The sequence below is a fragment of the Triticum urartu genome, chromosome 1, assembly GCF_003073215.2.
Source record: "Triticum urartu cultivar G1812 chromosome 1, Tu2.1, whole genome shotgun sequence".
Classification (NCBI taxonomy): domain Eukaryota; kingdom Viridiplantae; phylum Streptophyta; class Magnoliopsida; order Poales; family Poaceae; genus Triticum; species Triticum urartu.
The window spans coordinates 486,351,224-486,423,312 of record NC_053022.1 but is presented as its reverse complement, the minus strand read 5'-3'; the positions used below and the strand labels follow the sequence as shown (position 1 = coordinate 486,423,312).

The 72,089-nt window shown below is 46.3% G+C and overlaps 1 protein-coding gene across 1 annotated transcript; it reads left to right on the top strand.

Moving 5' to 3' along the window:
- Positions 1–20,840: 20,840 nt before the first annotated feature.
- LOC125536200 lies at positions 20,841–22,061 on the top strand. Its single transcript, XM_048699379.1, has 2 exons — positions 20,841–21,762; positions 21,850–22,061. Exons 1-2 carry the CDS (start codon positions 21,013–21,015, stop codon positions 21,901–21,903), a joined length of 804 nt encoding a protein of 267 aa, XP_048555336.1. The 5' UTR covers positions 20,841–21,012; the 3' UTR covers positions 21,904–22,061.
- The last annotated feature ends 50,028 nt before the right edge of the window (positions 22,062–72,089 follow it).

The following is a 72,089-nucleotide window of genomic DNA, read 5'->3' as shown; positions in this document are numbered from 1 at the left end:
CAGCAACCCCACGCCGTTCGCACGCCCTACTCGTCCCCGTATTCTACCTTACAACAGTTCATTCCCAGTCGTCCCGTCCTTTCACATTAGTTCGCTCCCAGTTTTTTTTGCGGGGTACAACAGTTCAACTTCTCCTAACCCTCCTCCAAAATCCGTGGCCTCCCAAATCTCCATGGTCGCCGCTGAGTACCAGGTTAGAGCCATCACCAGCGATTAGTTCATCGTCATCTACACACGTGGATCCGAGACAGTGAAAGCATGGCTTGCTCGCTTCCTACACATGTTCAACTGTTCAACGGATGAGTGGGTCGCTTGGCTAGATGTTGAGTACACCACAGTCCTGGGACGAGAGAAGGATCTAAAGGATGAAGAGAGGAAGAAGCCCGCCGTGATCCAGGTTTGCGTACATAAAGTTTGCTTGGTCTACCACATATGCCATGCCGACATTGAGTGCCAGGATTTTAAGAACTTCCTCAAGGACAAAAGAGTGAAATTCGTTACTATAGGCTTTAAGAACGATAGGGATGTCCTGCGTCGAATAGGTCTCGTTGTAGGCCAGCCCTTCGATCTCCAGAAGGCAAGCCTGGTGTCCTCCTCTCAACCTTCAATGCTGACCCTGGCAGCAGCCATGATTGATCCTTCATATGCTAAACTGAAGAAACCTCATCACGAGTTTCATCATGCATGGGAGTCGAAGACATTAGATGAAGATCACATCCTGTACACAACAATGGATGCCTACCTTTGTTTAAATATCTACAAGGGTTGGATGAAGAAGCAGAGCCCAGTGTCCGGTTCAAGCCAAGAAGCGTCGGCGAAGAGGAAGAGGAAGAGGTACGAGGACGAAGTCAAGGACCTGGACTCGGACTCCGAGTAGGTGGCAGTGCCGTCGCTCATGCTGGTTCTACTGCAGTGTCAAGCAGACTAGTTGCTTAGTTTATTTTCAAGGGTGTGTTGTGCTGAGGCCCCAGCAGAACTATGTTTATGTTCTTTCTCGTTATTTGAACTCTTTAGTACATACAGTAGTACTAGTACTATGTCTTACTACTATTCTTCTTGCTGTTGGTACTACTGCTCGTATCTTCGTGTTCCTACTATACTTAATACGTTCGTACTAGTAGTATAATTTGGGTCAGTCGATTTGTGAAAGAAGTTCGACGGAGCGAAGGAAGAAGACGGCAGAAGAGGTGGAAGAAGCCCTTCTAGCCATCCATGTTACATCAAATGGCTCACATGAGTTGACTGACCCAAATTGCTCCTTCAGATTGCAGGATCCACGTGGCATTCAAGGTCTCGAAGGTAGATTCCGCGTCCACACCCGGTTTGCAGGCTCGACACGCGCGCGACCGGCTTCTGCCGCGACAGCCACCATGTGAGCCTCCTCCGTGCGGCCGGAGACGACAATGACACGATAGTTCCTCCTCGCCGGCGTGCTGGAGCACGCGCTCGTCCTCCTCTTCGTACGCTGCGTGCATAGACGCGGCTCCACCAGCTGCTCGCGTTCTTGGCAGCGCGGCGGCATCGCAAGGAGGGACTGCAGACGACGTGAGCGGGCGAGCCTTCGGCTTCAATGCGCAGGGATGGCGGCGACACGGCAGTGATGGGCTAGAAATTGTTGGCCGGAGCAGGTGGGCGCCGGCATGCGCAACGGCGGCGACGGCATATTGATGAGTGCGCGTGTGGGAGCTTACTTTAGTTTTATATATATAAGGTTGGTCAAACTTAAAAGAAAACCATACTAGTACACGTAAACATTAGACTTAGGCAGCGCTTTTATTAGTTAGTACCACAGCCATGATACGGAATCCTGTGCAAGCGCGTGAATCGCGGCCGCGCGGTCGATCGAACGGTGCGTCATCGTGTCGCGCTCGAAGGACATCCACCGAACCTTTTTGTGTGTGTGAAAACAATCCTCGAATATTTCTCAATTTTTTTTCCTGTGAAAGTTCTTGATGCTGCAATATTTCCATATATTCGAATTTAGCTCGAGTTCATGTTTATTTGGATTTGGACGTTTTAGGTGCGCCCTAGTTTTTTTTAACACTGATTTTGTGTGTGTGACTGAGAGAGAACGTGTGTATGTGTCCATATGTGTGTTGTGGCGGAAGGGCAATATGGAGACGGTGTGCGTGTAATACAGACATAGAGAGGTGTGAATGTGCAAATGATCATGCATGAGTGAGACATAGACAGATGCCGATACGTTGTGTATACATGAGAGAACGGTCTTCTAGTTTAGGGCCTGTTTGGTTCCAATAAGTCACCTGACTTATAAGTCAGGTGACTTAAAATTAGTGACTTATAAGTCACGCCTGTTTGGTTGTCATCTGACTTATAAGTCACCTGACCACACCTTCCCACCTTGTTTTTTAATGTAAAGGTGATGGGACCCATCTAAAAAGGTGTGACTTATAAGTTTTAAGTTAGGGTGGAGCAACTTATGACTTATAAGTTGGGGTGACTTATAAGTTGGGTCCGTTGGCAAAATAAGTCACTTTTTGCACTTTTCGACTTATAAGTTGGTGACTTATGTGGAACCAAACAGGGCCTTACTTGTGTGTGTGTGTGAGAGAGATAGATAGAGAGGGAGAGAGAGAGACAGAGAGAGGAGCATCCGTAACACAACAACCATCTCTCTCGATTCATCCGTCCCTCGCACGGTCGCATGCAACACATGCATCAACGCGCGCATTTTGACACCCTCACCCGGCCCCTACCCACCTCAAGGCTCGCACAATCTCTTCGTGAATACCCATTTCTCTCCTTAGGTTTGTTTTCTCCCAATATCTGACAAACACACACACACAGAGAGACACACGCAGCACAACACACACACACACTCCCTTGAGCACACAATTCATCCCCATCCAAGGTTATACGGCGACCACTCTCGCTTGTGCTTCTTTGCACCCCAACATGCACAACACCTCAATCTTCAAAGAGGGCATCGAGCAGATTGAAGACGGCGACCACACCGCGCTAGAGAATGCAGGGTCATTTGGAAGCAGGGTGATGTGATGACGGCTGACTGACTCCTCCCCCCACCCTCTCTCTCTTGCACAAAATTACCAATCCCTCTCTCCCCCGCACAAAATTGTCAATCCCTCAACCCACGAGATCCTTCCCCTCTCATCCATGTTTTCCCAGCTCTCTCATCAAACATGTTGTCTCTTCTCCTTCCACATATACAGAATCCAGCTGCACACGCATCTCATGTATATTACATGTATCCATCTTTCTCACAGACCTAACTTCTTCCTCTCTCTTTCTCTCTCTATCTCTCTCTGTCTCGTTAGGTTTGTCTCCTACTCTCTCGTCCACATACATACAATCTTTCCCGCCCTATCTACTCCATCTTCAAAAGCTCTCTCGGCACGTTTCATTCACACATTGGGATATGTCAAAATGTTGCTTCTATAATGGCTGATGTAGAGTTATGGTTGTTTTTGTTGCATCCTACAAAGTAATAACTATGAAATGCATTTAGATTCTCATTTGACTAGGATTATGTGAGTTTGAGCATGTTGTGAAGTGCTATAGACCTTGTATACATCTTGGGATTCGACAATGATTGTAACTGTTGAATTGTATGGACCATTACATTCGAAGTCAATAGCCTAATATATTTATTTCACAATTTCAACAAATGATTAGTTCACTATGAACTAAGAAAACAAATGTGTACTCCCTCCGTTTTTATTTAAGTCCGCGTATTAGCATTGGTCAAAGTCAAGTTTTGTAAACTCTCAGAAAGCTTATAACAAAAAATATTAACATATACAATAACAAATAAATACCATTAGATTCATTATTGAATGTACTTTCACATCATACATATTTGTTATGGTAAATGTTTATATTTTTCTATAAACTTTGTCAAACTTTAGGAAGTTTGACTTCTGTCAAACCTAATATGCAGAGTTTACTACTACTACTCGCTAGTTGCTTAGCCGAATCACTCAACACGCCACACAGGGAGTCCGGTGTCACAAAATTTTGAGGTCGGCGGGAAAATCTCCCGCGACCCTGATTCAAGCAGTGGGAAGTTACCATCATAGCCTTCGGAACAGGCCTATGGATGACGCTTGGTAGGGGGCTGTTTTCGTAACTTCAGGTTCACCCTACCTAGCCAACCCCACCCCGGCACCCACAGTAGTACACCTGAATACTCCCCATTTTCTATCCCCACCGCAAAATAGACTTCTCCGCGGCACCGCGGCCTTCGTGCTCCTCCCCTTTACATCGGCGCACTCGTCCACCGCAGTGCATCTGCCTCATCGACGACCTCGTACGCCGCACTGGAGCCGGTCCACCATCGTCGTCGTACATGGAGCCTCTTCCCCGGCATCGTCTTCCACGGTCTCAGATCTGCTTCCCGGAAGCCGACGCCAAGCGCAGAAGTACCACCGTCGTGGACAATGAACTGACTCCCGTTGCCGACCATGACTCACAGAGGCCGCCGCGACCATCGTTCTCCTCCTCGATTGGTAATGTGTGTATTGAATCACTTAGCAGTACATGTGCAGTTCCAATTTTATTAATACCTACCCTTCAAATTTCCTGGGTGCTATTGTTCCCGTAAAAGTAATTGGTTATAGCCTCCATTGTCCAACAGAATATCAGCTTGTAATTGTGCGTCGCTCCTGTATCGCGCTGTGCTTGGGTAGGTTTTTCATCTACAACCAGTAGTGTGGCAAATGATGGAAAGGTTTTTAGAACTAGCAAGATGCCCATGCGTTGCACGCATCAAGATGCATTTGTATGAGTAGTTTATCTTGTGGGAGAAAAGGATGAACGAGGGAAGGCCTTATTTGCAAATCTAGAGAGGGGTATGGGTATCTTTTTGCAAAATTCCCATTTGTTTCCTTCCTATCTGTCAGATATAAATTGGACGGCCTATATTGCAAGAAAAAAGTATAGAGAAAAAAAGTAGACAGTAAAGGAAGTAGAGATAAATATTAAATATTAAATATAAAATAAATATAATAGTAGAGAAGAGAGTAGAGATAGCATGTTGAGATTTTTAAAGCATCGCGCGTTGTGATTCTGTTGGAGATGCTCTAACATGGCAGACGAGTGCTTTAATGTTGCCCACAAGATGCGTGAGTATTACTAGTAGTATATTTTTCTTGCCATGTTGAGATTTTAAAACCACGAGTGCAAACATGCAGAGGAGCAATGAAGACCAAAAACGGGATATTCGGGACATCTTCAAGGAGCGTGGCAAGTTAAAGAGGAGCTGCACCGAACCTGTAAAACGAGCTTTGGTAAATAACACCCTTTCAATTACTTTCGTGTAGCCTCATGTTCTTCGATGTGTATATGTTGTAGTTTTTGTTTCTCTTAAGCGTGGTGTTCTTCGATGTGTAATAAGAAGAGTCTTAATCGTCCTAATGCTTTCATTTTTAGCTTGATGTAGGAAGTGGGTGTTCTCACCTTGTAGTCTGTTTTTATTTTTTTTCCTTTTGAATTCACTTCTCCGAGTTCTGTTTATCTGGCTTCTACTAAATGGATCTGGGTTGCTCTGAGTATTGATCTAAAAAAGAAGTAACTTCATGTCAGGATGCAGTTCCTGCGAGGAGGGAAGTATGGTCAACCTCGAGATCATGTTTCCAAAATGAGGCTGGATTACACACAAGGTGCCAGTTCCCTAATGATGCTGGATTAGACACAAGGTGCAAATTCCCAGCTAATGCTGGATTACACACAAGCCAGGTGGAGTCGTCAGCTGTTCGTGTCCTCGTGGCATTAGTAAAGGCTGAAAGAAAGCGTGCAGCAGCCCTTGAGAATGTAGCTGAGTTCCTGAAGAAGCGAAAAGAGCAATCAGATGCTCTCTTCACCCAAGCCAAAGAAGAGATGGAAGAACCCAGAAATAAGCTAGCAGAGGCAGAGCAGGCTAGGTGTCTCCTGCTATTTAAAACTGTTATCAATACAAAATTTCCTTCATAATAGCTAGGTTCAAATGTTTGTCCAATCAGCATGCCTGTTGTGATGTCCGTACATCTACTGATGTGGCACAAAATGTATTTTTTTCGGGTCATGTAATAACAGCAATTACTTTCCAAACAATAACAGACGAAGCATTGGACATGGTATAGTTCACGCGCAAGCCCGACATTCCAAGTTCAACTTCCACATCAAACTCATGTTCACAGATATCTGCACATTCATACATAATGTCCACAACCATGATTCACTTCAAAGCCAAAAAATTGTGAGGAGAGTTATAAATAAAGAAAATCCTCTACTAGTTCCTGCTACCAGTGCGAGCACAACAAGTCAAGACCATACATAAATTAATTATATTTTAGTCATTTTTTGTGTTCTAAATTGCGTGTCGGCTCGTGGAAGGACGTGTTGCCGGCACACGCGCGGATTCAATGAAGGCAGGCGGGGCAGTCTTAAGCTGGTTGCACGCGGCGAGGAGGCGTGCTCAGCCGGGCCTGCAGCGAGTGCGGCCCTCTTGGCCGGCGCGCCGGTTCAATGCCTACGCTATGAGAGGTCATGTCCGTGTCAGAGCAATTACGCGGCGAGGAGGTGTGCTCAGCTGACTATTCCTACAAAGGTGCTCCACCACGTACCCGATACCCGCGAATGCAGCAATCGTGCACCTAGGGTTTTAGGGTTTATTTGTTAACGTCGCCTTTACGTAACACTCATGTGTGCGAGACAGCGAGAGGCCGACTGTGTGCGTGCACCTCTTGTCTTCGTATATGTACTCCACCGTTTGTCTGGTGTCCAAAAAATTATAATAACTACTAGCAATGTGCCAATGCGTTGCTACACGATCAAAGTAGATTAATACATATTCACCGATTTGATAGAAAAAAGTCTAGTTTTGAAATACATATATCACTAAAAATATGTTATGTTTCACTCAAAATATATTCCTTTGGCGGTTTTGATGAGATAAGGGAGGAATGTTGTTGGTTTCAAGATTCGAGAAGTGGTATATGTCTAATTTCTACTCTTACTAGCAAGATGCACGTGCGTTGCACGGAACATCAAGATCTTGTGGGAGAAAAGGGTGAACGAGGGAAGGCCTTATCTGCAAATGTGGTGAAGAGTGCGGGTAAATTGCCATATTTTCCTTCCTATCCGTCAAATATAAATCGGACGACCTACATTGCAGGATGGCAGGCCCACCATCATCACCAACTCTATTTTTTATCCCTACTCTTATAAAAAGCATTGTCGGTGATGATCGTGTGTCTGCCATCCTACAATATAGGCCGTCCGATCTATATCTGACGGATAGGAAGGAAACTATGGCAATTTTGCAAAAAGTGTCACATCCCTAGTTCTGGTATGACCTAGACCAGCTAGTCAATTGTGCATCATGTTCAAATTCCATTTAAATTTGAAATGGGGATTTGTGAAACCCTCAGAATCATTTCTGGAAATAACCCAGATAAAAATTGCTCCAAAAAGGTCCAAGAAAATGTTCATGTAGCTCTCTGAAAATATTGGTTAGAGGTAAAATTCAAACAAATATTTTTAGGAGCTCATAACTATTTATTTTGGCCATTTGGAATTAATGCAATAATTATTTGCATTGGATATATATATGTTATATATATAATATATGTCCAAAACTTATGCTAGTTGTTGAGGAGCTCTGGAGTAATACCATTAGCTCCTACAAAAATTGGCATAAGAAAATAAATTAGTTTAGTATTATTTTTAAGCAGAAACAAATGTCAGAAAATAGAAAACAAAACAAAAATAGAAAAAAAACTTACCTGCGGCCAGCTCCTATGCTGGCCCAGCATTGTGCGGCCTGGCCCGGCCCAACTGGCCAAGCCAGTCATCCTCCTCCTTGCCAGGAGGAGGCGAAGGAGGGCACGGCGAGCGAGCACATGCACGCCACGCTCCTGCCTGCCTGCCCCCCTTCCCCTCGGCGCTGTCCACCCCAGAGAGCTCCACCGAGCCCCCTGGCCTCTCCTCACTCTCTCCCGAGCTCTCTCCTCTCCTCTGCTCGTCTTCTCTCCCACGCCTGAACGCCATCGCAGCACGTCGCCGTGAGCCACCGCGACCATCGCCACCGCCCCGTCCCTTGCTGCTGTCCATGAGCACCGGCGCCCTCGACTACGCCTCCTCGTCGAGCTGGACGACGCCAGGAGCACTACAGCGTCGCCACCACCGTCATCCCCTTCGTCAGAGCCGCGGATTGCCGCCGCTAAATTCGTCGCCGACTGGTCCTCCCCGAGCTCACCGACGACGCCTTCGAGTTTGCTGTGAGCTCCCCTTCCTCCTCCCACTAGCCCCGTAGCTCGAGCGCCCCCTAGCCCTGTCGGCCACCTTGGTCGAGAGCTCGGCTCCGCTGTTCATGTCGCCGCCGTGGCCACAGCTGCCACAGCTCGCAACCGAGCTCACCGCCGTTCTCAGTGCCCTCCCGCGCGTCGTTTGCACCCAATCACAACCCCCCTAGTGCCCCGTAGCACCGAACCCGCCGTTCTCGTAGCTCCGGCCGTCGCGGATGACCTCGCCGCGGTCGTCTCCGGCCACCCCACGGCCTCCCGCGTGTTCCACTGGGTGCGCGCGAGCCTGGGCATCACGTAGGTAGTCTCCGCCGCGCTTTTGGCCGCCGGAGCGACGATCCCGAGCCCTCCGCCGTGTTCGGCCTCGCCAGCGGCTAAATGCCTGTGGGGTTTGACCTTTGACCACACCGGCCGTCAGGTGGGCCCCATGGGTCAGGTGATTAGCTTAAGGCTAATCACCCTCTAACTAAACCTCTGAGCAACTGACCAGTGGGCCCCAACGCCACTAACCCTGTAATTAGAATGAGTTAATCCCCCTGTTAACTAACAGTGACACTGACGTGTGGACCCCACACGTTAGGTTTGACCTGGTCAGCCATGGTTGACTCGCTGACGTCATGCCTCTGTAATGCTGACACAGTTATTTCTTTTCTGGTATTAAATTTTATTCAGGAAATTCCAGAAAATGCTATAGACTTCAAAAATTCATAGAAATTCAACCGTAGCTCAGATTGAAATCATTTATATATGAAAAATTATCAGAAAAATTCAATCTATCCATCTGTACCTGTTTCATGCATGTCTAACCAACTTATACTTGCTGTATAGGTGAAAACATATAACTGGCATTTATAAAGATTTATTTTAGAGTTGCATTTGAACCTTTGGTTCAAATGGACCTCTTCCAAATAGAATGCTAAATGCATTAGCTCAAAGCACATCACATACTCATGCCATGATCATGCATCATATTGTTGCATATGCTTGTGTTTGATTATCGACACCGTTCCTTCTCAATAGGTCCTGCTCCGGAGACCCTTCCAGAGTACCTGTCTGAGGAGCAGTGCCTTCCTTGTTGATCTACCAGGCAAGCAAACCCCCTTGTTCATTCTGATACAATCCTACTCTCTCGCTCCTGCTCTCATTTATTGCATTAGGACAACAATGATTCAACTGCTACTTTATGCTGCGGTAGCTGAACCCATTCCTCTGCATGACCTGTCATTGCCACAGTAAATAGTTATAACCCACTAGCATGTGTAGGAGTTGTTTGAGCCATGTTGTGTTCTTGCCATGCCATGCCTGCTATTGCATAGAGTTGTGTCAGGTCTGATTCATCGGGAATGAATTGGAGTGATACGATATGTTCTGGTGCTGAGAGTTAAGCGTGTGAACACGATTTGGTAAAGGTAGCGGTGAGAGGCCATGTAGGAGTACATGGTGGGTTGTCTCACTGGAACCATCCTTAAGCACTGAGTTCCGTGTATGTTGTCCAATGACTAGCTACTACCACACATTGGAATGCTTAAGTGCCCCTCTTGACTTATTAGCCAACTTGATCTCTGTCCAGGAGTCGCAAATAGTTTCTGGTGTTTGTAGGTAGTGTTAGTAGTCTACCAAGTGGCACCCGGCCAGGTGGGCTTGGGACAGACTAGGCACAAGTGGCACGGTGTACCAAGCGTAGATCCATCCGGCGAGGTGGGCTTGGAAACCCTACACATATCGTTTGGGGCCGTGAGCGACACCCCGGCCGGATCTCCTTGTGGATGGAACCCGAATAGGCGATAAACCTGGACTAGAGTCTTGTGTGGTTATTCAGGTCGTGGCCGACACCCTCGCCAGGCTTCCGCTTGAAGGTTGCCGAGATACATGACGTGTACATGGTGATAAGTGCTGAGAGCGTGTGTGAAGAAGTACACCCCTGCAGGGTTATCATGATCTATTCGAATAGCCGTGTCCTCGGTTATGGACTTCTTGGATGCTTACGTGGTACATAGACAACTTAAAGTGGATACCCTAAAATGCTCAAGACAAGTGTGAGTGCTATGGATGGCCTTCTCGTAAGGAGACGAGGATGAATCCATAGTAGTGTATTTGATGTGGTGTTTAGTGGACTCGTGTGCGCTGCCTCACCTCAAAGAAGTTTCTCGTTGTCGTAGAACAGGGTAGCCACTGAGTCAAAGCTGGCTTGCTGCAACTAAACCCCACATTACCTTCTTGATACAAATGCATGTATGATAGGATCTGATGTAAGTCTTGTTGAGTACCTTTGTACTCACGTTTGCTTTATTTATGTTTTGCAGGTGAGACATCTGTCTCACTAGTAGTACCGCTTGGACTTCGACGAGTAGCTTGTTACCTCATCTACGATCTTGTACCCTTGGAAGGGACTTGTAGATAGTCAGGCTTCTTAGCCTTTTTCTTTTGTAGTTGTCTGTACTCAGACATGTAATGCTTCCGTTGCTTGTATGCTCTGAATGATGGGTCATGTGACCCCTGTTTGTATTTAATGCTATGTGGCTCTTCTGGGCCTTTATCTATATGAGTTGCGTTATGTTGTGATGCCATGTTGTACAGCACATACTTGCATGTTATGCGTACGTGTGACGTGTATTGCTATGTGTGGGATCCGACAATCTAGTTGTTTATCCTTGGCAGCCTCTCATATGGGGAAATGTAGTCTAGTGCTTCCTTGAGCCATAGTAGTCCGCTACAGCCCGGTTCACCAGAGTCCTGCTAGCCCAGCACTACTGCTCAGGACACTTGACTGGCCGGCATGTGTTTCACTTTGTTCCTGTGTCTGTCCCTTCGGGGAAATGTCACGCCGTGACATCCGGAGTCCTGTTAGCCCAGTGCTACAGCCCGTATTCACACGCTGCTGACCGACATGCTCGATGTGAATCAGGTATGCCTGTCCCCATAGGTTAGTGCCGCTTTGGGTTCAAGACTAGCCATGTCGGCCCGGGTTCTCTTTCATATGGATGCTGGCGACACAATCATATACGTGAGCCAAAAGGCGCAAACGGTCACGGGCCAGGGTAAGGCGGCACCCGTGGGAATACCGTGCGTGAGGCCGCAAAGTGATATGAGGTGTTACCGGTTAGATCGATGTGACTTGGGATCGGGGTCCCGACAAAAAGATACCCACACCCCTCTCCACATTTGCAAATAAGGCCTTCCCTCATTCATCCTTTCCCCCACAAGATAAACTACTCATACAAATGCATCTTGATGTTCCGTGGAACGCATGGGCATCTTGCTAGTTGTTGCAAAAAGCCCATGTGTGTGTGAGAGAGAGGGAGAGTGGAGGAGGACGGAGTGCATGTGTGACAAAGACACAAGGAGTGTGTGTGCGATAGGTATCAGCTTCAAATGAGGCGATAGTGTGTGTGTGCACGATCGAGAGGGCGTGTCTCAAGAAGGGAAGAAAAATATACATAGATACAAGGAGCGGGAGAGAGACATGTATGCGATGGTGGAAGCACGAGTGTGCAGGTGTATAAACCTATCTAGAGGCTAGCTAGTCGATAAATGTTTGTGAGAGAAATACGAGTCGGGGTGCGAAAGCGAGAGTTTTGTGTGTGTGAGAGAGAGACAGTAGTCGGGAAGGGGAGTGGAAGCAGGAGTTGTGTGTGTGTCTGTGTGAGAGAGAGAGGAGACGGTAGTCGGGGTTGTCTGATCGGTAAACAAATGAATAATGTCAGTCTGGGATGGAGACGAAAAGGAGACCGCAACAAATTTTGTGTCTACAGGAGAGAGAGAGAGAGAGAGTAATTTTAGTGGTATGAGTCATATGTAGAGACATATAGGGTGTGAGAGAGAATCCCATAGAGAGAAAGACAAAGTGAAAGATGAGTGGAGACTGTGTGTGTGGCGGTGAAAAAGAAAGCTTAGGTACCGAGTGATACCAGAGAATAGTAGAGACGTGAGAGATAATGAAAACCGTGTAATGTATAATGATAGGGAGAGTGTGACACTTCTCAAGGGAGACGTCGAGAGACCATGTTTGCGAGGATAGGAGAAACATGAAGTGAGCGTGCGGGTGAGCTGGAGAAAAGAGAGTGATAGCTACCTGAAGGAGCATGCATGCGAGAGAGATGGGCGTGAAAGGAGTGAACAAAAAAGGGATTCAAATATTTGAATTCGAGATGATGATACATGTAATCCATACTCGAACCAAAATTGATCTATCAAACATGCATACTCATATGAATTAATGCACATCTATATTATTTAATATGTAGATATTACTGATCCATACATTTTAGTAGAACATAATTTAGTTAAAAAATTTCGAATTCAACCTTAAGATTTCGAGATCATTGTATTTGTAAATCATATTATACATATAAAGGAGCAGAATTCTTTGTTGTGCTTTTGAAAGTATATATAAAAAATGATGTATATAGAATGTAATTTCAATTGAAAATGGATCCCGCCCGAAAAAAAATAGAATACAAACGGGATTCGAATTGAGTTGGCACAGTAAACGTGCACTCTGCAAAATTTGAACGAAGCGGGGAAGTCGCAGTAACCGCTCGAAACCAAAATCTGTGAGATGGAAATCACTATTGCCTATCCCTGCCACGCAAAGCCTATCTGCTGGATTTCTATAGGTTTCGATAGGGGTAGGTTTGTAATTTCACCCAAACATGACGTAACCGCCTCTCACCCGAATTCATACACGGTGGGCGCCAAAACATAGTGTGTCCTCGGTCGAAATCGACTCCCTCCCCGATTCATATTCATACACGGTGGGCGCCAAAAACAAACTCTCGTCGGTAAATATTCGGTGTATGCGAGATTACCGTCCTATCCCCAACCGACTAATATTGATGTGATGTAGTAGAAATTTGAAACGGGGGCTAAGTTTGTTAATTTCCTCGCATTTGAGACAAGCGCGCCCTGAATACATGGTTCCCCCCTTCCTCTCTACCTCCCTTTTCCCCATTCGTACTCCATGGGCGCCAAAACACCCTCTCCACCCCACCCTCCTCCGTCTGCCGCCGTCCGCCACCCCATCCACCGCCGTCCTCCTCCACCATGCCGGAGCTGATACCCCGACGCCGCCGTCCATTACAAGAGATCGACCTCTCTCATCCACAGCTTCGGACCGGGATCCTTGCATCCCGTCCTCTCGCTTCATCCCCGACATCATCCACCTTGCCGGCGCCGCTCCTATGACCGTCTCGTCCATCGTGCCCCGCCGCCATCGTGTACCCTCCTAGATCTGCTTCCACACTGCTGACAGCCATCGCTACCGCAGCACCATCAAATTCTCAGCAGATGCGTACACGGCGCCGCACCAGAGGCGGTACTCTTTCGTATCTGCTCAGCTTATTTATCGCAGCAAGAAAATATATCGCCACTGCTTTACTCTGATTTCTTGTCTTGGTTGCGAAGTTGCCTTTGTTCGGTTTGCACCTTCAGATCTGCCATGGCACGCTCAACACTATACTCCCAATGCTTATGATTTCCCCCTTGTATATTCCACACTAGTTAAATCACATTAGACTAAATTTCAAAATTGGGTCAGTTGATTTTTCAGAGCTCGCCGGAGTTCGCCGGTGTGATCGAAGGGGCTCGGGTGGTTGTGGGGCCTCGCCGGACGAAGAAAACTCGACGCGGGTGGGGGTTGGGGCAGGGGTGGGGGGTGGGGGTGGCGGAGGAACACAGGCGGTGGGGGCCGGTGGTCCGGCCGGCGGCCCGTGCGGTGTTATGTATGGGAAGAATCAGAGACGAGGAAGAAGAAGGGTTAGGAGACGTAGGATCTTCATCCAACCGCCTGAAATGGTCGAGAGACAGCTGGGAGTTGCATTCTTAATGCGCTCTGGTTCATCATGTGTGGGCACTGCGCAACCAACATTTTATTATCCAAAATCTGCTTGCTCTTCTTTACCATGTTCCTCTTCCGTTCTTTTTTAATATGTACTCTCTCCGTTCCTAAATACAAGTCTTTGTATAGATTCCACCATGGACTACATATGGAGCAAAATGAGTGAATCTACACTCTAAAATGTATCTGGATACATCTGTATGTGATCCATAGTGGAAATCTCTACCAAGACTTATATTTTGGAATGGAGGGAGTATGATAGTAGTACAGTATGTTCCTTGTACTGAAGATGAGTAGGGACATTTGCAGTGTAGAGGTCTATACGGTCGGTTGTGATGGACACTTTGAGCCTCTTTGATTCGTAGGATCTTGTAAACATAGGAATATGATTTATAGTGGCGTGCCCACTTGAATCCTATAAGAATAGCAAGGAAATGCGGGGAGTTGTGTCGCCTTTGAGAGTTACACTGATATTAACAGTACTGCACCTTCACTTGAAGAGAGCTGGTATCCGAAGCCTTTCTAGCCGTACCGGCAATACTAGCACATATATTCCAGCAAGTTCCACTTTGCTGATTTTACTCTGATGCTTAAGATTTTCCCGTTATATCTACACTATGATCTGTGTAGATGCTTTGTGTCGCACTAGCACCAGTCCACTCTTGAAGCTAAACACTGCAATGACTTACAAAATTGGCACCAAGGCATTGAGTGCCATTCTGGATGCAATGAAACTCATACGCTCCCCACCTGTTGATTCTTGTTCAGAATATGATCCTAATGACTATTCTAACCTCGAGGAGTCAAAGGCAGATGGCATGTCCTGTTCACCCATCAAGGTGCTTGTTCTAATTTGGCAATGTTTTATTGATTGCAGGTATCTTGCATATGTTGTCTTGCATTTCTTCTACTTTGTTACACCGCCATCTGCTTAGTTTACTCATCATATATGTCGAGATGCCATGCCCATCCGTTATCAATACATATTCCATCTGTCATCATACCATGTTTTTCCACTCAAATGTTGTTCTTGTGCATCAGACATCAAAAAGGAAGAGGGTGATTGCCGAACCTGAAGGAGCACCAGCAAAGTCCTTGAAAAACGTGGTGGTGCCGGAGAAATCAGACAACACCCTACTTATATTGGTTGTACAACTAGTGACACAAAACGTAGGACCGACTCCAGCAGACTGTACACATACTTCACTGGCCACACCACTAGCCCCACCACACAGGACCTGCACTCCCACAAAAGGTATACCGATTTCATTTGCTATAGCACCAGCTGTAACACAGAAAAATCCCACTCCAGCAAAAAGTACAGCAAGTCCACCGGCCGAAGACCTATCCCAAATGCATGGACGGCCAATTCCTGCAGATTGGAACCCCATTCCATTTATTCCCAGTTTAAAAGACAATGCTTTCAATGTTGTTAGGGACTACGTGCATATATTCTCATCATGGGAAGATTATTGTGAAGACAAACGCCATTTTCACATCTTCCTGTCCAACTTACGTGTAAGTGCTATTATTCATGGTTATTATTTTTCTGTTTTCTGCTGATTGAACACATCAATGATTTACATTATATTGTTGTAACTAGGCGAGGGTCAATCTGGATAGTCATGACGAGCAAAGCTTGCTTGTGCTTTTCAAGGAAGCATTGCAGCAGTATTGGTGTTACCTGAGGAAATCACACTTTGATGGCAAGTCTATAAACGAATTTCTGGTGAAGTCTCCTGTGCTAAATTTAGAAGACATTGAATGGAAAAACCTTGGTATGCACTGGTATCGTTCTCAGGATGAGGTACTGTCTATGAAATCACATGACAATTTGAACTTCTACTTTTCCGCATGTGCCTTACGGATCTTTTTTGCAGGAAATCTGCTCGAAGAAGAATTCTGGTTTGACAAGAATGACAGGATATCGCAAATATGTTGCCCACTGCTTTGCTCTTGTTAGTACCTGTTGTCCTGTATCACTGTACTTGTATACATACCTGGTTCATTATGTGACAGCAGTATGCATGATAGCTTGCTTACCAATTGTTCGCTCCAAATTATCTGATCTGTATGAATGGTTACATTAGTGTAGAATATATCCAATGTCAATGTTTTTTTTAGCTCTGCATTGTTCTTGTAAGTACATGTTGTCCTTTATCAGTGTACCTATAATGACAGGTAGTTGTTCATGTACTATCACTCTGCAGCTTATTTTCCTTTGCCCTCCATTTTCTACACATCAGATCTATATTTACTCTTACCATAAGGTTGGTACTGAAGAAGTTTAGCTGTGCATTGCTCTTGGCTGTACCTTTTGCCTGTATTGCTGCACTTACATTTATAGCCACTTGGTTATGTAGCATCACTCTTCATCTTATCTTAAATATTCTCCATTTTTTCATATATTATCACATCTATATTTACTTTTAACAAAATGTAGAATAAATGCAATGCTTTGGAAGAAGATTCTGTGGTAAACTTCTTGAATCGCCCCCCCCCCCCCATCAGCATGGACAAGGCCTTTATAGAGCATGTCTTCACCAATAATGTAAGTTTATCCATCTCAAGCTTTCAAACTTTGTTGTATATATTTGGTTAGGCATGACTGCAACAGCTATTTATTTTTGGTGTTTGCATCAAATTGCTTGTTTAAAGTTTATTATGTAGTTCATAAACAAAAGTTTGTCCTTTCTCAATTTAAGTTTTCAGTTGTACAACCAAGTTCCTTCTTCATACCATGTAAATTAAACTATACAGAGCAAGTGATCTTCTTTTGCACTGCATGTATGCTTCTGTTCTTCATCTGTAATCCAGTGGTGTGGTGAACCTACACACTACAGCACAATGTCATATTCTGCAATGTCTTAACTATGAACAATGTCATATCATTCTACTACTATTTAAACCGTCTCTTTATTTGCCAATCTGAAATGGTATAAATTGACAGCACACTAACCATTGATACTTATGAGTTCTTGATCTGTAATCCAGTGGTGTCGTGAAGCTGCCAACTCCTTCACAATGTCATTTCCTGCCATGTCTTAACCTGAACAATACCATATTGTGTTAATACAATTTTAAACTGTGTCACTTTATTCGTCAGTAAGAAATGTGATGAATTGTCAGCACTGATACTTTTATGTGCAAAACCTGTCATATGTCTATTTGTTTATCTTTCAGAGTGAGGAAGATATAAGTGTTGAACAAGCGCAGTCTCATCATCTTGCTCAGCTGCTTGCGCTGCAGCTCCCCAGCAGGGCTAACCTTTCTTGAACTCTATTGAAGTGCTGTCGGTTTTGTATATTATTTTGTCGGTGTGTTTATTTGCACTGGTGGCGATCTTTGATGCCCAGTGTATGTAATCTGCTGTCTGCTTGTGCTTTATTATCATAGTGGCGAACTTTGATGCCCAGTGGATGTAATATGCCATAATTTCTTTATTGTATAGTCTAGGTTTTTTCTTATTCACGATGCTGCAGTTATTTTACTATATATATCATGTCTTCGCAGTAAACCGGCCAAACCGTAAAATTACGGTACATAATCGGGTCGTCATGCAATCACGATGTAGGTTGGGTCTGAAACGTGCCGAACAGCTCACGGGCCGGCAGCAGCCCAAAATGAACCCCGTCCCATGATTGTGCGAATCAAATCACGGGCTTTTAACAGGCCAAAATTGTCTCGGTCCTTATTTGGCCCAATCAGATATCGGCTACGAGCAGGCCGAATGCAAACCGGGCCGTAGTTAGGCCCAACTATATGACGGGCTTTTAACAGGCCGAAATTAATATAGGGCCAAAATGTTAAACGGACCCTTAATAGGCCAAAACTAATATCAGGCTGAATTACTAAGTGGGCCTTTAGCAAGGGGGCCCAAAAGCATAGTGTCCAGTTGACGGGTTGAATCTGATATGGGCCATAATTGAGCCCAAAGCCTCTTAAAGGGCCGGACCTGATCTGGGCCGTAATTTGTCCCATAACGTGGTAGGCTTTTAACGGGCCTGATCTCATATGGGCCACTATTAGGCCCGGAGCGTGGCAGGCCATTAATGGACCGGATCAAATATGGGCCGGCATTTGGCCCAAAACATGGCAGCCAGTTAATGGGCCGGCCTACTAGGGTCCTCAAAATCTTGTGGGCCTACAGCTGGTCCGGCCCATTAATGTCGGTGAAATCTCGTGGGCCTTTAGCTGGGCCGGCCCATTATGATCCACAAGAATCTTGTGGGCCTTTACCTGGGCCGGCCCATTATGGCATACAAAAATCCTGTGGGCCTTTACCTGGGCCAACCCATTATGGCCCGCAAAATCTTATGGGCCTTTAGCTGGGCCAGCCCATTATGGTCCACAAAATTTTGTGGGCCTTTAGCTGGGCCGGCCCATTATGGTCCGCAAAATCTTGTGGGCCTTCAGTTGGGCCGGCCCATTTAAACTTGATGGGCCGGTCCACGTGTCAACATATCATAGGCGCGTCTCGCCCATTGGATGAGTGACACCTGTGCCAACACGGACCTGACACGTGTCTCCTCCAGCCAATGATGATTTTACACGTGGAAAATCCCCATTGGTCGGGGCTGTTAATGGGTTATCGGATCCAAAACCCGACCCGATAGCTTAACGGTGTTCCGTTACGGTGGATGCCACGTGTCGGTCACCCTTGACGAAAGCACTTCTGTGACGCGCGATTTATCGTCATGGAAGTGGACACTTCCGTGATGATAATTTTGGTAATGTCATGGAACACTTCTACGACAGCACAGGTATGGCTATCTTGATTCTGCCATAAATTTGTCATGGATGTACATGCATGACAAAAAACGCGACCTACTGTGACAAACACGTATCATCACGGAAGTGTATTTTTTTGTAGTGTGGCCCGCAAGCTCCCTATGCACTCCCGGAGTGCGACCCACACATCGTCGATGGTCATCCGCGCCTCCACCAGCGTGTCCATGTCCACCCGATGGGGTGCCCATCCTGCCGCCAGTGTCTGAATGGTGATGCACAGCTGGTTGAGCCGGTCCCGGTGCTCTGCCATGGTGTCATGCAATGCGGTGACCCGCTCCTCGGTCACATGCGCATCTCCTTCCGCATCGCCGCCAGTTCTGATGTGTGGGGTGGTGAGGCATGGACGGGTGTGGTGGTCGCTTCTAGACTAGTATATTAGTATCACAAAAGGACATGGCAAAGCAATGGAGAGGCCCCGTCGAATGGCTCTGCAGCAGCAGGAGCTTCACATTGGTGCCATTGCCTTTATTTCTGACCAATGGCACCTCCTTCTGCCCCAAGAAAAGAAAAGAAATGCTCATTAGCTTGAATGACACCTACTTCGGCCCCAAGAACTGAATTTTGTAATGTAGTCAATGTTGTTCATCAATTCACTCAGGAAATACATAATCATGATTTTGGAGGTATTGGACCTAAGAGAACTTGCATGCATGTACACATTGCTTGATTTGATGTTGTGAGTTGTGAGACATGATCATTAGTGTGGATAACTCCATTTATGAATGAACTTGGTTATGCATTGTCACCTCGACTGAAAATATATTGGTGTTTTCCAATAAAAACACGAGTTGAAAGGCGGGTTGCTTTTAAAAACTGATGATGATGCTTTGAAGATGATACATGTATCATAGAGGTCAAAGCATCTTACAATATATGTTGATCATGTCAATATAATTGAGCAACAACACTAGTATGATGTTGTGGTAGTTGGATTAATTGAGTTGCCTAGAGTTATGGTCTTCCCTACTAAACATGAGGACATAGGGAAAGGACGAAGTGAGACAGCAGGAAATTCAGTAGTGGAAGGAGGAACAAAAGAAGAGGTCGAAGACAGTGATAGTGATGATCTAGATGAGCAATTCAATGATAGTGACTATGACATATAGAGTGGAGATGATGAATTATATGAAAAGAATGTAGATCGTGCCGAGAAGGATGGATTAATTCATGAGAAAGTGAAGACTAAGTTGTACGAGGAAGATGAGCCATTTTTTTCTGTTCTCAAGCTTCCATAAGAAGAGGGGAACATGAAATTCAACTTCAAACCATTTATTAATGTTGTAGGCATGGAGAAACCAGATTTCAAGCATGGCATGAGTCAAAACAATTGATGAGATTTGGAAAGCCATATCTAAGAATGAGGTACAAAAGAGAGTGAAGTTCACCAAGACTAGAAACGAGAATGTCTACTTTGGGCTCAATGCGTGGATGGATGCTCCTGACTTTCCAAGTGTTCATTTGACAAAAGGTCAGATAGTTATCTAATGTAAAGCATATGTTGGTGAACACACATGTGAGAAGATATAGAATGTGAAAGAGATGACTGCTCCTTATCTCATAAAGAAATGTTCGGCTGAAGATGATCTTGCACTTTTTTTCCCACACGGTCTTCCGCGGATGGGTTGTTTTTGCTAGGGATGTAAACCAGGTCCATTTAATACACTTATGGTCTAACAGTTCAATCAAGTTTTTTCCGAAGAAAATGAACAATCGAGCTAGCTGAAGCTAACTAAACGGGACTTGCGGGGCACCGTTCATTTGCCATTTATACCCCTACTTTTTGCATCAAGATGTGTGTAATAACAATATTTGTTTCCACAAGGCAGTGCTAAGAAAACATATTCCTCCTTGCTTGGAATCACATGTTTTCGAATGTTCATTCTATTATAAATGGACTAGTATTTTGAGATTTCGAAAATCAACTTACTAGAGCGAGGAGGTCTGTCTTGCTGTGGTAGCGGAGGGAGCACGCTACCCCTCCTGTTCTGGCTGGTGGGCCCATCCCCTGCAACCGGATCTGCCTGGCGCTCGCTGCTCTTCCAACCTTTCTCTCCTCTCCTCCCCAAGAATTCTCACCTCCGGCCTCACGCTCGCAGCGAGAGAGAGACGAGCGGAGCGGCGGCCATGGCGCGAGAGCTGAGCAAGGAGAACCTGGAGTTGGTCCTCATGCAGGCCATGATGGCCGCCAAGAACGTGCGCACGCAGCGCGACCGCCTCCTGGAGCTCCACCGCCGCCTGGAGCGCCACCGGGCCGCCCCCGCCCCCACCCCTGCCGACGCCGAGGCCAGGCTCGGGCAGATCGCCTCGGACGTCTTCAAGGTCTATTACCTCGGCCTGGATCCCGGCGCCAGGATGCTCTCGGTCTGCCTCGACACCGCCGTCAAGAACCGCGCCGTCTCCGCCGTCAACATCGCCTTCGCACTCCTGCCCGACGAGCAGCTCTACGACGCGCTGCTCGCGCAGAAGCTCCCGGCCCGCCCCACCACCCAGGCCCAGGCCATCGCCCGCGTCGAGTCCGCCATCTTGGCCGTCAAGATGCTCGAGGAGCACCACCTCCCGCGCTGCGTCGAGTGCCTCGTCGGCGGCCAGGCCCCCGTCCCCGGCAAGCCCCGCGACCCGGTCGCCGCCGCCACCGAGAGCCTCGCCAAGGCCGATCTGTCCGACGACCCGGACGCCACCGCCAAGACCCGTCACGTAGCCAGCGACGGCGACGTGGACAAGGCGCTCGACTACCTGTGCCGCGCAAACCGGATCACGGCCCTCGCCATCAAGCACATCGACCTCGCCGTCGCCGTCCTCTCCCGCTTCCTCGACCGCAAGGAACTCGCCCGCCTCGCCAAGTTGACCGACCGTGGCGCCTACCTAGGAGTTGAGGTCCGCTACCTTCCTCTTCTCTTCTTCCTCCCTAGGTGTACCGGCGGCACGAGCATCAATCTGACAGTCCGATTCATCTCACTGCAGATTAGCCAGCCCACTACTTCACCTGATCCATCGACGCTGTCGACATGGGACTGAAGGGTGGTGGGATCCCTTTTGAAGCTATGCCCCTCTTATCACTCATTTATGCAGACTTGTGGTTTCAGTTCAGTTTGGTCAGATTTATTCAGTGCTATGCTACTACTATCTGTGTTTAACTAATTCCTGAGCGGCCGTGGCAATATATATTAGCTTCATCTATTAGGGGTAATCAATTTAGTAGTGTAATGTTGAACTGCATCTTATCTATGGGAGGATCGAATCGAATCACAGGAGGTATCTTAAAAAATCAGCTTCATCTGTCGTACTAGTACAATGTCGTAGCTGCATCTTGTTCATGGATGATCAAATTGAATTGCATGAAAAAATGGTGATTTCGGGCGTGTTATAATCATGTTTTGTGATGCTACTTTTTTGTTCCGGTCTTAGACTCCTAGCAAGGATAGCAAGATCTCTTAATGGCATGCATCCCCCGTTTGGGAATCGTGTTTTCTTCTGCATGGTGTTTGTGATGATCCATATAATAGTCACCAACATCTTTGTAATCTTCCTACATGCTGGTTATCTTGGACTGGAAGCATTGACCAGGCACAATTTGCTTGATTTCCCCGTTAATTGAGACCTTCTGCTTCTGCATTGTGTTATTTTATAATGAGGTAAACACCCGGCCTATTCTGCCTTGCGTTATTATTTGTGGTGTGTTGATGTCCCTAATTATTTCGAATCACTCCATCAGTCGCTCTGTTCATCTATGCCCTCTAGTTCATGTAACCTTTTGAGATCACTTCAGTTCGGCCAGTTTATTCTGCTGCTAATATCTGTGTTTACTTTCGGGAGAACCATGCCTATCTTAATTAGCTTCATTAGGGGTAATGTTGATATGCATCTTATCTGTGGGACAGCCGAATGGAGTTGCAGTTTCAGCGCATGTGAAAATTGGGATTTTGGACAAGCTACAACCATGTGTTTAATCATTTGTCTGGGATGGCATTTGCTTTGATCATAGACAGTAATCTGGATTAATGTTGTTTGCATCCTCAGTTGCTATTTTTTTTAAATGTTCATTCCTTAATCTTGTTCTGCATGGCATAAGATTTATATATATCCTTTATGGGTGTGAAGTGTGATAACGATCCACAGTCACTGAGAAACTTATGATAGACTACATCCTACATTTGCTGGTTGTTTGGGAGGATGCATGAGGCACATTATGATGACCCTTTTCCAGCATGTTTTGTATGTAATCTTCTCCTAATGTACACTTACGGTCTCTGTAGATGCGCAAGAAATTTACACTTATCTTAGCTGCATCTTATTTGTGGACGATTCAATCAAATTGAACATGACAAAATTGGGATTTCAAACGTGCTACTGTCTGTTTTAATCATGTTTTGTGATGCCATTTTTTTGTTCCGATCATATGATTGCAATCTATACTAATGAAGTGCATTCCCAGTTTGCGAACCGTGTCTCCTATCAGCCGTTTAGTTCATGCAACCTTATGATTCCTCTGCATGCTCCTCCTATCTTAGTCGTTTAGTACATGCAACCTTATGATTTCAGTTCAGTTGGTTCAGTCAGATTACTCTGCTGCTATGCTACTACTGATTGTTTAATTAATTTGTGGACGGCCAGTGGCAATTTATCTTAGCTTCCTAGGTAATCAATGTAGTACCATAGTGTTGAACTGCATCTTAACTGTGGGACGACCAATATATATGGTACTAGTGAGGTGTCGTTGCATCTTATTCGTGGACGATCGAATCGAATCACATGACAAAATTAGGATTTTGGACATGCTACTACTGTTTTTTAATAATCATATTCTGTGATGCCATATTTCTGTTCGGATCATAGCTTCCAGCCCCAGTTTGTGAATCATGTTTTCTTCTGCGTGGAATGTGCTTGCTGTCCCTACTGGTTCATGCTCATCCAGCATGTTTGGTAACCTTGTGCCTCATGTTATTATGTGCGGTGCCCTCATGTCCCAACTGATTCTTTCAAAAATAATTTGGGAGGAAAACCATCGTACTTATGTGATCTGGAACACACATACTCACGGCCATGTAGGATTTATGTGAGGAGCGAAAAGTATTTGCATTCATTTCACATCATCTGTAGAAACAAGAAGATATCTGGAGATATATAACATGGCTGAACATTTCTGTTCCTTGTAGAATGTGGCACTGTACTATGCTGCAAACTAGTGCAATTTTGTCAGTTCCTTGTTTTGTTACTGAAGACCAAGGGCACTTCCCAAAAATTGACACTTGTTTAACTTATCTGTCCAAGAAATTCAAAACAAAAAACATTTTGCATTTTTGAAATCGTCTTTTGTCACCAAAGAAATTGTCTTTAAAATTGCCTTAAAAAATGAATTTCTTTTCTGCTAGTGCTGATTGACTTAGCTATCGACAAGTCCTTATCAGTCAATTTACTTCATCTATGATGATCTCTAGGTGGTCAATTATGCAGACTTATGTTTTCATTTCAGTTTGATCAGACTAGTATGTTGTTCTGCTACCATCTGAACTTTTTTGTCAGCAAACATGGATGTGGGTTTCACATGCATGCAAATTTTTGTGATGAAAATTACATTCATAGAAGTCTAGGCAAAAATAACAAAATTGGTGATCCAAAATGCTTTCGAAAGCATAAAATAAACAGGATCATCGGTTTTGTTTTTTTGGGGCATGTCAGCTCATGCTCACAAACCCCATGTCCCACAAATTGCTTTGAACTGAAGAACAACCGCACAGAATTGCACTTAGTTTGTCCATTTCATACTTAGAAAACCCATTCAGGATGTTCTACCGCCTTTGAGACCCGTCGCAACAACAGCCGCCAACAATCATCACACTTGATGACCTACAGAGGCTTGCTGACAAGTTAATATGTGAGGACTGAGCCCGACTAACCGGTGGACGAGGATGCGCCCGCAGTCCAACGGCCGGCGAGATGCGAGCACAGAGAGAAGGCAGAAAACCGTGAGGCTGCGCAAAGCGCTCGGGTTACTGCACGATTCGGTTTCCGACGACTTCCAACGAAACGTGATGGCGCCGAGGCCTGGGTGCATCGAAACCGGCAACAACAGTGACGTGCATAGATACGTCCATTCTGGCGGTGGCGACGAGTGGCAGCTGAATCGAAGTGGGTGGAGGAACGGCGGGCGCTACGTCGTGTTTGCGGTGGTGCTTGTCCACCGGTGGAGGCAAGGACAACTGCGCCGGAGTGGATGCGGCCGAGTGGGGGAGAGCAGCGAGCGCAGGAAAGGGGGAAAATCATCCTAAGAACGAGCCCGACCGAGTAAATATAAGCAATGACCGACGTAAGGAGTAAACTTTTTAGGAGTTATAAAGCAGATGAGGGATCGGCTAGGTCCTGAAAACAGAAAACTTATGGAGTTAATCGGTTTTGAGGGCCAGTATTCCGGAGAAAATACAACATTCGTTTCAGACCATCTGTGCATGTACTTCCTTCATTTCAAATTACTCGTAGTAAAAATGAATGTATCTAGAACTAAAATATATTTAGATACATCTATACCTGCGACAAATAATTCGGAACGGAGAGAGTAGTAACAAGAGGGTATGTATCCACGAATGTCGAAAAATACAGTGGCTGAGCATTTGTGTGGCACTGTACTAGTACAGTACAACCGGTTGGCTCTTTCATTCCCATCCATCGATGATCCATCATGCTCCTAGTCCTCTATGCTTCATCCAATTAGGAATGAGATGTACAAAATGATTTTCTGTACCCCTAAAAAAAGATGATTTTCTCTTTTGAGATGATACGGTAGTTGATTTTGTTGAGTAAATAGACAATTTCTCGATTAAATTAATCCACGAGTAAATCACTAGCATGACATTGACACAAATAAACACATACTGGTATTCAGTCAAGCTAGCACATACTACGCTAATTGCAGAAAGATTTACGTATAATGCTAGCATGACTAAAACAGAAAACAGTAGAAGCGGGATAAACGAGTTATACCCTCCAGTAGGCCATGCAGAGGCCGCGGCTTTGGTGGCAGCAGCGGCGTCCTCGGAGGCCTTCTTGTCGGCTTCAGCTTTCTCGGCGGCGGCATGTTCGGCGTCGGTGGACATGGTGATGATGAAGGCGACACGGACGTAGAGGAAGTAGACGATCGAAAGCGAGCAGTCGCGTAATCGCTGCCCAAAAACCTATTCGCCCCTCACCCCGTACAGGAACCAGAAGGGTGTGGTTTCGAAGACCTGCTCTCCCGTCGACCGTGTACGCGGCGGACGAGATGGAGTCACCGGCGGCATCAGCAGCAAAGGAACGACGGCGGGCGTGCGCGTGGAGCAGATGTGATCTGTTCGTGGTGGCTAGGGTTAGGAGACACCTCACACTTATATAGACGCAGCCGCGTGGAGAGACGTGGGCTCGAACGTCCGAGTCCGTGACAGCCCACGATCTGACGTCTCAGATCGTGGCCCAGCTGTCAGAGAACTCTCCGTTAGTGACTGGCAAAAATAAGAGCGTAGGTGTGAGCTCGGCTCGGCTCAATCCCGCAACCGGCGGCGCGTCGCATCGTGACGAGGCGTGACGAGGCGGGCGGCGGAGGAGGAGTGCGCGAGGGCCTCTTCTCTTCTCAAGCTCCAATAGCATGTAGAAGAGAAACCCTTATAAGGAGGTCCAACTCCTCTTCCACTTCCGGGGTGGGACTAAACTTTCCACTACACCTTGTGTCATATAACCCACATGGGCCCTTAGAGATTTTTTCAGAAATTGCTATATGGGCCTAGAGCCCATCTCAAATTTCAGCAATCCCCCACCAGATCTCGAGGGCCCATTGTGTCCTCTGTTCCAATTACTGTTTTTATATACCAGTGTTTCAGTGAAGACATGTTAAGGTTGAGCTTCACCTAGAGCAAGTAGTTACACTCCTTCACAACTGAACAATGGACTATGCCTTGAATTGTCAGTTTGGCGTAAAGAAGTTTCACCACATGTCTTACTAATACTAGGCTGCCGAAGGCTGACCCCTCGGGTGGAGCATATAAGTCACACTCCTGGCCTATTCATGAGCTTACTAGAGATCACCCCAATCTCATAGACTGTGACCAGCAGTCAGGCTCATATAGGTGTGTTCCTCCAAAGATCGCTCTGTAGGATAGCATCTTGCTTATATAAGCTTCGGAACACATTAAGACAGTAGTCATCCTACCATACAGTATCGAGAGTATTGCATCTCCAACGGAGTGGGTTAGTATAGTTACTCTCCTCAGTTCACCACTGGCTTGTTTTCCCAAGTCCTAATTCACGGGATCTCCGATCACATAGGTTGGGTTACTACCATGGCAACTTATGTGAGTCTCATACCCATCTCCCTCGATGCATTATCTATCACTACACGTGATAGCCCTTTCGTAAAGGGATCTGCCAGATTCTTAGCCATATGGACATACTCCAACGCTATCACTCCGGAGTTTCTTAATTTTCTGACAACCTTTAATCTCATTCTTATGTGTTTGTTGGACTTCATGTTGTCCTTTGAACTTTTCACCTTGGTGATGGCAGTCTGATTATCGCAGTTCATAAGGATAGCCGGAACCGGTTTATCAACCAATGGCAAGTCCATCAAAAGATCTCGAAGCCATCCTGCTTCAACACCAGATGTGTCTAATGTTGTTAATTCTGCTTCCATAGTCGATCTCGTTAAGATCGTTTGCTTGCAAGACTTCCAGGAAACAGCGCCACCTCCAAGAGTAAACATATACCCAGTTGTGGCCTTCATCTCATCAGCATCAGAGATCCAATTTGCATCACTATATCCTTCAAGTACCGACGGGTATCCGGTATAGTGAAGTCCATAGTTCGTACTACCTTTCAGATAGCGCATAACTCTTTCAACAGCATGCCAATGTACATCACCCGATTTGGAAACAAATTGGCTCAGTTTGCTCACAGCAAACGCGATGTCAGGCCTTGTTGCGCTCACTAGGTACATCAATGAACCAATGATTTGAGAGTATCTCAATTGATCTATAGCCGTGCCTTTGGACTTTCGAATCAACATGCTAGGATCATATGGTGTTTGAGATGGTGTGCAGTCCGAATATCCAAAACGACTCAACACCTTCTCAACATAGCGGGATTGCAGAAGTGTAATCCCACCCTCATTATCTCTCAGTAGCTTGATGTTCAAGATAACATCAGCCACACCAAGGTCTTTCATCTCAAAGTTCTGAGACAGAAACGACTTGACCTCCTCAATGACTTTGAGGTTGGTTCTGAATATCAGTATGTCATCAACATACAAGCACAGTATAACTCCTTCGCCCCCACCATGGCGATAGTATACACATTTGTCAGCCTCATTAACAACGAAACCAACAGATGTCAGAGTTGTATTAAACTTATCATGCCATTGCTTAGGTGCTTGCTTCAGGCCATATAAAGATTTCAGCAACCTACACACCTTTCTTTCCTGACCATCTATCACAAAGCCATCTGGCTGTTGCATATAGATTTCCTCATTTAGCTCTCCATTCAGAAAAGCCGTCTTAACATCCATCTGGTGGACGAGAAGACCATGCGAGGCCGCCAATGAGAGTAATACTCTAATGGTGGTCAGTCTAGCCACAGGTGAATAAGTATCGAAGAAATCTTCCTCTTCTTTTTGGTCATAACCCTTGGCCACAAGCCTAGCCTTGTACTTTTCAATCGTACCATCGGGCCTAAGCTTCTTTTTGAACACCCACTTACATCCCAATGGTTTGCAACCATAGGGACGCTCAGTGATCTCCCATGTCCCGTTAGCCATGATGGAATCCATCTCGCTACGGACCGCATCCTTCCAGTAGTCAGCTTCTGGAGAGGCATACGCTTCTGAAATAGAAGGAGTATCATCCACGAGGTACACGAAGAAATCATCACCAAAGGTCTTTGCAGTCCTTTGTCTCTTGCCCCTACCAAGGGTTTCATCATCATCCTCCTCAGGATTTTCATCATGTGTTTGTTCATAATATTCCATAGGGATGGCAGGTTCAGGAGTCTCCTCAGATTCCTGTCTAGAAGTGCTTTGCATATCTGTCATGGAAAAAAATATCCTCGAAGAATGTAACATCCTTAGACTCCATAATTGTACCGACCTTCTGGTCAGGTACCTCAGATTTCACTACTAGAAATCTATAGCCAACGCTGTTCTTAGCGTAGCCCAAATTAACGCAGTCCACAGTCTTTGGTCAAGCTTACGCTTTTTGGGGATCGCCAAACAGCCCCAAGTACGCAAGTACGAGAGTGTTGTCCTTCTCTTTGCCCATTTCTCATAGGGAGTGATCTCATTATCCTTTGTCGAAACTTTATTCAGGACATGACATGCCGTCAATATAGCCTCCCCCCACCATGCCTTGGATAAACCCGATGTATCTAACATGGCGTTAACCAAATCAGTTAGGGTACGGTTTTTCCGCTCGGCAACCCCGTTTGACTGGGGTGAATAGGGAGGCGTCCTCTCATGAATAATGTCGTGTTTCGCACAGAAAGAATCAAACTCACTCGAGAAGTACTCTCCACCACGATCTGACCGGACTTGTTTAATTTTCTTTTCAAGTTGATTCTCAACTTCTGCCTTATAGATTTTAAAGTAGTGTAGAGCCTCATCTTTAGTGTTTAACAGATACACATAGCAATATCTAGTGGAGTCATCTATCAATGTCATGAAGTATTTCTTTCCACCTTTAGTCAACACACCACTCATCTCACAAAGATCAGAATGTATGAGTTCTAATGATGCCAAGTGAAAGGGCAGTTCCCTACTTTATGTTTTGGATGATGATGACAACCCTTTGTGGTCTAATCGTGTGCTATATGTTTCAGGTTCTCGATGCTTAGGCTTACATCAGATTGCTATTGCCTCTTGTAGGAAAAGATCGAAGACGTGTCCTCTACGCTTTTATTTTCTTTGGTCGTAGAGTACCCGTACTATCAAGAGGGAATCCTCATTAGGAAGCTCTGGGGGAATTAGTTCACGTACACTTTCCTCACCCCTCCTTTGTCTTCCTCAGTTGTGAGAGAGAGAGTTCCCCCTGTCTTTCCTTCGTGTTTCTGCTCTTCCCAGCGGTTGTACCGCTGTACCTTGACGCTCTCCAGCTTTGACCGAGCGGTTGTACCGCTGCCTCCGGGCGGTGGTACCGCTACCTTGCTCAACAAAGGCTAGGACGGTGGTTCTGGCCATGCATCGCTCAAGAACCGCTCAAGGTTCTGTTTTAATGCGGTTCTCGGGCGGTGATGGCCCGGTTGATCCGGTCGATCCTCGATGACCGGTACCACTGGTGGTCTGAGCGGTTCTTCCGCTTAGAACTTCGCCGTCCAAGAGCTCAGGGCCATGCGGTTGTTCCGGTCTTGCACCGCTCAAGTACCGGTCTCGTCTCTGTTTCGAGGCGGTAGTTGTGCGGTGGCTGGGCAGTTGGTCCGATCATTCTATTAAGCGGTACCACCGCCTAGTGGCCCGGTTGTACCGCCTGGTAGGGTTCTGCAGCTACACCGTGAGTCCCGGTTGTACCGGGACAAGGACCGGTTGTATTGCTGCAGGGCTGAAAATGCAGCAACGGCTGGATTTTTAGGGTTGGTATTTAAGAGAGCTTTCCTCCCACCTACCACTCTCACTTTTGACCTCTCTCACTCCACCATTAATGCACTTCAAGCTCTCTTGCCCGATCTCTCTCTCTAGCCACTCAAACTTGTTGATTTGCTAGGGATTGAAGGAGGAGACCTAGATCTACACTTCCACCAAAGGATATTTGGTTCCCCCATACTTTCTTGTGTGGATTTTGTTACTCTTGGGTGTTTGAGCACCCTAGACGGTTGAGGTCACCTCGGAGCCATATTCCATTGTGGTGAAGCTTCGTGGTTTTGTTGGGAGCCTCCAATATAAGTTGTGGAGAGTGCCCCAACCTTGTTTGTAAAGGTTCGGTCGCCGCCTTCAAGGGCACCAATAGTGGAATCACGGCATCTCGCATTGTGTGAGGGCGTGAGGAGAATACGGTGGCCCTAGTGGCTTCTTGGGGAGCATTGTGCCTCCACACCGCTCCAACGGAGACGTACTTCCTCTCAAAGGGAAGGAACTTCGGCAACACATCCTCGTCTCCACCGTCTCCACTCTTGGTTATCTCGTGCCTTTATTTGCAGCTTACTTGTTTCATATCTCTTGCTTGCTTGTGTACCTATCCTCGTTGCATCATATAGGTTGCTCACCTAGTTGCATATCTAGACAACCTACTTTGATGCAAAGTTTAATTTGTAAAGAAAAGCTAAAAATTGTTAGTTGCCTATTCACCCCCCCTCTAGTCAACCATATCGATCCTTTCAACAATTGGTATCAGAGCCTCGTCTCTTTATTAAGGACTTTACCGTCCAAAGAGTATGGTTGATACCGTAGACGGTGTGGAGGAACACTCCGGTGTGAATCCGATCTCGTTTACGGGCGATGGGGGAACCTCGGTCTCTCGTGAGGAGTTCAATGTGTCCTTAGAGACATTGAAGACCTCCATGATGACCGAGGTTGAAAGCATGTTTACTAAATTTATTGAGGGGCTTAAACTTTCCACCGCATCGTTGAAAGTGGGTGATCCCACCGACAAGGTGACGGATGTTATCCCCGACAAGGGGGAAGCTAGTAGTGAAAAGGCTCCGTCTTCTAGTGGTAAAAATGGCACCGGCATCTTTGCTCATGTGGAACCACCATTTGTTTATGGTGGACTGGTTCCTTCTACTCATTTGAATCATGCCGGTCCTCCCCCTAAGATTGTGAAAAATGAGGACTTTGATTCTTGGGTTTACCTCTTTAAACGTCATTTAAATCATGTGAACACTAACCTTTGGAGAAACATTGAAGAAGATTTCTATCCGCATGATTCAAGAAACTTCACTCCTCGAGAAGCCGCGGACAATCAATTCAATGAGAATGCTCTCTTCATCATTCAAGATGCAATTCCACCCGAAGACCTACCTCATCTTCGTCCCTTCGCCTTGGCCAAAGATGCATGGCATTGTGTTGTCTCTTTCTACCGGGGAAACGCAAGCATTCAATGCTCCAACTATGAAGTGGTACAAGATGAGGCCGATGAGTTTGCAACGAAAGAAGATGAAGAACTTCGTGAGCTTTATCGGAGAGTAACCAAACTCGCGGTCTCACTACGAGATCACGGGAGCAAGGACATGGATGACAATTGGATCAAGCATAAATTCCTCAAGGCAATGATGCCCTATCACAAGGCCATGTCCTCCGTCATTCGTCAAAGACCGGACTTCCACACTTTGACCTCAAGCGAAGTGTTGGATGAGTTTGTGGCCATGAAAATTTTGGACAAGACCGCCAACAATGCAGTGCTTCGTTCTCAAAGGGCAAAGAGGCCTAACCTTGCATTGAAGGCCAAGCTCACCGTTGAAGAAGAAGAAGAGGAAGAAGAGGAGAGCAACCCCGAAGATACGAAGTATGCATATCATGAACACATGGCACTTGCTTCAAGGCAATTTTGGAGCAAGAAAAACTCGAGGCCAAACTTTAGCAAAAACAACTCAAGTGGCATGAAGGGCAAGCAACGTGTAAGGACTTGCTACAATTGCGGCAACGTGAGTCATTTTGTTGCGGAATGCCCGTATGAGAAGAGGGAAGACAATGGTGGCAAGCTCATCCGAAAGGACAAGGCCAAGTCGTTCCCCAACAAGAGCAACTTCACCAAGAAGACGCCTCCCAGGGCATTGGTGGTACAAGAAGAGTACAATGAGGATGATGACGGTGATGAAAGTGATGAGTCGGTTGCCATGGCCTCCATTGCCATTGCGACGACTCCACGGGTGTCTCTCTTCGACTCACCCAATGAGAGCATCACCGCCAAGTGCCTCATGGCTAAAGCCACCAATCCCCAACATCAAAACTACCATCATTAATCATCCTTCCTCAACGGATTGCATTGTTGAACATGAGGGAACTAATGTGGAGGAGAATGAGTTTGAGACCTTTATGGGTAAACTCAAGGGCAAGTCCAAGAAGCACTTTGTTGCTCTCTTGGAACAACTTGGTGAAGCCAATGACATGGTCGATGCTCACGAAGATACCATCTCTAAGATGGAAGGGCATAGTCGTGACTATGCCGATGAGATTTAGGATCTTTCCAATGCTCTTGAGGAAGAGTGTGGTCTACGTTTGGCTCTTGAGGAGTCACACAACGAAGATCATGCTAAACTAAAAAAGGATCGTGATCATGCTCTTGTTGTTTCTCGTGTGCTAAATTCTGAGAAGGCCAAACTTGGGGTTGATCTTGCTAGACTCAAAGAGGAGTTTGATATACTTGACAAGGCCCACAAGGCCTTGAAGGGTATTCACGCTAGTCTCAAGGAGTCTCATGATCAACTCCAAGTGAAGCTAACTAAGGAGAAAGCCACATTTCCTCATATGGTTTTAATTGACAATGCAAATGCTACTAACCCGTGTTGTGAGCATATACATCTTGTTGAGGAAAATGCTAAGTTGAAGGAGCAGCTTGAGAAAGGCCGTGTGTCATGCATACAAGGTGAAAAGAACCTCAACGACCTTTTGAGTAGTCAAAAGGAAGTCATGGCCAAGGAAGGGGTTGGGTACGTGCCCGACTCCAAGAACAAGAAGAAGAATGACAAGACCAAACGACCTCCTCCTCTCATGCAAACCTTTGTGAAGGAGGGAGAGAGTGTGTCCAAGGAGAAGAAGAAGAACATTGCAAAGGGCGGCAATGTCAAGAAGGGCAATGCCACCCCTCCCAAAAAAGCCAGCGATTTTAATCCGTCTTATGTGTTATGCCGTGCTAGTGATGGGCATGTTTATTCCAAATTTGTTGGTTCTCTTCATGAATACATTGAATGGTCTATTTGGGTTCCAAAGACCCTTTTTACTAACATCAAAGGACCCATTACAAAATTGGTACCTAAAACCAAGCATTGATCTCTTGTAGGAGTTTGCTTCCGGTGGGGGATCATGGTTGCTCGATAGCGGAGCTACAAATCATATGACCGGAAGCAAGGACTTGGTGGTGGACGTGCACAAGGTTCCATCTATGCCCACCAATGTCGAGTGGGGTGACGCCTCATCTTCTAAGGTATTGGGACTTGGCAAGGTGGTTATCTCTCATGATCTCACGATTGAGAAGGTCATGCTTGTTGAGTCCCTTGCATACAATTTACTTTCGGTTCGTCAACTTGCAAGCATGGGCTTTGCCACTTTCTTTGATATCGATACTGTGGCCCTCTTGTGGAGCAAGACTCTTAAAGTAGCCTTTGTTGGGCATGTCGAGAACGGTCTATATGTGATTAACTTTTCGGAGCAACCCACTAAGACCGCGGCATGCCTAATGGCTAAAGTTGATGTCGGATGGCTTTGGCATCGCCGTTTAGCCCATGTCAATATGAGATCTTTGCAAAGTCTCCTCAAGGGGGACCATGTCCGTGGACTAATGAATGTTAGTTTTGTTAAAGATCGTGCTTACAGTGCCTGTATCGAAGGAAAGCTACATGAGAAGGCTCACCCTCCCACGACTATCATTTATTCAAAGAGGCCTTTGGAGCTCCTTCACATGGATCTCTTTGGGCCTCCATCCTTCGATAGTCTTGGAGGTAGGAAGTATTGCTTGGTGATTGTGGATGACTACTCAAGGTACACGTGGGTGTATTTCTTCAAGAGGAATAGCAAGACCCAACAAACTGTCGTTGACTTTGCAAATGAAGCACAACATCAACACAATGCAAAGATCTTTACAATAAGAAGTGACAACGGCACCGAGTTCAAGAACTACACCTTGGATGAGTTTCTTAGTGATGAGGGAATCAAGCATCAATATTCCGCACCCTACACCCCTCAACAAAACGGTGTTGCAGAGAGGAAGAACCGGACGTTGATGGATGTGGCAAGGACCATGATGGCGGAGTTCAAGTCTCCGTACAACTTTTGGGCCGAAGCCATCAACAACGCGTGTCATGCATCCAATCGGCTCTACCTCCGCAAGGGCTTGAACGAGACTCCATATGAGATACTCACAGGTAACAAGCCCAACCTCAAGTACTTCCGGGTATTTGGGTGTAAGTGTTTCATTCTCAAGAAAGGTGTTCGGTTGTCTAAATTTGAGGCTAGAGCTTATGAGGGCATATTTGTTGGTTATGCTACAAACTCTCATGCTTACCGTGTCCTCAATAAATCCACGGGACTTATTGAGGAGACGTGTAACGTGGAGTTTGATGAGAATAACGGCTCCCAAGTGGAGCAAAGTGGCACTTGTGATGTAGGTGATGAAATTCCTCCTCAAGCCATAAGAAGAATGGGTGTTGGTTTTATCCTACCCATTGAGGAACCCCTTGTGGCCGAAGGAGAAGGACAATGCTCCACTCAAGTGGAGCCATCACCAACCCAAGGCCCACATGCTTCCGAAGAACAAAGTGAAGGCCCTCAACCTCATGAACAAGACCAGGGGCAAGATCATACTCAAGACGGTGTTGACACACCAAGTGATGCCCAAGGTCAAGTTCTCTCCCCCGAGCAAGTTCAAGATCAAGAACAAGTTCATGACGGCGCTCAAGATGATCAAGTAACCGCTCCTCAACTCACCACCGAGGAGGAATTAGAGCGTCGTGCCGCCAAGATTGCATCCAAGCTCTCCACCAAGGATCATCTCATGACGAATGTGCTTGGAAGCTTAAGAAAGGGGGTAAGCACTCGTAGACAATTAGCAAATTATTGTGAGCATCATGCGTTTGTCTCTTATGTGGAACCCCACAAGGTCTATGAGGCGCTAGAAGATCCGGATTGGCTCAATGCCATGCATGAAGAACTCAACAACTTCGAGTGCAACAAAGTGTGGAGATTGGTGCCAAGGCCAATGGGGAACCACAATGTCATTGGAACCAAGTGGATATTCAAGAACAAGCAAGATGCCCATGGGATGATCATTCGCAACAAGGCTCGTTTGGTAGCACAAGGCTACTCCCAAGTCGAGGGTATCGACTACGGTGAAACCTTTGCTCCCATTGCTCGTCTTGAATCCATTCGCATGTTGATTGCATATGCTTCTCATCATAACTTTAAGTTACAACAAATGGATGTGAAGAGTGCTTTTCTTAATGGTCCTATTAATGAATTGGTTTACGTCAAGCAACCCCCAGGGTTCGAGGATCCCTACCTTCCCGATCATGTGTATCAACTCGATAAGGCACTCTATGGCCTTAAACAAGCCCCACGTGCGTGGTATGACCACCTTACCGAGTTGTTACAAGATCGTGGTTTTGAAGTTGGGCTAATCGACCCCACTCTTTTTACTAAGAAGATCAAAGGGGAGTTGTTTGTGTGCCAATTATATGTTGATGACATTATCTTTGGTTCTCCTAACAAAGCTTTCAATGAGGAATTTGCCGCTCTCATGACCTCAAAGTTCGAGATGTCCTCCATGGGAGAGTTGAAGTTCTTTCTAAGGTTCGAAGTGAAGCAAAGAAGAGAAGGAACCTTCATCAATCAATCCAAATACACTCAAGACATGCTCAAGAGATTCAAACTAAGTGACGTCAAGCCGGCTTCCACTCCAATGCCCACCAAGTGCCAACTTGAGTTAGATCCCAGTGGTAAAGTGGTGGATCAAAAGGTATATCGCTCCATGATTGGTTCCTTGCTTTACCTTTGTGCATCTAGACCGGATATCATGTTGAGTGTGGGAATTTGTGCACGGTTTCAAGCCGCACCTAAGGAAAGTCACTATGTGGCGGTCAAACGAATCTTTCGATATTTGGCTCATACCCCAAACTTTGGCTTATGGTATCCAAGAGGATCAAAATTCAAGCTTGTAGGGTACTCGGATTCCGATTGGGCGGGAGACAAAGTGGATAGGAAGTCCACTTCCGGAGGGTGCCAATTCCTTGGTTGCTCTTTGGTAAGTTGGTCTTCCAAAAAGCAAAGTTGTGTGTCTCTCTCGTCCACCGAGGCGGAGTATGTTGCAGCCGGGAGTTGTTGTGCACAACTCTTATGGATGAGGCAAACTTTAAAGGATTACGGTGTCATTTGTGACAAAGTGCCTCTTTGGTGTGATAATGAAAGTGCCATCAAGATCTCTCTCAACCCGGTGCAACACTTCAAGACGAAGCATATTGAGATCCGGTATCACTTCATCCAGGATCACATTAGGCGAGGAGAGATCGAGCTCAACTATGTCAACACTCATGATAACCTTGCAGATATCTTCACGAAGCCCTTGGATGAAGCAAGATTTCGCGAGTTAAGGCATGAGCTAAATATCATTGATTCGAGCAATGTTGCTTGAACTCTTGCACACCCCACCGTACTCAACATGTTGCCTTGTTTAGATGTAGGCATGAACATAGGGGGAGTGATGTTCTCTCAATGAACTCTCCCTCCCCCCATTATGCATAAATTGATCAAGTCTTTCACATTAGCCATGTTTGATGGTACTTGTGCTTCAAAGACGAGTTTTGGTCATGGACCCAAGGATAATTCTTCGCGGTGCCATACCAATTGACTCAAACATAGGTGGCCTCGGCCACCGTCCTCTCTTCGGGAGGTTGGAGTTAGCCTTGTTGTTCTCATGTTGTTTTCTCTCATTCTTTCTTTGCTCTTTGTGTTGGGTTCTCCTAGGGTGTTGCTTCTCTCCTGTTTTGTGCTCTTTCTTCCTCCCTTCGGATTGCACTCATTTGATCTTGGCTTGGGCATAGGTGGTCGGGCGGTACAACCGGTATCACGGGCGGTTCTACCGCTGGTACCGGGTTGTGCCGTCCCAATGGGTCTCCGTTCGGTGCTTGGGCGGTTCCACCGCCCAAACCCACGGTAACCTACGTACGGTACTACCGGTTGACGCCGAGCGGTCCTACCGCTGCCTCCTAGGCACCAGAAGTATTGCCTCCAACCATCGGTCTATACCAGACGAGCGGTACAACCGCTCCCCTAAGCGGTTCTACCGAGGCGTGTCTACGGTCCTATATATACTCGACGGGGCTGAAGGGTTGCCTTTTTTCCCTTCGTCCTCGTTCCTCTTCTCTTTGCCCTAGCCGCCGGCCATCTCTACCCCTGCCCCGGAGTGCGTCTCGCGCTTCGGATCCTTGACTCTCCATGGATTCTCTCCATGGAGGCCTCCCGATCTCTTCCCATGGATGGTGGTAATGCCTCTTGTTCGTTGCTCCTAGATCTTTCTAGGGTTCTTCCTTGTCTAGGGCATTACTTAACTTTCCGCGATTAGTGGTTGAACTATGGAGTAGAAGAGATCTTTGTTTGCCTCCTGTCTTGTTTGCAGTACTTAGAATTCAGAATATTACTTGTGTGATTCGTATGCCTCGGTTAGATCTATCTTCCTTGGTAGTGCCACTGTCAGCGGTTCTACCGGCGGAAGATCCGGTACAACCGGAGTATATCAACCACAAAGAACTGTTCTATCTTCTCTGTTGTTGCAACTTGTTCCTTTTTTGCTAGTGGGTGCAATCCTCTCGTCCTTGTTGGGTTTTGTGTGTTCTTTTTGTGTGTGTGTCCAGGTGGCTCTAGTTCTCACTCTGCTCCTTGCAAGACCAAGAAGAGGGCACGAAGGACCTTGCGCCCTGTTGTGTCTGATGATGAAGAAGAAGTTGTGATTCCCACCAAGCCCACTCGTCGTGAAAAGTCTGTAGCTGCTAAGCAACGTGTGGTTATGCCGTTGCATCGTTGGAAAGCCAAGGATTGGGAAGCCTTCCGATCAAAGAATCCGTATGAGGTTCCCATTGCTCCCCGTTAGACCACCGTTCAGTTCCGGATGAGATGCAAGTGCGGATTGTTCATGAACTCTTTGAGCACAACAAGAACAGATATGCCAAGCAGTGGACAATTGATCTTGACCATTGGAGGAACAACATGGAGTATTTTGGTGAGGCGCTGGCTCTCTGCGAGGAGTTTGATCTTGTCAAGCGCATGCCAGTCAACTGTGACTTTGATGTTCAACTCATCCATCAGTTCTATGCCACGGTTCATTTTGGGGAAGATGATGCGCGCACTCTCACCTTCATGTGTCGCGATGAATTGTTTCACGTTCCCTGGAGGGCATTCTGCAATGCTATTGGGTACGAGGATACCGGTCTGGAAGGAAGGGGTGGCATTCGTCCTCATGACTTTCCTGAGTCCATGCTTAAGGAGAAGCTTGCCCCTCTGTACATTCGGGGCCATGGGATTATTGGAGAATCCAAGGATTTGGAGAAGGTCTATGACATCATGCACCGAGTGTTCCGCAATGTGCTCTTGCCCAAGGTGGGAAATCAAGATGAGATTCATGGTTATCTGGTTGATTTGATGGTTGCTATGAAGACCATGGTGGGGACAGGAGCAACGCTTGATGTGTCAAATTGGATGTGGCATGAGATGTACAACATGGTCATCTACCGTAAAGTCCCAATCTATGCCCCGTTTGTCATGTGCTTTCTGAACTCTGTGTGGGCTGTTCGTCATCCTGGAGAGCTCTTCACTTCTCTAGACAACCTCACTGTTCATGAGGTCAAGCTCCTTAAGAAGAAGAAGCATGCCGAGCCTCGCTTCCCTTAAAATGCTCCTGAGGATGTCTATGCTACTTCTGACGATAAGGACTTTGAGCTGGAGCCAGGGGCCAAGCCTTCGTGGGTGGCCAAACTCACTGCCAAGGTGAAGAAGACCTTTTGTCTCCAGGCTGAAATCCAGAAGAAGATGTATGAGGCACATGTCAATGAGAATCTTGCACGACGTTGCCAAATTGCAATGATGAAGCACCTCAACATGCCGGTTCAGAGTGGCTCTGAGAAGAGCATCATCCCAGAGGAGCGTTGGATTTCCACCCATAGCACCTGGACTGATGATGAAGCCCCTCCCCAGCCATCCTCCTCGTTTGCAGCAGCTGACAATGCCATGGAAGAATCCGATCACGACGACGATGACGACTTTGATGATGAGGATCCAGATGTGATCGAGGAGTCAGAGGAGGATGCCTGAGCTTTGGGACACTAGCTTCGCTCTTTTCCTTTTGGTGTTTTGATGCCAAAGGGAGAGAGGGTTCTATAGGTCTCGGGGATTTGCATGGGTTTTTTCTCTTTTTCTTGTGTTTAGTGTTGGTCTTTGTTCGTGGACTTGTTTCGTTCCTTGCTGTGTGTGAGACTTTTGTTACTCCTTTTTTCCTTTCCTTTCATCGGTCTTTATCGTTATTATTGCACTCTAAGTATTATATTGTCTCCCCTTTTTGTGCTCAGAGTGGTGAGTCTATAAAATCTAGGGGGAGTCTAGTCCTGAAAGTGTGCCCATGCTTTCTAACAGCTAGTTCTTGTTGGGGCACACATTCAGGGGGAGTTCCGTCTAGATTTCATTGACTTATCTCTTGCAAATCGTGTTGTTGTCATCATCCACCAAAAAGGGGGAGATTGAAAGGGCAGTTCCCTACTTTATGTTTTGGATGATGATGACAACCCTTTGTGGTCTAATCGTGTGCTATATGTTTCAGGTTCTCGATGCTTAGGCTTACATCGGATTGCTATTGCCTCTTGTAGGAAAAGATTGAAGACGTGTCCTCTACGCTTTTATTTTCTTTGGTCGTAGAGTACCCGTACTATCAAGAGAGAATCCTCATTAGGAAGCTCTGGGGGAATCAGTTCACGTACACTTTCCTCACCCCTCCTTTGTCTTCCTCAGTTGTGAGAGAGAGTTCCCCCTATCTTTCCTTCGTATTTCTGCTCTTCCCAGCGGTTGTACCGCTCCCTGGAGCGGTTGTACCGCTGGACCTTCACGCTCTCTAGCTTTGACCGAGCGGTTGTACCGCTACCTCCGGGCGGTGGTACCGCCACCTTGCTCAACAAAGGCTAGGACGGTGGTTCCGGCCATGCACCGCTCAAGAACCGCTCAAGGTTCTGTTTTGATGCGGTTCTCGGGCGGTGATGGCCTGGTTGATCCGGTCGATCCTCGATGACCGGTACCACCGGTGGTCTGAGCGGTTCTTCCGCTTAGAACTTCGCCGTCCAAGAGCTCAGGGCCATGCGGTTGTTCCGGTCTTGCACCGCTCAAGTACCGGTCTCGTCTCTGTTTCGAGGCGGTAGTTGTGCGGTGGCTGGGCGATTGGTCTGGTCATTCTCTTAACCGGTACCACCGCCTAGTGGCCCGGTTGTACCGCCCGGTAGGGTTCTGCAGCTACACCGTGAGTCCCAGTTGTACCGGGACAAGGACCGGTTGTACCGCTGCGGGGCTGAAAACGCAGCAACGGCTGGATTTTTAGGGTTGGTATTTAAGAGAGCTTCTCCCACCTACCACTCTCACTTTTGACCTCTCTCACTCCACCATTAATGCACTTCAAGCTCTCTTGCCCGATCTCTCTCTCTAGCCACTCAAACTTGTTGATTTGCTAGGGATTGAAGGAGGAGACCTAGATCTACACTTCCACCAAAGGATATTTGTTTCCCCCATACTTTCTTGTGTGGATTTTGTTACTCTTGGGTGTTTGAGCACCCTAGACGGTTGAGGTCACCTCGGAGCCATATTCCATTGTGGTGAAGCTTCGTGGTTTTGTTGGGAGCCTCCAATTAAGTTGTGGAGAGAGCCCCAACCTTGTTTGTAAAGGTTCGGTCGCCGCCTTCAAGGGCACCAATAGTGGAATCACGGCATCTCGCATTGTGTGAGGGCGTGAGGAGAATACGGTGGCCCTAGTGGCTTCTTGGGGAGCATCGTGCCTCCACACCGCTCCAACGGAGACGTACTTCCTCTCAAAGGGAAGGAACTTCGGCAACACATCCTCGTCTCCACCGTCTCCACTCTTGGTTATCTCGTGCCTTTACTTGTGCAAGCTTATTTGTTTCATATCTCTTGCTTGCTTGTGTTCCTATCCTTGTTGCATCATATAGGTTGCTCACCTAGTTGCATATCTAGACAACCTACTTTGATGCAAAGTTTAAATTGTTAAAGAAAAGCTAAAAATTGTTAGTTGCCTATTCACCCCCCCCTCTAGTCAACCATATCGATCCTTTCACGGGTGGGAAGTGTTCCATCGTCGGCCCCTAGTCAAGCCGGATTTTTGCAGCTCTGGCGATGGGTGACGTTCTCGACATGCACAGATGACTTTAAGATATGATCTTGCAAGTGAAGGAAATATGCCCTAGAGGCAATAATAAAGTTATTATTTATTTCCTTATATCATGATAAATGTTTATTATTCATGCTAGAATTGTATTAACCGGAAACATAATACATGTGTGAATACATAGACAAACAGAGTGTCACTAGTATGCCTCTACTTGACTAGCTCGTTAATCAAAGATGGTTATGTTTCCTAACCATGGACAAAGAGTTGTTATTTGATTAACGGGATCACATCATTAGTGAATGATCTGATTGACATGACCCATTCCATTAGCTTAGCACCCGATCGTTTAGTATGTTGCTATTGCTTTCTTCATGACTTATACATGTTCCTATGACTATGAGATTATGCAACTCCCGTTTGCCGGAGGAACACTTTGTGTGCTACCAAACGTCACAACGTAACTGGGTGATTATAAAGGAGCTCTACAGGTGTCTCCAAAGGTACATGTTGGGTTGGCGTATTTTCGAGATTAGGATTTGTCACTCCGATTGTCGGAGAGGTATCTCTGGGCCCTCTCGGTAATGCACATCACTTAAGCCTTGCAAGCATTGCAACTAATGAGTTAGTTGCGGGATGATGTATTACAGAACGAGTAAAAGACTTGCCGGTAACGAGATTGAACTAGGTATTGGAATACCGACGATCGAATCTCGGGCAAGTAACATACCGATGACAAAGGGAACAACATATGTTGTTATGCGGTCTGACCAATAAAGATCTTCGTAGAATATGTAGGAGCCAATATGAGCATCCAGGTTCCGCCATTGGTTATTGACCGGAGACATGTCTCGGTCATGTCTACATTGTTCTCGAACCCGTAGGGTCCGCACGCTTAAGGTTACGATGACAGTTATATTATGAGTTTATGCATTTTGATGTACCGAAGTTTGTTCGGAGTCCCGGATGTGATCACGGACATGACGAGGAGTCTCGAAATGGTCGAGACATAAAGATTGATATATTGGAAGCCTATGTTTGGATATCGGAAGTGTTCCGGGTGAAATCGGGATTTTACCGGAGTACCGGGAGGTTACCGGAACCCCCCGGGAGCTATATGGGCCTTAATGGGCCTTAGTGGAAGAAGAGGAGAGGCAGCCAGGGCTGGGCCGCGCGCCCCTCCCCCCTAGTCCGAATAGGACAAGGAGAGAGGGGGCCGGCGCCCTCCTCCTTCTCTCTCTCTCTTTTCCCACCTCGCGAGTCCTATTCCAACTAGGATTGGGGGAGAAGTCCTACTCCCGGAGGGAGTAGGACTCCTCCTGGCGCGCCATATGTGGCCGGCCGGCCTCCCCCTCTTGGTCCTTTATATACGGAGGCAGGGGCACCCCAGAGACACACAAGTTAATCCACGTGATCTTATTCTTAGCCGTGTGCGGCGCCCCCTGCCACCATAGTCCTCGATCATATTGTAGCGGTGCTTAGGCGAAGCCCTGCGACAGTAGTACATCAAGATCGTCACCACGCCGTCGTGCTGACGGAACTCTTCCCCGACACTTTGCTGGATCGGAGTCCGGGGATCGTCATCAAGCTGAACGTGTGCTAAAACTCGGAGGTGCCGTAGTTTTGGTGCTTGATCGGTCAGGGCGTGAAGACGTACGACTACATCATCCAAACGCTTCCGTTGTCGATCTACAAGGGTACGTAGATCACACTCTCCCCTCTCGTTGCTATGCATCACCATGATCTTGCGTGTGCGTAGGAAATTTTTTGAAATTACTACGAAACCCGACACTTAGAACCTTTGGCTAAGGTGAAACTCGGGATTAAATCCAACTTGGCTAACCGCATCATAACATCGAAACTAATGTGACAAAGACGTGAATGCCAAACTTCAGATTCATTAACATTCGAATGAATATGGTTCACGACTTTATTACAATAATTTGCGAGGGAAAGGCAGAACATCCCTCCGCTTTCATAACCTTTTCCAACAAAGAGTCCATATTTCGTAACAACTAATTTATTAGACTCGAAAACCAACTTAAACCCTTCTCTACATAGAAGGGAGCCACTAACGAGGTTCTTCTTGATGGCGGGGACATGTTGCACGTTCTTCAGTTGCACGATCCTTCCCGAAGTAAACTTCAGATCGACCGTGCCAACACCATGAACAGAAGCACTCGCGCCATTCCTCATCAATACGGACCCGTGGCCTGTGACCTGGTAAGAAGTGAACAATGAAATGTCAGCACACACATGTACACCTACCTGTGTCCACCCACCAATCGGTGGGCTGAAACACTGAAAAAATGGTAAATAAATTACCGTACCCAGGTGCACCATTCTCATTATTGTCCACAATCATGTTGACGGACTTGGAGTCCTGTCCTGACTTCTTGTACTTGTTTGGGCACTTGTTGGCCCAATGTTCAATGGAACCACAAGTAAAGTAGCCCTCATCCTTCTTGTTCTTCTTGAATGTCTTCTTACCCTTCTTATTAAAGTCGGCATTGTGTTTAACCTCCTTAACAATGCATATTATCTCATGAGCCTGCTCCAATACAGGAAGGTTTTCAACCATCTTGTAATCGTGGAACTGCTCTATAGTATACATCTCGCTCCCGGCATCGGCTGTCCCGAACTTAGATTCGAGCGCCTCCCACAAGTCCTGGCGACATGCACATGTAAATATGCGTCGACCAGTTTATCTCCGATCACGCTAAGAACTGCTCCGAGGAACACAACGGTGGCCTCCTTGAACGCCTTCTCCTGTTCAGGAGCAATCGTTCCCGTGGAGACACCGGTGACCCAGAACACGTTCATAGTCGTGAGTCATAAAGTGGTCTTAGTCTGCCAACGCTTAAAATACGAACCGGTAAACTTATCCGGTTTCAGTGCAGCGGCAAAGCCACTTGCCGAAAAATTCCTACACACAATAGGTTTTTGGATTGTTGAGTAAATAGGCAATTTCTCGATTAAATTAATCCACGAGTAAATCACTAGCATGGCATTGACACAAATAAACACATACTGATATTCAGTCAAGCTAGCACATACTACACTAATTGCAGAAAGATTTACGTATAATGCAAGCATGGCTAAAACAAAAAACAGTAGGAGCGGGATAAACGAGTTATACCCTTCAGTAGGCCATGCAGAGGCCGCGGCTTTGGTGGCAGCAGCGGCGTCCTCAGAGGCCTTCTTGTCGGCTTCAGCTTTCTCGGCGGCGGCACGTTCGGCGTCGGTGGACATGGTGATGATGAAGGCGACGCGGACATAGTGGAAGTAGACGATCGGAAGCGAGCAGTCGCGTAATCACTGCCCAAAAACCTATTCGCCCCTCACCCGTACAGGAACCAGAAGGGCGTGGTTAGGAGACACCGCACACTTATAGAGACGTGGGCTCGACCCACGTCCGAGTCCGTGACAGCCCACGATCTGACGTCTCAGACCGTGGCCGTTAGTGACTGGCAAAAATAAGCGTGTAGGTGTGAGCTCGGCTCAGCTCAATCCCGCAACCCGCGGCGCAGCGCGGCAGGCGGCAGAGGAGGAGTGCGCGAGGGCCTCTTCTCTTCTCAAGCTCCAATAGCATGTAGAAGAGAAACCCTTCTAAGTAGGTCCAACTCCTCTTCCACTTCCGGGATGGGACTAAACTTCGCACTACACCTAGTGTCATATAACTTACATGGGCCCTTAGAGATTTTTCAGAAATTGCTATATGAGTCTAGAGCCCATTTCAAATTTCAGCAGATTTGATTTGTTGGCACGAGAAGTATGGAAGGAGAGGGATAGGTGTCAAAAAAAGGAAAGGAAAGGAAAGATACACATCCATCCATGTGAATGAATAAGGGAAAACACTTAAAAGCAGCTGGATGATTTCTCGCTTTCATCATCCGCGTTTGGCGCCGTCGGATCCCATGCTATCGTGCGGCCCGGAGCGTGTAGCCCACCCTTCGTCAGTTTCCTGACCTGTAGTATGTAGCTACTTTGACTTCTTCAGTTGGTGGGTCATGACCACCTTCAGGTCGTGAGTTGATCGAAGGTAGTCCAAGGTGTCGTCTGATCGTCACTTGGTACAAATAGTTTTGGACATTGAAATGTGGGTATTGGTTTTTATTTGGTGCTAGCAAGCTCATGGAGTAAAGGTTGTCTTCGGATGTACTCCCTCCGTTTCAAAATAGATGATTCAACTTTGTAGTACAAAGTTGAGTCATCTATTTTGAAATGGAGGGAGTAGCATTTTTGACGCCCGCTGCCTTCATCGCAGCATCACTGGATAGCCGGCCCACCATCACCGCATCGCTGCGGCCATTGAAGCATGTTGCCACACCATCATCGAAGCAGTCATGTCCGACGTCATAACGGTACCGCGACCATGCCATTGCAGCATCATCGAAGTAACCGGGCCTCCGTCATAGCATTGATGTGGTTGTCGAAGCACGACATCACATCATCGTCGTAGCCATCGAAGCATACCATTGCGTCCATTGAAGCACACCACAGGCATGTGAAGCATGTCGTCACGCTGTCGTCGAGGCCGCTGCACATGCCTCATAGCATCGCTTCGGCCATTGAAGCATGTCGTCGCGGCATCGTCACATCCATCGAAATCCGCCACGGGTGTTCGAAGCATGTTGTTGTGCTAACACCGAGTGTCACAACACGCCCCTTAGCATCGACGCAGGGGTCGAAGCAAGCCGCTGCAACATCCTTGAAGAAGTCGGGATGTCGTTGCAACACACCACAAGCGTTCGAAGCATGTCATCGAATCGGCAAAAGGAGATGTTCGACCAAGACGACCTGAACTAGGGAGGCCTCGGCTGTGGACTATGGTCGTTCTTTTTGAAGGCTAGCTAGGGTGCCGGCCGCTGGCTTTGTTGCTGGCATGAAACTTAGGGGTTTGACCATTTTGTAGGCTGGCATATGTTTGCCGGCCGCTGGCATGACATACTTCTTTGTTGCTTTGTTATTTGTAAAATTTTGCATGGAACCGGACGAGATGCGGTCGAAATGCAGCCCCGCGTTGGACGCACGGCCACGCGTTGGATGCAGCGTCATTCCCCGACCCAAACGGACAAAATTTGGATAAAACAAATATTTGTTTGGGGTCATGCATTGAAGTTGGCCTAAGATTGGCGCGTCATATTCTTGTACAGTTTAAATCATTTTTCAAATTAAATAGCAATACACTTTGTCTGTTTCTCTCTTTGTCTTCACCCACACAACAAATGCAACCATTTCTTTCACCGGACTAATTTAAAACATTCATATCTTTTAAATCACTTATTAGTTTTTGACACTTTTATATATTTGAGCTCCTTGCGTCAAAAGCTTTAAAATGAGATCAATCTTGGGTATTTTCAGGAACTTTTAAATTCGAACACATATTTCACATTTTAGAATAATCAGTTTCACAATAGTACATTACAAATTTCACTTTCCGTAGTTCCTATTTCACATAACCAACATTTCACATTTGGTTGATTTTTTCCACAAAAAACACATTTATTTCAATTACCGATTCTTCAAATAATCTTTTCACTATTTTCAAATAAATTAGTACACATTTCAAAATAACCAGTTCACAAAGATATATTACATGTTAACTTTATGTAGTCACTATTTCACAATTCATAACCTATATTTCACTCCACACTAGCTTGTTTAAAAAAACATCTATTTCAATTGCAGATTTTTCAATATAACACATTTAACTCATTTGAAAATAATTGTTTTACATTTTATAATAATCATTTTCACATTGATATATTATAATTTCACTTTATGTAGTTACAACTTCATAATTCATAACCTATATTTCACTCGATTTAAAAAATATTATTATTATTTTAAAAAATTCAGAAAACGTGTGCCCTAATTTGAAAATTTTAAAAGTATGACCCCGTCGGCCTCACTAAAGCCAAAAATGCACTCTTCTGTCTCGCTTAGGTCGAAGAGTGGCAGAACTAGGCTGAAGAGCTCTTCGGTTTTTGTCAGGCCGAAGTTGCATGGCCGTCGGCCTAAACCAGGCCGAAGAGCACTCTTCGGCTTTTCCATGACCGAAGAGTCCTTTTTTTTCTCCATCCACACGTTTGTCTTCCCGGCCTTAACCAATTTAGCGTTCTCGTTGTTTTAAAAAAAGATCATATTTTTATACATTTAGTTTCCTAATTTTTTTTGTATTTTTTACATATTTAGTTTCCCATTTTTTTAAAAAAATAAACATGTAAATATTTGCATCTTACAAAACAAATATTCATGTAAGGAAAACCGGATCAAAAATCTAAACAAGTTGACCTTGTTTATGAGGAAAACGGGGCCGCAAACCATATAAGTAGCAAGGACAAAAGAAGAAGAGAAGATAAATATGAATGATCATCTTATATTTGATAATTAATCTTGTAACCCGAAAATGTATATTGTGTTAAGAAAAGCACTATTTGGCTTTTCCGTGACCGAAGAGTCTTTTTTTTCTTTCTCCGTACACCCGGTTGTCATCCGGCCTTACCTACTTTAGCGTTCTCATTTTTTTAAAATCATATTTTTGTACATTTAGTTTGCTAATTTTTTTCATAGTTTTTACGTATTTAGTTTCCTATTTTTAAAATAAACATGTGAATATTTGCATCTTACAAAACAAATATTCATGTAAGGAAAACCGGATCGAAAATCTGAACAAGTTAACCTGATTTATGAGGAAAACGAGGCTGAAAACCATATAAGTAGCAAGGATGAAAGAAGAAGAGAAAATAAATATGAATGATCATCTTATATTTGATAATTAATCTTCTAACCTGAAAATATTCATCGTGTTAAGAAAGTGTTCAACCTGTATTCAGAAAACATTATTGTGTATTAAAAATATATTCATCGTGTATTCCAGAAATGTTTAATCATGTAATCCAAATATGCTCATCGTGTACTAGAAATATATCCATAGTTTATGAAGACAATGTTCAATCCGTATTAAAAAAATCTATTGTACATTAAAGTAATATTATTCAAATGGAGAGACAAGAAAAAATGAGATGTGGTGCGAGAATAATATTACTATGAACAAGCAAACTAAATATTTAAAAATAATAAAAGTATTAGAAAAAAGAGCGGAATGCTAAATTGGTTAAGGGCGGAAAGACAACCAGGTGGACAAACAAAAGAAAAGAAAAAGGACTCTTCGGTCACGAGAAAGCGGAGGGTGCTCCTCTTCGGCGCTCTCTGCGCCGCGTAAGGTAGCTGGCGCTCGAAGGAACGCGGTAATAGGCTGGCCCAGAATCGATCGTGCCAGATGCTCAAAAAAGAAACGGTCAGAAAAATATGTAGCAGGAGGGATTTGAACCCACATGCCATCGCTGATAGACTTGCCGCTTCAACCACTACACCGAGATAACATTGTTGTGGTTTAGTGGTTATGTACGAAAACAGTTCTATTTGACCCGTGTTTCTACCCCAGTACAAATTATTTGGAAAAAGGGAACGAAAATTTGAGCAAGGATTCACGAATTTTAAAATAGTTCATTAATTGTTATGAAAGGTCACGGACAAAGAAATGTTCACAAAAAATCAAAAAAAAGTTCATCATTTTAAAAGGAAAAGTTCACGGATTTGAAAAAAGTTCATCAAATTAGATAAAAAACTTCACCTGATTTTCAAAAAAAGTTCAAGGTTTGAAATAAGTTCATCACTTTTGGTAAAAAAAGGTCACGAATTTTAAAAAAATTTCATCGAGTCTGAGTAGAAGTTCATCGAGTTTGAACGAAGTTGAGAAAAATGTTAATCCAGTTTCAAAAAAGTTCATCGAGATTGGAAAAAAGTTCATCGACTTTCAAAAAAGTTCATCAAATTTTAGAAAAGGTTCACCAAATTTGAAATAAATTCATCAAATTTGAGAAAAAGTTCATCGATTTTGCATCGAACCAAGAAGAAAAGAACAAAGAGAAAGGAATGAAGAAAAATGGAAAATGGAAAATGGAAAAATGAAAAAAGAAAAGTACAAGGAAGAAGAGAACGAGAAAGATGCATGGAATCACATTAGGCTTGGTGGTGTGGTGGTTAGTGAAGTGTATGGCAAAGCAGGAGGTTGGCTGTTTGAATCCTAGTGCACCCGCTTTTCTTTTGCTTTGCGTTTTGAAAATAGAAATAAGGTAAAAGGGCCGGCCGATATAGAATTGGTGAGAGATCGCGCGCGGGGGGGGGGGGGGGGGGGGGGGGGGGGGGGGGGGGGGGGGGGGGGGGGGGGGGCGTGCGCCCGCTACGAACTGGCCTATATTTGTCGCTTAAGGCGCCGAATAGGATTTGGCGAAAGCAGAAAAAGTGCACTTCAGCCTGGTTTCGACCTGACGGCCATGCAACTTCGGCCCAGCGAAAACTGAGGAGGTCTTCGGCCTAAGCGAGACCAAAGAGTACTTTTTCGGCCTAAGCGAGACCAAAGACTACTCTTTGGCCTAAGCGAGACCGAAGAGTGCCTTTTCGGCTTTAGTGAGGTTGACGGGGTCATATTTTTAAAATTTTCGAATTAGGGCACACATTTTCCGAATTGGTTAAAATAATAATAATATTTAAAAAAATTCATTTCATTCTACATTGGCTTGTTTCACAAAAAATATCTATTTCAATTCCAAAATTTTCAAAATAACACATTTCACCCGTTCAAAAATAATTGTTTTACATTTTCAAATAATCAATTCATATCATTCTGGTTGTTGCCACCAAGTCTCTTGCTCCTATTAAGCTCAGCCTTAGTAGAAGTGGGCAGCGGCACTGGGTGGATAGTCTATCATATATTATAATTTAACTCTCTGTGGTTAGTATTTCACAATTTAGAACCTACATTTCACATTCCGCTAGCTTTTTCACAAAAACCACATCTGCTTTGATTGCACATTTAAAAAAATCACTCTTTTAAAATAACTTATTACACATTTCAAAATAATCAGTTTCACAATGATACATTACAATTTCACTTGTTGTAGTTACAATTTCACAATTCAAAACCTACATTTTCACTTGCTTGTTTCACAAAAGATTTTCATAATAACACATATAACATATTTAACTCACTTCAACTAAACTTTTACACACTTTCAAATAATCAGTTTCAAAAGTTGATATTTCATTTTCATATCTGGGTTAAAAAGGTTTCTAGGAAAATAGGTGGGTTTCACATCTTTGTAGTGAAAAAGGTTTCTTTTACATATGGAATGTGATGTTGAAATTTAAATGTGTTTGGAATGTATCCAAGTTTGATCATGTTCTAAAGGGCTCGGTGCCGGGAAGTCAAATATAAAAAAGTTTCAAAAATGAAATAATAATTTAAAAGATATGCATGATATAGTTTTAGCATAGTAGAATAAAACCATGGATTTATTATGTGGGGGAGGAGAGAGAGTGAATCTGAGCCGAAGGGTAATGGTAGGGCCAGATAATGATTTTTTGACTAAAACTTGGGATATTTATTGCTTAAGTAATATACGGTTACAATCAGCCCTGAGACTGCGTACCAGGAAAGGACTTTTGTCCAGCCAACAATCAGAAATGTTTAGAGTAGTGAGATATTTAGCACACAGGTCCGCCGGACCGTTAACTTTCCTTGAAGTGTGTTGAACCGAAAAAGAGGCAAAATTCAAAGCTCTTTCCCTAATTTCATTGAAGATAGGCATTACAATCGATCTAGAACTGTGACGCGAATGCCAGAGGTTAACAACCTGTAAACAGTCGACCTCCATCACCACATGCGAGAAGCCCCTCAGACGGGCAAATATTACTCCTTCTCTCATAATGATTTAACTAAAGGAAATACCAATAGATGAGAAATCAATACATGAAATATACATGATGATAGCACGAATCTTTAAAGAAAATGTGTGGTGCCAGACAGTGATGAATCTAGCGTGGCATTGAAAGGTAGGCTTAAAACATAAAGTTTGTAAGCTTAATTAGCAAATGCATTGCAACTGTTGCATGTAAAGCACCAAAATATACTTGTCAAGTGGTATGTTTAGATTAAATAAGATTTTGAAGGGCAGGCTTAAGTCTATTAAAGCCTCCCTGGTGAAATCACCACTGGTGTCAGATGTACAGGTAGGTACCGCAACCACTGCAAGCCCAGCACCAACCACCACGCGAGCGCCAGTGGTATGCATCCATGCTGCCGTCCACGGCCAAGGGCATCCTGTAACACCTGGGAGGCGGTCTTTAAGGGGGTCGCCGTGAACCTGAGGGAGGACGAGGCAGTGCTGGCGGGCATCAATGGTGTTGAGTATATGTATTTAGGACGTGTATTACTTGTACTACAAGTCTTCCTCCTTGTGTATAATTGAGGATACGGCTACATATTGTACTATATATACATGTGCATATGCACCCAATGAATATTGAGAGTTACATCATATTTTTCTACATGGTATCAGCCTTCCATCGTTCCTAACCTAGCCCTAGCCGCGCGTGTAGTTCCTCCATCACCGTCGCCCGCCGCCCGCTGCTAGCTGTCGCTGCCGCTGATCCTCTCGATCGCCAACGCTCCTCCCGCTGCCGCTGATCCTCCGATCGCCAGCCCTCCCTACTCTCGCTCGCTCCCAACTCCCGATCGCCTCCAGCCTCGGTCGCTCCAACCCACAACCAATCGCCGCGCCAGATCGCCACCTCTCTATCTCTCTCCACTCGATCGCCTTGCCAGCCTCCCCTCGATCGCCTGCCCACCGCTCGTCGCTCTCCGATCCCTCGACAAGCCGACGCTGCCATGTTAGCTTCCAGCCGTAGCAACCCCAGCAACCCGTTCGCTTCCTCCATCGGGTCTGATTCTGATGTTCCCCACGCTGCTGACATCACGTTGCCTCCGTGCACGAGAGCCGGGTTCTGCACGCCCATACCACAAGGTCGCCAGGGTTCCTGGGCCTGGGCGCGTGGCAGGAGACGAGCTACGGTGACAACATCATTATCGGCGTAATCAACTCTGGCATCTGGCCGGAGCACTTGAGCTTTAACGACACCGACCTGAGCCCCGTCTGGACGAGCGTGCACCCCCGGCGCTAAGGGCTCCTTCGTCTGCAACGCCAAGATCGTGGGAGCTCGGTCGTTCATCACAAACGAGCAAGGCAGGACCAATGCCAGCATGGCGAGGACGTGACCCCGCACCTCGTGACCGGCAAGGTGCTGGTCTGCCCGCGCTACGTAACAGAGGACTTTGTCCTTCTAGTGTAGAGTTCCAGAGGAGCAGGCATCGTGGCAGTGGAAGGGCGCGAACGGCGCTCCGACTGCGTGGCGGCCGGGGCGATCGGCATTCCAGGCCTGAGCCTCGGCAAGAGCGATGCGGACATGCTAGTCTCCTACATGGCGTTCGCCCCCAAATCGACGGTGTCCTTCTCCTTCACCTGCGAGATCACCACCGCGTGCCGATGGAGCTAAGTTGGGGCCGGGGGAGGGGGGGTGGCCCGACAATGCTGCGGAATTCCACATGATGTCAGGCACATCGGTTGTCTGTGCTCACGTGGCCGGGGTGGCCGCACTCATCCGCAGCAGGCACCGTGACTGGACTCCCGCCTACGGTCCGCGATCGTCACAGGGGCATCCATGTTGGACAACAAAGGAGATGAAGTACAAGACGACAGTCCGACACTAAACGCGGACGCGGTGACCACCAGCCCGTTCGTGGCTGACGCTGGCCTAGTGCATCCCGCCTGCTCGACGGACATGGCCTGGCTGTACGACTACATCGACTTGATGTAATACACACCATATTGTCAATCAACAATGCAAAGAAGTTACATCTCTAAGAAGATCAAATGTGTCTAATCCATCAAGACTAACTTTTTTACGGGATTGCTATACCTCACATCTAACATCCCAACCACACATCAAAGTGTTGTAGGATTCATGCGAAGGTACAGCTGGTTCTTATGCGTTTTCCTGGCGTAGGCAGTGCTTCCTCGATGAAATTGAATAAGCTGGCTCATTGTTTGTGGGCATTGCGCGGGTTATGGGCTCTTGCTAGTGGAGCTGTCTCGGCTGCATTTTTATTCATGTTTCTTTTTAGAGGATTAGTATAGTGGTTTTGAGATCGATGACAGGGTCCCGTCCCGTACGTCTCCCTCCCGAGCCGCCTTCCGCGTGGGCGACCGGGAGGCCCCAGATCCCATCGCCGCCGAACCTCCCCCACTCCTCCTCCTCCTCCCTCGCCGCCGCCCAAGGGCGCGGCCAGGCGAAGCCTAGCCGTCGCCGGCGGCGGCGGGGACTCGGGCCCTCTCGCTTGGGTGAACTGGCGCGGGCCGGAGCGTGGCGGCGGGCCGGTTGCCACGGCGGGTGGTGGTGGCGCCTCGACGACGTCGATTCCCTGCGGCAGGAGGCCTTGTGATTTGGTGCGTCACGGCCGTCAGGGACGACGGCGGCGTGACCGGATCGGTTCGCGGCGGCGCGGCCGGATTGATCGCTGGTCAGCCGTCGGCACGGTGGTGGGTGCGACTTGTCGGCAGCTGGGCAGATCCGCGGGATTCTACCCTTGTCTGGCCCTTGATAGCGCGGGCAACTACGGGGGAAACCCTAGATCTCCTTGGGATCGAGCGATGGCGGCGCTTTTGCGTCGTAGTCCCTCTTTAGGGCATTGTTTTGGAGTTTGCTCCGGTTGAAGGGACCAGCGACGTCGACGCACGTCTGGTGGAGCAACTGCCGATGAAAATCACGCCGACTACTGTCATGGCGGACGATGGCGGCGTCTTAGATGTCGTTCCCTTGTCGAGGCATCGTCATTGCAGTCTGCGTCATCAGGCTCGGGATGCTCCAGGGAACCCTAGATCTGGGTCTTCCGGATCGGACGATGATGGCGTTTTATCGCTTTCCCTCCTGGGGGCATCGTTTTGGAGTAAGTGCTGGCTAGTGGGATGGTGGAGCGGTGCTTCATCTCACACATCGATGACGGCGGATATCGGCGGCATGGCGCTGTGGAGGCTCGGCGTCCGATGCACGGAGATGGTCTCGCGCAGGAGGAGGTTGCTGTCTGGCGTCATGGTGATGTCGATGGCAGAGTGGCCAGACAAGGTAGAAGCCTCAATATGATCTGAAGACGGACCTGTGGAAGATGGCGGCGACGACACACGAGTGCGTCTGACCGGATTGTGCCCCAGACCCGGTATGTGGCTCGGCTGGGGATTCCGAATATATTTCGGCTTCCGGCTTTTGATGTTAGACTTAGGTGAGTGGTTTGGGTAGTGGCTCAGCTAGCACCCCTTCATCATTTTGGATAGGAGTAGCGGCATGTGTTGCCAAGATGGTGGATTCAGACACATTGTTGTAATACTTTGTAAGGTCCTCGAGAATAATCAATAAAGTGGCCGTATGCATCTTCCAGATGCAGAGGCCGGGGGTCATCCTCCTTTTCTAAAAAAAAGATCAACGATAGGGAGTGGCCGTGAAGATCGATCTTTCATGACTTTTTTCTTCTTTTCTGATTTTTGTTTCGTTTTTTCTGTTCGTTTTTATTTTATTTCCTACTTTATTTTGTATTTTGTCTTTTATTTTCTTATTTTATGTTAAATTCGTGAATATGATTTGCAAATATTTTTTTTATAAATTTTGTATTTTTTTAAATTTTTTTGCGAACATCTTCTAAATTTGTGAATAGTTTTTATGCGGAATTGCTAAATTGCATCTAGATAATTTTTAACTATGTCTCATCCATGTTCGCCGCCGTTTGATTTAGTTTCTGTAATTTTCGTGCAGGTGCTCGATGCCCGCCTCACTGGCCGTTGTTCGTTTGTCATGTGTCCTTCTGTTGACCTTTTGCTTTCACTTTTTATCAACTCATTATCTTGACATGTTTGCATCTCGTTTCACTGCATTGTTTCTACACAGCGATGTAGATTTGAAAGAGATAAGAAAAGAAGAGCCATATCACAGTCATTGCCTTCCTAGTTCATTTCGATATTGTCTTACATTTCTTCTAAGCTTCATCAACAAGATGTGATTTAGCAATGTCTCATATAAGTTGTTGTCTGTTGGATCTTGCTGCTCTAATTTTCTCGCAAACTTTTGATCTCACGTCGTTGGCCGATGTATTCCCATGTCTCCTTGTTCTATTTTGTTCACTTGTCCTGCAACTTGGGCCCGACCCATTTTTTGTCCTTCGTGCAAGTTCAACCACACCCCTGACATGCAATAGAGGGCCCACTTTTTTTGTCACAATTGCAAATCAACCCTTGGTGCGTAACCGCGGGCTTACCAATTTTGTCCCAGTTGTCACTCCCCTCTCGATACACAATCAGGGGGCCGACTCATTTTTGTCCTCATTGGAAGTCCATCCTAGACATGCAACTGGAGGCCTGACCTTCTTTTGCCCCATTTTGCAACTCCACCCCTAACTTGCAATTTTTTGTCTCAGTTGCAGGCCCAACCTTGATATGCCACCGGGCCCAACCCATTTTTTCTCCCAATTGCAATTCCACCCTTGACACACAACTGGGGTTCTGACTTCTTTTATCTTAGTTGCAACTCCACCCCAATATGAAACAAGGGAGCCAACCTTTTTTCCATTTAAAAGTCCACCCTCGATATTCAACCGAGTCTAAACCCATTTTTATCCTAGTTACAAGTCCACCCTTGACACGCAAATGAGGGCCCGACCCTTTATGCCACAGTTGCAACTACCCCCGACATGCAATTGGGGGCACGCCTTAATTTTTCTCCTTGTTAAAAGCCCACCCTCAATACGCAACTGGGCACGAACCCCATTTTATCCTAGTTGCAAGTCCATCCTTGAGACGCAACTGGGTGCCCTTTTTTGTCCCAGTTGTGACTCCATCACCGACATGCAACTGGAAGGCCAACCTTATTTGTCTTAGTTCAGTAAAAGTAAGACACATCTGTGATATTATGGCCCGAACGAATTTTTTCCTGTCATGCTTATGACACTTCTATGACAATAATTGTGACAAAAACACGTATCATCATAGATGTGATGGGCTCCTACTTCGATGATAAAAAATCATGACAGAAATTGGGCTTTTCCTCTTGGGCAGGCCGGAGACGCACCTGCATGACATTCTTTGGACCGTCCATGATGGAAAAAATCGCGGTAGAAGCGAGGGTGAGGAAAATATCAGGGAGTCCCCGGTTACGGTGGGTGGTCAGGGCCGAGCGATGCACTGTGGTTTGCGCGTTTCTCTCGTACGCGCGTGGGTGCGGGGCGTTGGCTAACTAAACCCGAGCGATCGCACTAGCTACATTACTTAACCCGAGCGATCGATCCCTTGGCTGCTAATTGAACCCGAGTGATTCTTTCGCCGCTGACTGATTCCGAGTGATTCCTTCGCTACTACTACTAACTGAACCCGAGCGATCGATCACTGCTGCTTCTTACTGAAGCCGATCAAGCCCCCGTGCGATGTAGTCAGCCGGTGTTGGGTTGCCTCTCGATGAACAGTGACCATTGCTACCGTGCGCGCGGTACGTAGAATGAGTCGAGACGTGGTGAGTCGAGCTAGTTGGTTGTGGGGGTTTAATGAACAGGACCCCGTGGTAGTAGGTGGTTGCCGCCGGATTAACAAAACCCCGAGGAGGTCACCATACCCAGCCGGTTGGGGGTGGATGAACAGTACCCCATGGAGGCTGGATGAACCGTAACCGGCGGAGGCTGGATGAACAGTGTAGCCCGTGGATAAGCAGAAGCTGGTGGAGGCAGGAGGAAGTCGTGGTGGATGAACAATAGCAAGTGGAGGCCAGAGGAAGTCGACATGGATGAACAGTAGTTTGTGGAGCGAGGCAGTAGACAGTGGATGAATAGTAGCCCCCAGAGTCCCATTTTGGGATACGCCACCCCCCTGATGAATAGGACCCCGTTTTGACCATAGGCACTCCAATAGAAGTCCGTTTCCTCTGTTTTGCGGTACGCCACACCTCTCCCGATCAACATGATCCCATTTTGACCATAGGTGCTCAAGCAGAAGTCCGTTTCCTCTGTTTTGCGGTATGTCAGACCCCTTCCGATGAATGGGGTCCTGATACATCTCCAACGTATCTATAATTTTTGATTGCTCCATGCTATATTATCTACTGTTTTGGACATTATTGGGCTTTATTATCCACTTTTATATTATTTTTGGGACTAACCTATTAACCGGAGGACCAGCCCAGAATTGTTGTTTTTGCCTATTTTAGGGTTTCGAAGAAAAGGAATATCAAACGGAGTCCAAACGGAATGAAACCTTCGGGAACGTGATTTTCTCACCAAACATGATCCAGGAGACTTGGACCCTACGTCAAGAAATAAAGGAGGAGGCCACGAGGTAGGGGGCGCGCCTACCCCCCCCCAGGCGCGCCCTCCACCCTCGTGGGCCCCCTGTTGCTCCACCGACGTACTCCTTCCTCCTATATATACCTACGTACCCCCAAACGATCAGATACGGAGTCAAAACCCTAATTCCACTGCCGTAACTTTCTGTATCCACGAGATCCCATCTTGGGCCCTGTTTCGGAGCTCCGCCGGAGGGGGCATCCATCACGGAGGGCTTCTACATCAACACCATAGCCTCTCCGATGAAGTGTGAGTAGTTTACCTCAGACCTTCGGGTCCATAGTTATTAGCTAGATGGCTTCTTCTCTCTTTTTGGATCTCAATACAATGTTCTCCCCCTCTCTTGTGGAGATCTATTCGATGTAATCTTCTTTTTGTGGTGTGTTTGTTGAGACTGATGAATTGTGGGTTTATGATCAAGATTATCTATGAACAATATTTGAATCTTCTCTGAATTCTTTTATGTATGATTGGTTATCTTTGCAAGTCTCTTCGAATTATCGGTTTGGTTTGGCCTACTAGATTGATCTTTCTTGCAATGGGAGAAGTGCTTAGCTTTGGGTTCAATCTTGCGGTGTCCTTTCCCAGTGACAGTAGGTGTTGGAAATATGCCCTAGAGGCAATAATAAATTGGTTATTATTATATTTCCTTGTTCATGATAATCGTTTATTATCCATGCTATAATTGTATTGATAGGAAACTCAGATACATGTGTGGATACATAGACAACACCATGTCCCTAGTAAGCCTCTAGTTGACTAGCTCGTTGATCAATAGATGGTTACGGTTTCCTGACCATGGACATTGGATGTCATTGATAACGGGATCACATCATTAGGAGAATGATGTGATGGACAAGACCCAATCCTAAGCCTAGCACAAAGATCGTGTAGTTCGTATGCTAAAGCTTTTCTAATGTCAAGTATCATTTCCTTAGACCATGAGATTGTGCAACTCCCGGATACCGTAGGAATACTTTGGGTGTGCCAAACGTCACAACATAACTGGGTGGCTATAAAGGTACACTACAGGTATCTCCGAAAGTGTCTGTTGGGTTGGCACGAATCGAGACTGGGATTTGTCACTCCGTGTAAACGGAGAGGTATCTCTGGGCCCACTCGGTAGGACATCATCATAATGTGCACAATGTGATCAAGGAGTTGATCACGGGATGATGTGTTACGGAACGAGTAAAGAGACTTGCCGGTAACGAGATTGAACAAGGTATCGGGATACCGACGATCGAATCTCGGGCAAGTATCGTACCGATAGACAAAGGGAATTGTATACGGGATTGATTAAGTCCTTGACATCGTGGTTCATCCGATGAGATCATCGTGGAACGATGTGGGAGCCAACATGGGTATCCAGATCCCGCTGTTGGTTATTGACCGGAGATCATCTCGGTCATGTCTGCATGTCTCCGAACCCGTAGGGTCTACACACTTAAGGTTCGGTGACGCTAGGGTTATAGAGATATTAGTATGCGGTAACCCGAAAGTTGTTCGGAGTCCCGGATGAGATCCCGGACGTCACGGAGTTCCGGAATGGTCCGGAGGTAAAGAATTATATATAGGAAGTGCTATTTCGGCCATCGGGACAAGTTTCGGGGTCATCGGTATTGTACCGGGACCACCGGAAGGGTCCCGGGCCACCGGGTGGGGCCACCTGCCCCGGGGGGCCACATGGGCTGTAGGGGGTGCGCCTTGGCCTATATGGGCCAAGGGCACCAGCCCCAAGAGGCCCATGCGCCAAGAGAAAAAAAAGGGGAGAGTCCTAAAGGGGGAAGGCACCTCCGAGGTGCCTTGGGGAGGATGGACTCCTCCCCCCTGGCCGCACCCTTCCTTGGAGGAAGGGGCAAGGGCTGCGCCTCCCCCCTCTCCCTTGGCCCTATATATAGGGGGAAAAGGAGGAGCAACCATACCTAAGGCCTGGCGCCTCCCTCTCCCTCCTGTGACACATCCCCCACCTCCCGCAGCGCTTAGCGAAGCCCTGTTGCAATCCCGCTACTTCCACCATGCCATCGTGCTATTGGATCTCCATCAACCTCTCCTTCCCCCCTTGCTGGATCAAGAAGGAGGAGACGTCGCTGCTCCGTACGTGTGTTGAACGCGGAGGTGCCGTCCGTTTGGCACTAGGATCATCGGTGATTTGAATCACGACGAGTACGACTCCATCAACCCCGTTCTCTTGAACGCTTCCGCGCGCGATCTACAAGGGTATGTAGATCCACTCCTCCCTCGTTGCTAGATGACTCCATAGATAGATCTTGGTGACACGTAGGAAAATTTTGAATTTCTGCTACGTTCCCCAACAGTGGCATCATGAGCTAGGTCTATTGCGTAGATTCTATGCACGAGTAGAACACAAAGTAGTTGTGGGCGTTGATTTTGTTCAATATGCTTGCCGTTACTAGTCCAATCTTGTTTCGACGGTATTGTGGGATGAAGCGGCCCGGACCAACCTTACACGTACTCTTACGTGAGACCGGTTCCACCGACAAACATGCACTAGTTGCATAAGGTGGCTAGCGGGTGTCTATCTCTCCCACTTTAGTCGGATCGGATTCGATGAAAAGGGTCCTTATGAAGGGTAAATAGCAATTGGTATATCACGTTGTGGTTTTGCGTAGGTAAGAAACGTTCTTGCTAGAAACCCATAGCAGCCACGTAAAACATGCAAACAACAATTAGAGGACGTCTAACTTGTTTTTGCAGGGTATGCTATGTGATGTGATATGGCCCAAAGGATGTGATTAATAATACATGTGATGTATAAGATTGATCATGCTCTTGTAATAGATGATCATGGAGCCCCAAGATGGAGATCAAAGGAGCTATATGATATTGGCCATATCATGTCACTATTATTTGATTGCATGTGATGTTTATCATGTTTATACATCTTATTTGCTTAGAACGACGGTAGTAAATAAGATGATCCCTCATTAAAATTTCAAGAAGTGTTCTCCCCTAACTGTGCACCGTTGCTACAGTTCGTCGTTTCGAAGCACCACGTGTTAATCGGGTGTGATAGATCCTTATGTTCACATACAACGGGTGTAAGACAGTTTTACACAGCAAAAACACTTAGGGTTAACTTGACGAGCCTAGCATATACAGACATGGCCTCGGAACACAGAAGACCGAAAGGTCGAGCATGAGTCGTATAGGAGATACGATCAACATGATGATGTTCACCGACGTTGACTAGTCCGTCTCATGCACAGATCGGACACGGCCTAGTTGACTCGGATCATGTAATCACTTAGATGACTAGAGGGATGTCTATCTAAGTGGGAGTTCATAAGATGAACTTAATTATCCTGAACATAGTCAAAAGGTCTTCGCAAATTATGTCGTAGCTCGCGCTTCAGTTCTACTGTTTAGATATGTTCCTAGAGAAAAATTAGTTGAAAGTTGATAGTAGCAATTATGCGGACTAGGTCCGTAAACTGAGGATTGTCCTCATTGCTTCACAGAAGGCTTATGTCCTTAATGCACCGCTCAGTGTGCTGAACCTCGAACGTTGTCTGTGGATGTTGTGAACATCTGACATACACATTTTGATAACTACGTGATAGTTTAGTTAAATGGTTTAGAGTTGAGGCACCGAAGACGTTTTTGAAACGTCGCGGAACATATGAGATGTTTCGAGAGCTGAAATTGGGATTTCAGGCTCGTGCCCACGTCAAGAGGTATAAGACCTCCGACGGTTCTTCTAGCCTACATACTAAGGGAGAAAAGCTCAATTGTTGAGCTTGTGCTCAGATTGTCTGAGTACAACAATCGCTTGAATCAAGTGGGAGTTGATCTTCCAGATGAGATAGTGATGTTTCTCCGAAGTCATTACCACCAAGCTGCTAGAGCTTCGTAATGAACTATGATATATCAGGGACATATATGATGATCCTTGAGATATTCGCGATGTTTGACACCGCGGAAAGTAGAAATCAAGAAGGAGCATCAATTGTTGATGGTTGGTGAAACCACTAGTTTCAAGAAGGGCAAGGGAACAAAGGGATACTTCATGAAACGGCAATTCAGCTGCTGCTCTAGTGAAGAAACCCAAGGTTGAACCCAAACCCGAGACTGAGTGCTTCTGTAATAAGGGGAACAGCCACTGGAGCAGAATTACCCTAGATACTTGGTAGATGAGAAGGCTGGCAAGGTCGATAGAAGTATATTGGATATACATTGTGTTGATGTGTACTTTACTAGTACTCCTAGTAGCACCAGGGTATTAGATACCGGTTCAGTTGCTAAGTGTTAGTAACTCGAAATAAAAGCTACGGAATAAACGGAGACTAGCTAAAGGTGAGCTGACGATATGTGTTGGAAGTGTTTCCAATGTTGATATGATCAAGCATCGTACGCTCCCTCTACCATCGATATTGGTGTTAAACCTAAATAATTGTTATTTGGTGTTTGCGTTGAGCATAGACATGATTGGATTACGTCTATCGCAATACGGTTATTCATTTAAGGAGAATAATGGTTACTCTGTTTATTTGAATAATACCTTCAATGGTCGTGCACCTAAAATGAATGGTTTATTGAATCTCGATCGTAGTGATACACATGTTCATGCCAAAAGATAGTAATGATAGTACCACCTACTTGTGGCACTGCCACATAAGTCATATCGGTATAAAACGCATGAAGAAGCTCCATGTTGATGGATCTTTGGGCTCACTCGTTTTTGAAAAGTTTGGGACATGCGAACCATGTCTATTGGTATATATGCATGAAGAAACTCCATGCAAATGGACCGTTTTGTACTCGCTTGATTTTGAATCACTTGAGACATGCAAATCATACCACATGGGCAAGATGACTAAAAGCCTCGTTTTCAGTAATATGGAACAAGAAAGCAACTTGTTGGAAGTAATACATTTTTGATGTGTGCAGTCCAATGAGTGCTGAGGCATGTAGTGGATATAGTTATGTTCTTACTTCACAGATGATTTGAGTAGATGTTGAGTATATTTACTTGATGAATCACGAGTCTGAATTATTGAAAGGTTCAAGTAATTTCAGGGTGAAGTTGAAAGATCGTCGTGACAAGAGGATAAAATATCTATGATATGATCATAGAGATGAATATCTGAATTACGAGTTTGGCACAGAATTAAGACATTATGGAAATTGTTTCACAACTGATACAGCCTGGAACACCATAGTGTGATGGTGTGTCCGAACATCATAACTGCACCCTATTGGATATGATGCATACCATGATGTCTCTTATCAAATTACCACAATAGTTTATGGGTTAGGCATTAGAGACAACCACATTCACTTTAAATAGGGCACCACGTAATTCCGATGAGATGACACCGTATGAACTATGGTTTAGAGAAACCTAAGCTGTCATTTCTTAAAAGTTTGGGACTGCGACGCTTATGTGAAAAAGTTTCAGGCTGATAAGCTCGAACCTAAAGCGGATAAATGCATCTTCATAGGACACCCGAAACAGTTGGGTATACCTCTTGTCTCAGATTCGAAAGCAATATGGGATTGTTTCTAGAATCAGGTCCTTTCTCGAGGAAAAGTTTCTCTCGAAAGAATTGAGTGGGAGGATGGTGGAGACTTGATGAGGTTATTGAACCATTACTTCAACTAGTGTATAGCAGGGCACAAAGAGTTGTTCCTGTGGCACCTACACCAATTGAAGTGGAAGCTTATGATATTGATCATGAGACTTCAGATCAAGTCACTACCAAACATCGTAGGATGACAAGGATGCGTACTACTACAGAGTGGTACGTAACCCTGTCTTGGAAGTCATGTTGCTAGACAACAATGAACCTACGAGCTATGGAGAAGAGATGGTGGGCCTGGATTCCGATAAATGGCTCGAGGCCATAAAATCCAAGAGAGGATCCATGTATGGATACAAAGTGTAGACTTTGACAGAACAGCTCGATGGTCGTGAGGCTATTGAGTACAGATGGATTTTAAAAGGAAGACGGACAATGATGGTAAATGTCACCATTAAGAAAGCTCGACTTGTCGTTAAGATGCTTTCCGACAAGTTCAAGGAGTTGACTACGATGAGACTTTCTCACTCGTAGCGATGCTAAGAGTCTGTTGGAATTATATTAGCGATTACTGCATTATTTATGAAATCTTGCAGATAGGATGTAAAAAACATTGTTTCCTCGACGATTTTCTTGAGGAAAGGTTGTATGTGATACAACCGGAAGGTTTTGTCAATCCTGAAAAGATGCTAATAAGTATGCAAAGCTCCAACAATCTTTCTAAGGACTGGAGTAAGCATCTCGGAGTTGGAATGTATGCTTTGATGAGATAATCAAAGATTTTGGGTTTATACAAAGTTTATGAGAAACTTGTATTTCCAAAGAAGTGAGTGGGAGCACTATAGAATTTCTGATGAGTATATGTTGTTGACATATTGTTGATCAGAAATGATGTAGAATTTCTAGAAAGCATGTAGGGTTATTTGGAAAGTGTTTTTCAATGGAAAGCCTGGATTAAGCTACTTGAACATTGAGCATCAAGATCTATAAGGATAGATCAAAACGCTTAATGGAACTTTCAAATGAGCACATACCTTGACATGATCTTGAAGGTGTTCAAGATGGATCAGTCAAAGAAGGAGTTCTTGCCTGAGTTGTAAGGTATGAAGTTAAGACTTAAAGCTCGACCACGGCAGAATAGAAAGGACGAAGGTCGTCCCCTATGCTTAAGACGTAGGCTCTATAGTATGCTATGCTGTGTACCGCACCTGAAGTGTGCCTTGCCATGAGTCAGTCAAGGGGTACAAGAGTGATCCAAGAATGGATCATAGGACAGCGGTCAAAGTTATCCTTAGTAACTAGCGGACTAAGGAAGTTTCTCGGTTATGAAGGTGGTAAAAAGAGTTCGTCGTAAAGGGTTACGTCGATGCAAGCTTAACACCTATCCGGATAGCTCTGAGTAGAGATACCGGATGCATATAATGGAGCAACAATTTAGAATAGCTCCAAGTAGAACAGTTATTTGGAATAGCTCCAAATAGAGAGTGGTAGCTACATCTAGGAGATGACATAGAGATTTGTAAAGCACACACGGATCTGAAAGGTTCAGACCCGTTGACTAAAACCTCTCTCACAAGCAACATGATCAAACCTAAAACTCATTGAGTGTTAATCACATAGTGATGTGAACTAGACTACTGACTCTAGTAAACTCTTGGGTGTTAGTCACATGACGATGTGACCTGTGAGTGTTAATCACATGGCGATGTGAACTAGATTATTGACTCTAGTGCAAGTGGGAGACTGTTGGAAATATGCCCTAGAGGCAATAATAAATTGGTTATTATTATATTTCCTTGTTCATGATAATCGTTTATTATCCATGCTATAATTGTATTGATAGGAAACTCAGATACATGTGTGGATACATAGACAACACCATGTCCCTAGTAAGCCTCTAGTTGACTAGCTCGTTGATCAATAGATGGTTACGGTTTCCTAACCATGGACATTGGATGTCATTGATAACGGGATCACATCATTAGGATAATGATGTGATGGACAAGACCCAATCCTAAGCATAGCACAAGATCGTGTAGTTCGTATGCTAAAGCTTTTCTAATGTCAAGTATCATTTCCTTAGACCATGAGATTGTGCAACTCCCGGATACCGTAGGAACACTTTGGGTGTACCAAACGTCACAACGTAACTGGGTGATTATAAAGGTGCACTACAGGTATCTCCGAAAGTGTCTGTTGGGTTGGCACGAATCGAGACTGGGATTTGTCACTCCGTGTAACGGAGAGGTATCTCTGGGCCCACTCGGTAGGACATCATCATAATGTGCACAATGTGATCAAGGAGTTGATCACGGGATGATGTGTTACGGAACGAGTAAAGAGACTTGCCGGTAACGAGATTGAACAAGGTATCGGGATACCGACGATCGAATCTCGGGCAAGTATCGTACCGCTAGACAAAGGGAATTGTATACGGGATTGATTAAGTCCTTGACATCGTGGTTCATCTGATGAGATCATCGTGGAACATGTGGGAGCCAACATGGGTATCCAGATCCCGCTGTTGGTTATTGACCGGAGAGTCATCTCAGTCATGTCTGCATGTCTCCCGAACCCGTAGGGTCTACACACTTAAGGTTCGGTGACGCTAGGGTTATAGAGATATTAGTATGCGGTAACCCGAAAGTTGTTCGGAGTCCCGGATGAGATCCCGGACGTCACGAGGAGTTCCGGAATGGTCCGAAGGTAAAGAATTATATATAGGAAGTGCTATTTCGGCCATCGGGACAAGTTTCGGGGTCACCGGTATTGTACCGGGACCACCGGAAGGGTCCCGGGGGTCCACCGGGTGGGGCCACCTGCCCCGGGGGGCCACATGGGCTGTAGGGGGTGCGCCTTGGCCTATATGGGCCAAGGGCACCAGCCCCAAGAGGCCCATGCGCCAAAGGGACAAGAGGAGGGGAGAGTCCTAAAGGGGGAAGGCACCTCCGAGGTGCCTTGGGGAGGATGGACTCCTCCCCCCCTTGGCCGCACCCTTCCTTGGAGGAAGGGGCAAGGCTGCGCCCTCCCCCTCTCCCTTGGCCCTATATATAGTGGGTAAAAGGAGGAGCAAACATACCTAAGCCCTGGCGCCTCCCTCTCCCTCCCGTGACACATCTCCCTCCTCCCGCAGCGCTTAGCGAAGCCCTGTTGGAATCCCGCTACTTCCACCACACCGTCGTGCTGTTGGATCTCCATCAACCTCTCCTCCCCCCTTGCTGGATCAAGAAGGAGGAGAACGTCGCTGCTGCTCCGTACGTGTGTTGAACGCGGAGGTGCCGTCCCGTTGGCACTAGGATCATCGGTGATTTGAATCCGACGAGTACGACTCCATCAACCCCGTTCTCTTGAACGCTTCCGCGCGCGATCTACAAGGGTATGTAGATCCACTCCTCCCTCATTGCTAGATGACTCCATAGATAGATCTTGGTGACACGTAGGAAAATTTTGAATTTCTGCTACGTTCCCCAACAGTAGGGGCAGCAAGGCACGTATTGTATTGTTGCCATCGAGGACAACAAGATGGGGTTTTTATCATATTGCATGAATTTATCCCTCTACATCATGTCATCTTGCTTAAGGCGTTACTCTGTCTCATGAACTTAATACTCTAGATGCATGTTGGATAGCGGTCGATGAGTGGAGTAATAGTAATAGATGCAGGCAAGAGTCGGTCTACTTGTCTCGGACGTGATGCCTATATACATGATCATACCTAGATATTCTCATGACTATGCTCAATTCTGTCAATTGCTCAATAGTAGTTCGTTCACCCACCGTAAAATACTTATGCTCTTGAGAGAAGCCACTAGTGAAACCTATGGCCCCCGGGTCTATCTTCATCATATTAATCTTCCAATACTTAGTTATTCCTTTGCTTTTATTTTACTTTGCATCTTTATCACAAAAATACTAAAAATATTGTTTTATCATATCTATCAGATCTCACTCTCGTAAGTGACCGTGAAGGGATTGACTGTAACACCCTCGATGCGACTATATCTCCCATGTGTCGAGGCATGACTTAGAGGCATAATCGCATTGAAGGCATATGTCACAAATGAGGTAATCTTCACACAACCCATGTAATACATAAGAGAAAGAGATACATAATTGGCTTACAATCGCCACTTCACACAATTACATGAATAAACATTACATCAATCAAATACAGTCATGGTCCGACTACGGAACCAAAATAAAAGAAGAACCCCAAATGCGACAAAGGTCCCCGATCGACCCCAACTGGGCTCCACTACTGATCAACTAGAACGAAACAACATAAAGAACACAATCTTCATCGAGCTCCTCCTGAGCTTGGTTGCGTCATCTGCAAGGACTCATCGGCACCTGCAAGCTGGTTTTGGAAGTATCTGTGAGCCACAGGGACTCAGCAATCTCGCACCCTCGCGATCAAGACTATTTAAGCTTGTGGGTAAGGTAAAAGTATGAGGTGGAGCTGCAGCAGCGACTAAGCATATATGGTGGTTAACATACGCAAATGAGAGCGAGAAGAGAAGGCAAAGCACGGTCGATAACAAAGTATGATCAAAGAAAGTGATCCGGACTAATATGTCAAGCATAACTCCAACAACCGTGTTCAACTTCGCCGGACTCCGCCGGAAAAGAGACCATCACGGTTACCACGCGCGGTTGATTCATTTTAATTAAGGTCAACCTTCAGGTTTTCTACAACCGGACGTTAACAAATTCCCATCTGCCCATAACCGCGGGCACGGCTTTCGAAAGTTCAAATCCCTGCAGGGGTGTCCCAACTTAGCCCATGACAAGCTCTCACGGTCAACGAAGGAATAGACCTCCCCCCGAGACATTCCGATCAGACTCGGTATCCCGGTACAACAAGACATTTCGACAGGGTAAAACTAAACCAGCAACACCGCCCGAATGTGCCGACAAATCCCGATAGGAGCTGCACATATCTCTTTCTCAGAGGCACACTCAGATGAGCCAGACGTCGGGGTAAGCCAGCCCAGAGTTGCCCCTGGTAGCCTCGGACATCGCTCAGTTGGACCAACACTCAGAGGAGCCCTGGCCCGGGGGGGGGGGGTAAAATAAAGATGACCCTTGGGCTGGCCGACCCAAGGGAAAGAAAAAGGCTAGGTGGCGAATGGTAAAACCAATGTTGGGCATTGCTGGAAGAGTTTTACTTAAGGCGAACTGTCAAGGGGTTCCCATAATAGCCCAACTGCGTAAGGGACGCAAAATCCGGGAACATAACACCGATATGATGGAAACTAAGGCGGCAAGAGTGGAACAAAACACCAGGCATAAGGCCGAGCCTTCCACCCTTTACCAAGTATATAGATGCATTAAGATAACATAGCAATATAATGATATCCCAACAAGTAAATAAAAGATGTTCCAACAAGGAACGGCCTCCAATCTTCACCTGCAACTAGCAACGCTATAAGAGGGGCTGAGCAAAGCGGTAACATAGCCAATCAACGGTTTGCTAGGACATGGTGGGTTAGAGGTTTGACATGGCAATTGGGAGGCTGACAAGCAAATGTTAGGCATCGTAGCATTGGCATAGCAAAAGAGCGAGCAAACTAGCATAGCAAAGATAGTAGTGATTTCGAGGGTATGATCATCTTGCCTGCACAGTTGTCAGAGTTGACTGGATCCTCACAAGCAAACTCAACGGGCTCCTCGGTAGCGAACTCGTCTCCCGGCTCTACCCAACAAGACAAACAAGCAAGAAGGATACAATCAACCACGTGCAAGACCAAGCAATATGATGAGATGAAGATATGCTATGCGGGATGCGATGCGGGATGCAAAATGCAAGATATGACAGGAAATGCATGAACCCGGCCTCAACTTGGAAAAACAAGTGTGCCACTGGATAGAGGGGATGAAATCGCTTGAAAACGATATAAAGAACGCCGGAATCGGAGTTACGGTTTGGAAATGGTAAGCGTTTTAAGAAATGAACCGGTCTGCGATTTACAGCAAGTAGGCATCTAAATACAATGCAACGAACATGCTACAGCCACCAAACATGATAACAAAATACATGGCAGGGATGCACACAAGATGCTTAACAAAAGACTAGCATTGAGCCACGGCCAATTCATCCATTAAGAGGTTCAAACAAGCATGGCAAAAACGCAAATGCAAAACAGATTCCAGACTTAGTGAAATTAACACTTGTCTAAAATTTCAGATCACGAAGTCCTCTTCGGAGCAGCAAAACAACATGATACATGACCTGAACATGACAAGTAAGAACATGGAATGGAGCTACTCAACAAGCTTAACAAAAGACCCAAAGTGACCTGGGGCCAAAAGGGTTCACAAAATATATTAACGGGCACACGAACATAGCTAAAACACAATCAGTTTTCAGACTTAGTGAAAACTGAGACATGCTGAAATATAACTCACGAAGGCATGTTTACGAGCTCGATGCACTCACTACGGTGCAAGTCATGGCAAGACAAGCCTATACCCATAAAGAAGGCACAAAATACAAGCTAGACATGGCAAGAACAATGGCATAGCATGCACGGATCAACTACAATAACATCGGCAAAATCGCAAACAAGTTGACGATCTGCCCAGATTTGCAACGAAGCAAAAGTAGAGCTCGAATGACTCAAGCTAGGGAGCTCCATAATTGCAAACAAAGACATGGATGGATAGAGCATAACAAGATTAACAAAACTCCTTTACTGATCATCCTCAAAATAGGCACGGATCACTAGGAAACAAGCTGAACATATGGCATCATGAACTAAATAATCCCAGACTTAGTGAAAACAACTAAGTCCCTGAAAACAGATTTACCGGGTGCATCACTTTGCAAGCTTGCACAAGTCACCACACACATCCTAAAATGCATGGGTTGCACCTCTGGAAAGAAGACAAAATCCTTAACAAAACATATGAAGGACTCACAGGCATAGCATGCACACAATAATCATGGCAAAAATGACAAAAGTGCTAAACGGAGTAACAGATCTGACAATTAACTCAAGTAGCCCTCTTCTAACAGCATTTCGGGCATCAAGATGAGCTCAAATGAAAATGATACAATGGAATGAAATGATGTACTCTCTGAGATAAACATTTTGATATACTATATGCAAGAATCGAAGTTACGGATGCAAAGTTACGAGGCCTCGAACAGGGCAACATGGATCTGCAATCTCCGGGACTTAGAGAAAATATACCTCCGCGAAAAGTCAACGCGGGACGGGGATATCCCGGACGGAGCGGTGCAGATCTGAGGCGGGGTGTTTGGATGGAGGGTGTGGTGGATCTGATCCCGATCCACGGGATCTCGCCGGAGACGATGGAGATGGCCGGAGTTGGAGGAGATCGCCGGAGTAGGCGTGCGGCGGCGGGGATGGCCGAGTCCGGCTGGCCGGGGCGCCGTGGAGGAGGCCCGCGACGGCGAGAGGAGGCAGCCGAGGCGGAGCCGGCGAACTGGGCGGCGCCGGTGGAGCTTGGTGGCGGCGGCGGAGGTCGGCAATGGTGGCGGCGGTGGACGGCGTGCGAGGCGGCGGAGACGGGCGGCGGGAGGCGCGCCGGCGAGGTGGCGGCGGCCGGCGCCGAGGCCTGCGGGCAGTCGGGCGGCGAAGGGCTCAGCCGCGATGCGGGCTGACAACGGCGGCGGTGCGGGCTCGCGCGGGCCCTATCTGGGTCCCGCGGGCCGCACGGTGGAGGCGGCGGCTGAGGCCAGTCGACGGGGCGACGTGGCGCTCTCCCGTTGGCCGGGAGCGGTGCCGCGGCTGATGTGGCGGCTGCCCATTGGGCGGAGTGAGGTGGAGGGCGAGCGGACATGTCCGCGCACGATGGGAAATTGTCCGGCAGCGCGCGGAGGAGGAGGTTAGGGTTCATATGCGCGAAAATTCCGGGAGGGACACATATATATAGGTAGAGGGAGCTAGGAGAGTCCAAATGAGGTGCGGTTTTCGGCCACGCGATCGTGATCGAACGCTCTAGGACATGGAGCAGAGTTTGGTGGGTTTTGGGCCAAATTGGAGGGGTGTTGGGCTGCAACACACACGAGGCCTTTTCGGTCCCTCGGTTAACCGTTGGAGTATCAAACGAAGTCCAAATGATACGAAACTTGACAGGCGGTCTACCGGCAGTAAACCAAGGCCGCTTGGCAAGTCTCGGTCCAATCCGGAAATGTTTAAACCCCACACATGAAAGAAAGGTAGAAATGACCACCGGAGGAGAACGAAGCGCCGGATTGCAAAACGGACAACGGGAAAAATGCTCGGATGCATGAGACGAACATGTATGCGAATGAATTGCACATGATGACATGATATGCAATGCATGACACGCAAGCAATGACAAGGCAACAACAGAGAATAACTGGACACCACCTGG

Coding starts and splice junctions, on each gene's coding strand:
- LOC125536200 (XM_048699379.1), top strand. CDS start 21,013: ATGGCGCGAGAGCTGAGCAAGGAGAACCTGGAGTTGGTCCTCATGCAG. Junction 21,763..21,849: donor GCGCCTACCTAGGAGTTGAG/GTCCGCTACCTT, acceptor ATCTCACTGCAG/ATTAGCCAGCCCACTACTTC.